This window comes from Dama dama, chromosome 21 (genome assembly GCF_033118175.1).
Source record: "Dama dama isolate Ldn47 chromosome 21, ASM3311817v1, whole genome shotgun sequence".
Lineage (NCBI taxonomy): Eukaryota > Metazoa > Chordata > Mammalia > Artiodactyla > Cervidae > Dama > Dama dama.
The window spans coordinates 8,719,363-8,780,310 of record NC_083701.1 but is presented as its reverse complement, the minus strand read 5'-3'; the positions used below and the strand labels follow the sequence as shown (position 1 = coordinate 8,780,310).

Below are 60,948 nucleotides of genomic sequence, written 5' to 3'. Positions count from 1 at the left end.
TCGGTCAGTCCCACAAGGTCACTGTGATGACTAAGTGAATGCATATATGCCCAATACTAAAAACTCTACCCAGCATATTGATGAGTGCCCAATACGAGTGTGTTGTGCCAGTGGTGGACTTCTCCTGCACCAGGTCCCTGCGCACAGCTGGGGAAGGCCTGCCCTAGGGAATGTGGTCTTGGCGTTGGAAAAGTGGGACATGAAGGAGAAAAGGAGAGATATTTTGAGCCGTAGAAAAGATAATGATTAAACAGGGCAGGGGAGAAAGTGAGAAGATTCTCTACTAGAAAGGGAAAGAAAAGAGGGATCAAGATGTACAAAGGGCCAGAGAGGCAACGGGTGTAGAGGAGCCGAAACAGAAAACATCCACACAAACCTGCAGGAACTCTTCAAGAAGTCCTGCCAGTCTGCACCAGCGCACTGCCATCTGGATGCATTTCCTGGCCTCCAGGGTTTGCAAGAAAAGTTTTGGGTATTTCATGACCTGAGACCTCTCGCCTGAACCAATTGGCTTTTGTTTCGGTTCTGGGGGAGGGGGGTGGGTGGACGTGAACCTTCTGGCTTGCGTGGAAGCATCTGTGGGCTTTGCTCTTCCTGAGATGCGTGTCAGGGCATTCACTGCTCTTGGCATTCCCCGAAATGCTTTAGCGTATGGGATGAGAGGAGCAGAGGTGTTGCCTAGAACAGCAACATCACCTGCTGTTCTCGGCAGTGGCAGCATCCTCGGGCCACAGGAACCTTCTCACATGGACCTCTGAGACTCAGCAACTGGGAGTGTGGCTTGTAGCTTCATCCGCGTCCAAGTCCTCAGAAATACAAGAGCGGCGACAGTCATCTTGTTGTCTTCACAGGGACAACTGCCTGCAGTGCCCTGTTGGTTTTCCTGATTATACAGTTGGTGACTTTGCCCTTCTGATTTGATTCAGCTTGCTGGGGGCAGGGAATACGTTGTGTTCTGCTCCTGGCTGACTGCAACGCCCATCTCCGTGCTCAATAAAGACTTGCTGGCTGAATTAATAAAGAAACATTTATTTATTGCAAGGATCAAATAGTATAATGTACAGAAAAGCACTTGGCAGAATAGAAAATGCTTCAGTCATTAAGACTATCCTGTTTTCTCCTAGTAGGAGAGAGGATCAGATTGGGCAAGTAAGTGCCCTAGATCACCCAGCTGTTCCACTCTGCAGCCAAGAATCAAATTTGGCTCTCAGTTGCAGCCCTGGGTTCTTGGCAGTTCATTTAGATGACTCTACAGTGAGATGGAAATTTCTTATTAAGTGACTCTGATGAAACATGCATATATCATCAGCTTACTGCTATAAAAAGATGCTCATCAGACGCATCTTTTGCCAGCCTCTGATGGGTTAACCTGCCGAGGCTTTTTCTAACCCTATTTCCTTTCTTTTTACAAGGTTTTTTCTTTCTTTTTTTTTTAAACCAGGTAGCTGAGATGGGCTCTCTCCTTCTCCCTTTTCTCCTACAGTCGTGACATTTGATGAAAAGCACTTCTGACACCCTGGCCAGTTTCCAGGAGCCCAGATCTGGGGCTGTGTGTCAGGAATGTGTGTCTGTGAGCATTCCAGGTTCTCAGCCTGTGTGTCTCCCAACACGGCCTGCCGGTAACAGTCATGACTGGGTGTCTGGACAATGAGCTCCCGGGAGAGACCCGACATCGATTTAAACTCGGCATCGCCCTATCCACCCCCACAATATCTTCAGAGCAACAGCAAAGCTCTCAGTAATAATGGTTAAGAAAATTGATTCCATCCTCTCCTGATCCCCTTTCTTGGCACATCAGAGTGGAAAGATCCTGTTGGGCTCTGATGCCATCTGGGTGATTGTGCAGAAAAGGAAAGAGCTGCCTTGCTTGTCAGAGGTGAGTTCAGAGCTGCTGGGCACTTGGTGTTTGGTTTGGGCAGTGCTTTGCTTTGGGTTCTTGGGGCTGTGAGGACCTAGCCCAGCTTTTCCTTAGGTATTTAAAAAAAAAAAGATGAGGGATGTACAGACTGATGCTGAAAGTGAGGCGCTAGAAGGGGGAAGGTAGCCTGCATTTCTGCTCTGGCTGTCTTCTGTCTCTCTCCTTCTCTCCTGTTTCTCTCTGCTCTCTCCCTGCCCATAGACTTTCTCTGTTAAGTCCTGGGTTCACCCCAAAAGTTTTCTGTATGTTTGTGACCCCAGCCCATCCACATTGTGGCCACTGTTCGACCACTCCAGGTTTTAGTTTTTCCAGAAGAGAAATGTGATTGGCAGGCCTCACTCTGTTGTAGATCAACTAGTCTGCTGAATAGGCTGTCCAGGCAGCATTGGCTCAGGAGTCACTGTGTGGATGGAGACCTGTATAGGAGATTTTGCATTGCAGGGAAGGTAGGACCCATGAGTCTTAAGTCCCCCCCCAACCCTGAAAGTCTCAAGGCATTTGAGTCAGCAATAGTAAATAGCCATACCCTAAACCACTCACATGTATTAGATCCAAGAACTAAGGCAGCTGATTAGTCTTGTCCAGTCATGACTCCCCTAATCTTTGCAGAATTTGGCTCAGTAATTTGGGTCTTACAGGGAAGAATTTCTTAGAAGTATGTCCTAGGAAGCTTCTCTTTATTCCAACTGGACTGAACAAGAAAGTTTTGGGGTTTTTTAATGATTTATTTATTTGGCTGTGCCAGATCTTAGTTGCAGTGTGCGAGATCTTTAATTGCAGCACGTGAACTCTTAGTTGTGGCATGTGGGATCTAGTTCCCTGACCACAGATCAAACCCAGGCCCTCTGCATTAAGAGCACAGAGTTCTAGGCACTGGACCACCAGGGAAGTCTCAAGAAAGTATTTTTAACTCAGTTTCTCGGGAAGACATCTTATGCCCCTGCGTGGGTGTGTGCGTGCTAAGTCACTCCAATCATGTCTGACTCTTTGCTACCCTGTGGACTGTAGCCCACCAGGCTCCTTTGTCCGTGGGATTCTCCAGGCAAGTATACTGGAGTGGGTTGCCATGCCCTCCTCCAGGGCTTGTGCCCCTGAGGAAAGCCAAATTGAAGATAGATAGATCCATAGACCAGATCACACTGTACCTGAAGCCTACATTCTAGCTTTTCTTTTGTATGAGTCAATACAGTTAGTTTGTTTAAGCCATTTTAGGCCATGGTTCTGTTACATGCAGGCAACCACTTGATAACCTATATACAAATAGAGCCAGAGTGATTTTTCTGAAGTCCCCCTTCAAGAAAGTCATGTCCACAAGTCACTCCCAAGCTTACAACCCTTAAAACTTCAAGTGCTCCCATTGCCTTTGAAAGTAAATCCAAACGTCTGAACCTAGAAATTAAGGTCTTCCTTGATATGGTCCCAGTGTATGTTTCTCACTTGTCTTCCATCCTTCCTCTTTATGAACCCGTATATAGCAAACACGAGTCAGCTCAGAAGTCCTGACATGTTTCCAGTCCTTGAAATCAACATAGATCTCTGTGTTGCTGGGCTGGTAAAGAAATCCCTAATACCCGTCATGGGGCTCTTCAACCCCGGAGGTGTTTAAAGGTCCAGAGTTCTAACCAGGGCCTGGTATGAGGGAGCTCAGCTTCTGAACTGCATTTGCTGCATCGGCCCAGCCTCCTGCTCTTCTAAGCTGCCTGACCCATCAGGGACCAAGGCTCCTAAACACACCCCATCCTGTGGTCCAGCCTTCCTGGATGTGTTAGTCTCCTAGGGCTGCCAGTACAAATGACCACAAACTGGGTGGCCAAAAACAGTAGAAATTTATATTCTCACAGTTCAGGAGGCCAGAAGTCTGAAATCAAGGTATCAGCAGGACTGATTCCTTTTGGAAACCCTGAGAGAATCTGTCTCCTGCCTCTTGGCTTCTGATGGCTTCTGGCAGTCCTTGACCTTCCTTGGCTTGTGGAAGTGTCACTTTGATCTCTGCTTCTGTCTTCCTATGGCTGTGTGTGCAGAGTCTGTATGAGTCTATCCCTGTGTGTGTGTGAGTCTATGTGTGTCTCTGTGTATGATTGTATGAGTCTGTGTGTGTATCTGTATGAGTCTGTAGGTATGTTTTGTGTGTGTCTCTTTAAGTCTGTGTGTGAATGTCTGTATGTATCTTCTCCTCTTGTAGGGACGCCAGGGTTTAGGGGCCCCACCTTAATCCACTATGGGCTTCCTAGGTGGCTCAGTCGTTAAGCACTCATCTGCCAATGCAGGAGATGCAAGAGATGTGGGTTCAGTCCCTGGGTTGGGAAGATCCCCTGAAGAAGGAAATGGCGACCCACTCCATCAGCAGAGGAGCCTGGTGGACTACAGTCCATGGCGTCGCAGAGAGTCAGACACAACTGAAACAACGTAGCACACACATGTGACTAATCCAGTATAACCTCATCTTAGTTTATTTAACTAATTACCTATGCAATGGACCTGAGTTTGAGCAAAGTCTGGGAGATAGTGAAGGACAGGGAAGCATGGTGCGCAGCAGTCTGTGGGGTTGCAAAGAGTCAGACATGACTGAACAACAACATGTGCAAAGACCTTATTTCCAAATCAGATCACATTCGGAAGTTTCCAGGGGAACATGAATTTGGGAGATGCTATTCAAGCCATTATACCAGAGGTGGTCGACCTTCCTGCTCACCCCTCCTCAGGGCCCAGCCCTTAAGTGCTGATTCCCCTCTGCACACCTCCAGCTGACCTCCAGCCTCAGAGATCCTTTTTGTCATTTTTTTCTCCTAGTGCTCTCAGAAGCACACCACTGTCTGCTTTTTCCTATGCAAATAGATTGAAACAAGATTTCAAAGAATTCCTACTTCTGATTTCCCCTTTGGCAAAAGTCTTTGAGGCAAAGAAACGGCCCAGGCCTGGTATGAAAAGGGAACACATAGAGGACAAAAATCACAAGTAGTACATAATAGAGTGTCTCACCTTGCCTGTCATATCTGTGTTCTCACGCATTGCCAGTCCTTCTAGAAAACCCACCACCAGGCTCTGCATACCGACTATCGGTGCCCTTGAAAGCTCTCCATCAGCCTGACCCGTGCGGTCTCACTGTCCCCCCCATGAAGCTGGGGGGATTGTCATCCCCTCTGTAGCTTTAGTCCCTTCCCTTTGTGATATCTTGCTGTGTCTTTCTTAGACTCTGCTATTCCTTTGTGCCTTTGTAGTTTATTTGCATATTAAGCTGCATTTCCGGTGAGATGGAAAAATCCTGGAGAAAAGGAGAGGTCAGTTCATCCAACACAAATTTACTGGGCACTGGCTAAGGGTCAGATACAAAGTGCTGGGGATGAAGAGGTGGACACGGCACAGTTCCCGTCCTCCGGGAGCCCACACTTTGCAGGCGGCTGACTGTGGCTGGTTATTTCACCATGTTTGGGCAGTGCCATGATAGGCTGACAAGTGGGTGTACTGAGGTCACGAGCAGATTGTTGGTTTGCCACTTTAGGAGTTTTGGGGGTGAAATCTGAAACCACCCCTGTATGTGGAGGCAAGGAGGGACCAAAGAGAGAAGAAGGCACTCCAGATTCGTAGGTGGCAGGTTTAACAGAGAAGGACACTTACTCAGGAGACTTATCTCAGGCAGCGAGAAACAAGTAGATCTCTGCCCCCACCCACCAGAATCTTAGGAATTCATCATTAATTAGTTGCTCAGCTGTGTCCGACTCGCTGTGGCCCCATGGACTGTAGCCCGCCAGGCTCCTCTGTCCATGGGATTCTCCAGGCAAGGATACTGGAGTGGGTTACCAGTTCCTTCTCCATCAGAGTTCATAGCCTTAAAGGGGCTTGGTGACGTACACCATCCCGAGGGTCTCAACCACACGTGCTCTCTCAAGCCTGCATCCTTGAAAACAGATCCCATGGTGGGGATGATGGGCAGAGTGTACATCCCTAGGACAAGCGATGCCAAAAACTCAGCTTCTCTGTACACCAATGCAGGATCAAATCTCGGAGACAGAGTTTTAGATGAAGTAGAAAAAGACAGCTTTATTGCTTTGCCAGGCAAAGGAGAATATAGCAGGTTCATGCCCCCAAAACCATGTATCCCCGCTTGGAGAAGATAGTGAGAAGTTTTATATTAATTGTCCCAAGAAGGCATGATCAGCTCATGGACAGTCTTCTGCTGGATTGGTGGTGAGGTGAGTAGGAGTCCACATCGTCAACCTTAAGGTCCAACTGATCTGGAGTCTACATGATTGTGGGCTTCTCCTGGAGGGGGTTTCAGTACCTGCAAAATAGCTGTAAGACGTTGTGTGCATCCTTTGATGGGGAACCAGGACTTTGCCCCAAGGCTGCTCTTGACTGTTTCTCTTTGGTCTCCCACCCTCTCCCTTCCCTAATTAACAACTACTTGAATCTGCCCACTGAAACTCAGGGAAGGTCATGGAGGCTGAACGAAGGCAGTTTCCTATGATTGAAGAAATGGGGGACACAGAAAGGCCTTGCGCCCGGGACCCCCACAGTATCATGGGGGAGGGGTGAGGAACCTCAGATGGCCTGGGTCCAGCTTTCGGGTCCACTGGAGGTCATGTCCTCTCACATGACCTCTGCCGACATTTTCTTTTTTTGTGCCTGGCTTTTACATTGTTATATGTTTCCCTTTTTTTTTGAATGTGACCTGAATGATCAGCAATGAGCTTTCCTAGCATGAAAGTGGCCTGTTTGGTGGCTCCTGACCATATTGGATCCAGGTACATGTAAGACACAGTACAGATTAAGATGATGATTTTTTCTTTTTTTTTTTGCCCACGCCATGTGGCATGTGGGATTTTGGTTCCCAAGCCAGGAATTGAACCCAGGCCCCCTGCAGTTGATGTTTGAAGTCTTAACCACTGGACCGCCAGGGAAGTCCCAATAATGATTTTTAAAATAAATAGCAGTTGTTTTTTTTTTTAATGGAGTGTCCCATGATCAGAACCATTTTTTTTAGGCTGGAGAGTGAATCACTGAGGGCCTTTATTTGTGTTTTTATGTGATTTAATAAAGACAATTTACTAGTAGACTTGGGACTTCCTAGGTGACTCAGTGCTAAAGAATCTGCCTGTGATGTAGGAGACATGGGTTCAAACCCTGGGTCAGGAAGATCCCCTGGAGAAGGAAATGGCAACCCACTCCAGTTTTCTTGCCTGAAGAATCCCACAGACTACAGGAGCCTGGTGGGCTACAGTCCATGGGGTCATAAAGAATCGGACATGCCTTAGCAACTATATCCCTCCCATTAGTAGACTTATCAGATATGGACATATAATATTTTGTTTGGATAATGCACAGGTATCTCTTTACACAACCCAGGTGTCACCAGATTCACAGGCAACAGGGGGTGATGGAGACCAGGCGTGGATGAGATCCCCTGGGGACATTGTGGAAAATGAAAAGAGGGATGAGGACAGGGCCCTGAGTTCATGGCTATTGTCAGTAAATGATTCTGGAGTGGATAATTTGTTCAAGAACATGACTCTCTATAGGTAACCCCCCAGGTTGGCTGTTCTTCTGTCTGGCCCCAAACAGGAGAAAGACCCCAGTTATCTGAGTCTCCAGTGATCTCCTGGAACCAAACAAAGGCTAATTAGGATCCTAATTAGTGTCTGCTTCCCAAGCTTCATTGTGTTCAAGGCTGACTTCAGGAGGCTTCTACTAAGCATAGCCTCCCGTAATCCATTCCCAGAGGTTTGGAACTCAGCAGACCTGCAGTAGGGTCCAGGATTCTGCCTTTTAAAATAACTTCTGTCTCTAATATGGCTGCAGGGCCTAGGCAGGCATTATAGTACTTAGCCGCTCAGCCACAAATCCTGAAGGGGTCATGGACAGTTTTTTTGATAAGATGTCCTGGTTCCAAATCCTGGCTTGGCTACTTTGAAGCCACCTGACTGCTGCCAATTTCCTTCTTCTGACTCCAGTTTTCTCATCTGTACAATCAGGAGGCTGAGTTAACAAATGCTCTCCTACTGTGCTGTAGGGGACCCAAGGGGTTCCAAACTGGGTCTGCCATCTGCATTAGTCCATTTAGCGAGTGTTTGCTCTACACTAGGCCCTGGGCTGGATACTGGGGACATGGCCCAATCAACGGCTGATTATCATTATGAAAGATACTTAAAAAGAGAAGCACCAGGGGTCTCCCCAAGTGGTCCCATAGTTAAGATTCCATGCTTCCACTGCAAAGGGTGCAGGTTCAATCCCTGGATGGGGAAATGAGATCCCACGTGCCCCTAGGCACTGCCAAAAGATTAAAAACAAGAGAGAGAAGCACAGGAAGAGAGGGAGCTGACCAAAGGAGTTTAAATTGTCATGCTTGTGCTTCCCGTTGGACTGCCTTTTGGGCAAGCCCACCCCAGGATTGAAAGTACTGGCTTTGAAAACACTTAGGTGATCTCTAAGGGTCCATGCAAGAGGAAATCTTTTGTTCCATGATGTTTTTCAATGATTTTACTTCTGAGTAAAGTCAAAACAGGCAGAATGCAATTACTGGATTTGAAAGCTGTCTAAGACCCCAAGGTTATCACCTTCATTCTTGCAAAGGAAGTGTGGGGCTCTTTAGGGATCAAAAATGTTCTGTATTGTGGTTTTATGACATTTAAAAGCCAGCACCCTACCCTGGGAAAATGAGTGCAAGAACAGACAGAGAAGGGTGACATGTAGGCCTGCTTGTTGGAGGAAGCAGCCAGCATAGAGGGGCAGGGGCCAGGGCTCCAGACTCTGTGCTGAAGCATTGTCAGATGAGTCACACTTCCTCAGTCTTTTAACTTCCATCTGCAGAATAGGAATATTGTTCCTGCCTGTCAGAGCTCTTTGAAGGAGAAAGATTATATATAAAAAATGACTGTTTCACTGCCAGATACTTAGTAAGCATTCAATAAATGATGGCCATTATTAATTTAAGTGTCTTTCTAATCCATATGGTACTTGTTAACATTCCTGCAGATGTTTTATAAATGAGAATAGAAAATCACGCAGTTTAAGAGTTGCCCAGTATCTGGGCTTTGCCGGGCCAGCAGCGGCTCTCTGGGGGAAGAAAGCCTTGTAATTCTTCCTTTTTAAAAATACGTATATAAAACAGATAACTAATAGGAACATACTGTGTGGCACAGGGAACTCTGCTTGACGCAGTGCAGTGACCGGAATGGGCAGCAAGGCCAGCAGGACGGGTGTATATGTGTATGTGTGGCTGACTCACTTGGCTGTATGGTGGGAACCAACACAACGTTGTAAAGCAGCTACATGCCAATCAAAGTAACTGAAAAAAATAAAACACATGCCCACGGTGGTGGCCTTCGAACTTTGGGTTGGCCTATTTTCCCCCTCAGGGGAGAGCAAGTTATTTTTCCCAGTTGAAACCTAGACTGAATATTCAAATTTAGGGTACAAGTGCTCCATATTTAAAAAGAATGAAGATGGGATCCATATACATTATTGAGAAATAAAAAAGGGGCCCTGAAATTATTTCTTTGTAATTTTTGTAGTTTAATAGGTTAACTTTCCTTGAGACTAAATCTGCAAACATCTTTTTTTCCCTCTTTTGATGGTTGAAACAATACAGAGAGTGAATAGAGTTGGAACCCCATGAATAGTATGAAAAGCAAAAAGATATGACACCTCTATAACTCAGCGGTTTATAGAGTGGAGCTGCATGTATAAACTTGGGCAAAACACTTAGCTTCAGCTTGCTTGTACCTAAAATAAGGATAATATAGGGGCAACCTAAATGTGCCATGCACATAGTAGGTGTACAGTAAGTTAGCTATTGTTACTTCTGTGTGTATTGATGTACTAGATATTTTAGTGTTCACATATTTTGAACTGCAAACTCATAAAATATAAATTAATGTTAGCTTCCTGCACTTAATGATCTGCATTTAATGATTCTGGAGGCAGATATATCTACCTTGAGATTGTGCTGGGAGCCATGGCATCAGTATTAAGAGATGTGACATCTGCTACTAATTCCAGGTGTCAATTTGGTAAAATCATTTAAGTCATTAGGGAGCTTTAGGATTGTGGTCTACAGCCAGATAATTCCAATCGGCAGTAAAAGGACTGACTGGTGTGGAGCTCCACTGATGAAGGAAAGATTCAGGATTTTATCTATGTAAATCAGATAGTATCTATAGCAATTAGGATTATACTTGGCTGCAGAAAACCCAGAATAACAATGGCTTAATCATGCGAAACGCTGGGCTGAATGAAGCACAAGCTGAAATCAAGATTGCCAGAAGAAATATCAATAACCTCAGATACGCAGATGACACCACCCTTATGGCAGAAAGTGAAGAAGAACTAAAGAGCCTCTTGATGAAAGTGAAAGAGGAGAGTGAAAATGCTGGCTTAAAACTCAACATTCAGAAAACTAAGATCATGGCATCCAGTCCTATCACTTCATGGCAAATAGATGGGGAAACAATGGAAACAATGACAGACTTTATTTTCTTGGGCTCCAAAATCACTGCAGATGGTGACTGCAGCCATGAAATTAAAAGACGCTTGTTCCTTGGAAGAAAAGTTATGACCAATCTAGACAGCATATTGAAAAGCAGAGACATTACTTTGCCAACCAAGGTCCATATAGTCAAAGCTGTTATTTCCAATAGTCATGTTTGGATATGAGAATTGGACGATAAAGAAAGCTGAGCACCGAAGAATTGATGTTTTTGAACTATAGTGCTGGAGAAGACTCTTGTGAGTCCCTTGGACTGCGGAGAGATCAAACCAGTCAATCCTAAAGGAAATCAATCTTGAATATTCAGTGGAAGGACTGATGCTGAAGGTGAAGCTCCAATACTTTGGCCACCTGATCTGAAGATCTGACTCGTTAGAAAAGACCCTTATGCTGGGAAAGATTGAAGACAAGAGGAGAAGGGGATGACGGAGGATAAGATGGTTGGATGGCATCACTGACTTGATAGACATGACTTTGAGCAAGCTCCAGGAGTTGGTGATGGACAAGGAAACCTGCCTTGCTGCAGTCCATGGAGTTGCAATGAGTAGGACATGACTGAGCAACTGAACTGAATCAGGTAGAAGTTAATTTCTCTCTTTTACAGGTCCTGGTAGAAAGGCTGATATGGCATTCTATTGTCTCAGGGACCCAGGCTTCATCTTCCTTGTTGTTCCATGAGAGTGTACACCATCCATCGTTAAGTTTACTTCCCAGTCCAAGTTGGCTGCTATTGCTCCAGCCATCAGATCTTTATTCTAGGTATTTAGAAAGAGATAAGAGCATGTCCTTTACCTTTCAGGACATCTCCAACAGTATGCCCACACTAATGTCTTCTTACATCTCATCAGTCAGGTCACTTTCAGCTGCTTAGCTACAAGGGATGCTGGTAATATAGTCTTTATCCTGGGAATGTATGCTGAGAGAAGTGGGTATTTAGGGACAATTAACAATGTGTACTACAGGGTTAAAAGGAGACAGATCACTCAATTTTGACCAAGGGCAAAAGTGCAGAAGCTAATCCCATGTGCAAAGTATGGATTCAGAGTTGCTTGTTGCCATAGTAACCAGAAAAAGACTGAATATGCCAAATGCCAAGAAGAAAAAAATTGTCCTTACATCTCAGATCCTGAATTCTAGCCAGAAATCTCTGGTTGATAAATTCCTAAGTTTAGGATGGTACTTGCTTGTGATGTTTATTCTCCTAGTGCTAAACGTTTTTTCACCCTGGGAAAGTTTAGAAATATACTGAGTGATGGGAAAGTAAATCACAGAAATAATACTTGTGGGCAAATCAGCAGATGTTTGGTATCTGAAATATGTGATATAATAAAAGAGTATTTTTCTCATATTAAAGACAGATTAGCCTGATAATGCCACTTTAAAATGTGAGTAGCAGTTTAATTTAGATATGTAAATTTTTATTGGAAAATTTTAAAAAAGAAAATTTGCTATGTTTGATTGTTTAGAAGAATCTGCATGTGTGTGTGTTAGTCACTCAGTCGTGTCTTACCCTTTTCAACCCCATGAACTGTAGCCCACCAGGCTCCTCTATCCATGGAATTTTAGAAGAATCCAAGACGCTTACTCCTTGGAAGGAAAGTTATGACCAACCTAGACAGAATGTTAAAAAGCAGAGACATTACTTTGCAAACTAAGGTCCGTCTGGTCAAGGCTATGGTTTTTCCAGTGGTCATGTATGGATATGAGAGTTGGACTGTGAAGAAAGCTGAGCACTGAAAAACTGATGCTTTTGAACTGTGGTGTTGGAGAAGACTCTTGAGAGTCCCTTGGACTGCAAGGAGATCCAACCAGTCCATCCTAAAAGACATCAGTCCTGGGTGTTCATTGGAAGGACTGATGCTGAAGCTGAAACTCCGATACTTTGGCCACCTCATGCGAAGAGTTGACTCATTGGAAAAGACCCTGATGCTGGGAGGGATTGGGGGCAGGAGGAGAAGGGGATGACAGAGGATGAGATGGCTGGATGGCATCACTGACTCGATAGACGTGAGTTTGAATAAACTCCGGGAGTTGGTAATGGACAGGGAGGCTTGGCGTGCTGCGATTCATGGGGTCACAAAGAGTCGGACACGACTGAATGACTGAACTGAACTGAAGAGTCTTTAAATTTGATTTTAAGTTTATCACTTCACTAGATGTTTTGAATACTTGGAAGGCTTTTGCTTGTCAAACTGGAATAAATATCAGAAGAGATTTAATGCATTGAGTTATTATCTTGGCCCATTGTTTAAAGCTATTTTGGTTTCTTTAAACATTGATGAAGAGACTACGTGTCTCCCTGTTAAAATATTTTCTATGTTTAAAGAGACTTGTAAGTTGAATTCAAAGCCCTAAGGAAAAAATGGATTTCTAAATTATTTTCACATTAACACATTTAAAAAAATCAGTCTTAAATATTTTTCTACATGCAAAAGCAGCCTAATAAAAATAACCACTGACAGCTTCAACTTTTTTTTGAATTTTGTATTTTGTACTGGGCTCTTCCCTGGTAGCTCAGATGGTTAAGTGTCTGCCTACAATGTGGGAGACCTGGGTTTGATCCCTGGGTCGGGAAGATCCCCTGGAGAAGGAAATGGCACCCCACTCCAGTATTCTTGCCTGGAAAATCCCACGGACTGAGGAGCCTGGTAGGCTACAGTCCATGGGGCTGCAAAGAGTCGGACACGACTGAGCGACTTCACTTTCACTTTCACATAGCCAATTAACGATGTTGTGATAGTTTTGGGTGGACAGCAAAGCAACTCAGCCACACATATACGTGTATCCATTCTCCTCCAGACCCCACTCCCATCCAGGCTGTCATGTAACATTGAGCAGAGCTCCCTGTGCTATACAGTAGGACCTGGTTGGTTGTACATTTTAAATACAGCAGTGTGTACATGACCATCCCAAACTCCCTAACTATCCCTTCCCCCATCCTTCCCCACTGGCAACAATAAGTTCATTCTCCAAGTCTGTGAGTCTGTGTCTGACAGCCTCAACTTTTTAAAAAACTTTTTATTTATTCATGTACAAATAAGAGGGTTCTGGTGACCATTGTTTTTTCTTTTAGTAATAGAGCTCCTTTTTGTTTGTTGCCTAATTTGTTGCTTCATATTTCAGCCTTAAGTGGAATCCAGTGTTGGCTGTGTTTTGAGAAGTGATTCCTTTCTTGCACATAGTCTGGGAAGACTTTCAGTCCAGAGACCCTCCCCTTCCTCATTTACAAGATGGCAGGCATCCCAAGCTAGGCCAGTCACATGTGACACTTCTCTGAAGACATCTCATTCTTTATTTCCTTCTGTTTTTACCTTCCTGATTCCTGTTTCTTAGTGTAGGAGTAAGAAGCACTGACTCAGAAACCAGATTTTGTGTGTTCAAATCATGGCTCTGGTGCTGCCTCGCCCAGTGACTTTGAGTTCATTACTGATCCTCTCTGAATTTCAGTTTCCTAATGTATAAAATTAGCATCATATTAGTGTCCTCTTTAGTATTTAGCATTGTGGTTTTAAATTTATTTTTTTTAACTGGAGGAAAATTGCTTTGCAGTGTTGTGTTGGTTTCTGCCTACAGCAACTCAGATCAGCCATAATTACACATATACCCCTTCCTTCTTGAGCGTCCCTCCCTTCCCCCCATCCCACCCATCACATCCACCCCTCTAGGTCATCACAGAGTGCCAGGCTAGGCTCCCTGTGCTATATAGCAACTTCTCACCAGCTATCTATTTTACACTATTTTTACATATTTATATATGTCAATACTACCATCTCCATTTGTCCCACTCTTTCCTCCCCTCACTGTGTCCACAAGTCCATTAGTATTTAGCGTTGTTGTAAAGTTTAAGGTAATTAATGCATGCAAAGCTCTTTCTGTGCTCAATATATGTTTATTATTATCATCACCTAATATTGCTGAGCTTTCCTTTCAATTATATGAATGAACCCACATTTTCCCATTGGATTCCTTTTTCCTCCTTACTTTTTAATTGTGGCCTATTTCTATTCCTTGCAAGCAACATTATCTGGCTGAAATAACCCCAGTGGTGGGGTGGGGGGAATATATCCTAGGTGGAGCAGGGACAGCCACTTGGGCCCTGTACCTCCCACAGCTGTTTTAGGTCACCTGCATGCAACACAGCCTGTCGTGGACCCACCGGACCCATTCGGGGTAAGGGCTCCTCCTGGTTTGTGCGCTCAGATCCCCTTCTCCAGACACATCTGCTATCCTGGCCATAAGGATCACGTACTGAATAGTGACCTCAGCTTCGGGACAAATATTCTAGGAGGGTCTGTGATTGCAAGAGTCTCTTCTTGTTAAGACAGAGGAACAGGGACCGCCCTGGCGGTCCAGTGGTTAAGACTCCATGCTTTCACTGCAGGGGCGAGGGTTTGAGCCCTGGTCAGGGAACTAAGATTGCACAGGCCAAACAGCGTGGCCAAGGAAAAAACAGACAGAGTGTTGGTCCTTTATTGGACCAGAACCTGGTGGTCCGGAGTCAACGATGAGAAAGTGAAAGAAGGAAAGAGGCTAATATTCCCCGGGTTACGCAGCTGGCTTTCACGCTCCAGGGAATCAGCTATATATATATATATATATATATATATATATATATAAAGAGAGAGAGAGAGAAAGAAAGAAAGAAAGACACAGGGACCCAAGCTCTGATGGAGCAAAGGTGTTTTAATCAACATGGTGTGGGCATACATACTGTCTTACAAGGTAGTTATTCTCAGCAAAGATAAAGATCAAAATTCCAGACTTACAAAACATAAGGCGATTCATATTAAAGAGAGAGAGTTGTAAACGATCACTTTTTACCGTATGGTTCATAAGAAGGAAGAGGGTACTTATCACTGTATTGAAAAACTAATGAAGGAAATGCCTGGATTCCTCAGCCTTGGGAAAGGCGTGCCTCTCCTCTGACAGATCCAAAACAGCACACGGGAAGCCTCCTGTCAAATGCTTCCTCATTAAATTATGAGAAGAATAAACTCATAATTGTACAATGTATTCAACAAGGGTCAACTTTAGAAGGAGAGGAGAAAGAGGAGGAGGAGACGTGGGTGGAGAAGGGGAGGAAGCAAACCATCACCCCATCTCGGGACTGCCTGGGGCTTCCAAGGAACGCTTCCTTGTGTCCCTCTGTGAGCCCCTCATCTATGGGACAAAGGTGACAGCTCCTCAGCACGGCGTGCAGGCTTTCCGGGGCCACTTTGGCTGCCTCTCCACCCCCAGGTCTGCTCCCTCTCTCCTCTTCTCATCTTATTTTATGTTTCATAAGTTTCAGACTTCCACTACATCTTAATCCATGCTCTCTCATGCCTCCACTTCTTTGTCTATTTCCTTCCCTCTGTGCCACCTTGTCCAGCTGGCACTGACCCCTCACCTTCAAGCCTCAGATCATATTTTTCTTCCCTGAATCAGTCCCCAACTCCCCCAACATGTGGCTGAATCACGGCCCTATGCATCTTATAGTCGTTGCTGTTGTTCAGTCACTAAGGCATGGGACCCCACGGACTGTGGCCCACCAGGCTCTTCTCTCCACGGGATTTCCCAGGCAAGGATACTGGAGTGGGCTGCCATTTCCTTCACCAGGGGATCTTCCCCACCTAAGGATTGAACTCGCATCTCTTGTATTGGCAGGCAGAGTCTACCACTGAGCCGCCTGGGAAGCCCCCTATGCATCATATACATCGCCCCATTTGCGCTGGTCAGATATGACCTCCCTGTGGGCAGGATGTATGCCTGTCTCCATTGTTTTGTACTCACTGCCCGCCTAGACCCTGACTCAGGGCTGGTGTTCCTCAATATTTACTGAGTGTGGTCTTCCCCAGACCACACTGACCTCAGATGTGTTTTCCTTCCCTGAGTCCAGATCTTAGGGCATCATCCCTGCTGGAAATGTGATTCATTTTCTCAGTCTCCTCTCATATGATGAGAACAGAGACTATCATCCATTTTCCCAGCTGGTTCTCCAGTGCCTAACACAACAGGCTTTAAAAGGTACTCAAATAGGGATTTCCTTTGTGGCTCAGTGGATAAGAATCTGCCTGCCGATGCAGGAGACACAGGTTCAATACCTGGTCTGGCCATATGCCACAACTACTGAGCCTGCCCTTTGCAATGAGAGAAACCACTGCAGCGAGAAGTCTGTGCACTCCAACATAGAGTAGCCCTCGCCCGTCCCCAGCTAGAGAAAGCCTAGCTGCAACGAAGACCCTGTGCAACCGAAAAATAAATAAAATAACAAATTTTAAAAGTACTCACATAACCATGCACTAAATAGAATAGTAAACCCATCCGCCGATCATTCTGAACATCTGAGTCCAAGCCCACACTGCTCTTAAATAAAGTAATCTCTGCCAAACAGATGGTCTGTCATGTCCTGTTCGCCCCAACTCCAGGACCTGTCTGAGCTTCCCCAAGAAGCAGAAGCATGTTTCCTGGAATCTGTAAATGCCAGGGTTTGGTGTCAAGATGAAATGTTTCTGATACCCATGAGCAATGTGTCCGGTCCTGTGATACCGAAGCGGAAAGAAAAGAAAGCCTGTCAGTGCCAATCTCTGGGGACAGTGTGACAATGTCAAAATAGACTCACAGCAAATGTTATCAGCTTGGACTGAAGGGAAACGCTGGGACTTCAGTAGAGATGAGACCCAGAGGACAGAGACGATGTGCTCGGCTCTCTTCCTCACTCCCCCCAACTCCTCCATCCTCCAGTGACTCCTCGCCCTTGTCCCCCTTCATGCCCACAGAGAAAGTCTGGGGCTCTGAGCTTCTGCCATTGCTATTCTTCTAAGAAGGTGACAAAGGAACGCATATCTTATTTATTTTATGCAATCATTTCTTTAATAAAATATGAAGTGTTTTACAGTAACATAGAGACAACATCTTGCAAAAGAGAAAAAAAAAAAGCACTTTACAACACCCAAACCAAGTATTCATCTATCCAAGTTTATTGGAAAAGCTGAAGTAGCCACATGGACTCTGGTGTTGGGCGTCCACCCTGACTAGACTCAGTATTGGGTCTTGGAGACAGAGAGCAAGCAAGACAATTCTAATCCAAATGGTACTTTCCCTCCAGAATCTGTGCTCCATTCCTTACCCAGACGCTTGTATTCCAACCCACAGATCAATCCATCTCATCTCATAGTCACCCCCAGACTGCTGGGCAGGTGTCCCCCTCTTTCTCACGAGCCGTCAGGTGTGCAGAAGCACACAGTCATCTACAAATTGCCAAGATGCAACCAGCCCACTCTTCACATCTGGAACACTAGAGCTTAGATCTCTATAGTTGCAGTTGTTCAGCTCTAGAAAAGGACGATTATTACCTGGTAGGGCTTTCAAGTCAACCAGATCCAGGTCTGCATTCTCCCTCTCAGCTCACTCTGCAACCACGCACAAGTTAAATTAACCTCTCTGAGCCTTCTCTTTCTCATCTGTTAAATGCAGGGAACTCACGGCAATCTCATAGACCTCTTGTGAGCATTGTGTGTGTGTGTGAGTGTGCTCAGATTAGGGAATCTCTGGGCTCTGGGATCCACATGGCTATTCTCTGTAGGCGGCAGTGCATGGCCCAAGCACGTGGATTCTGGAGCTGCCCCACCTGGGTTCAAATCCCAGCCCTGCCATTGTGGCCCCCAGTATATGGTGAAGCCTAACCTCCAGGGCTTCACCGTGGGGCTGTATTTGAAGACACGGTCTTTAAAGTGGTTGTTGTTCTTTAATTGGTAAGTCATATCCAACTCTTTGCAACCCCGTGGACTCTAGCCCACCCGGCTCCTCTGTCCGTGGGATTTCCCAGGCAAAAATAGTTGAGTGGGTTGCCATTTCCTTCTCCAAGGGATCTTCCTAATCCAGGGACTGAACCTGCATCTCCTGCATTGGCAGGTGGATTTTTTTTTTTTTTTAACCATTCTGCCATGTAGAAGGCCCTTGTGAGGATTAATTATGGCATAATTTATATAAAACTCCAGACCATCTGCGCAAGATCATAAGACCATCCCTGCCCCACAGGGGCACTGGATTTGCATGAGTATCTGGGTTATTTTTAAAATATACAAGGTCAGAACTGCTCAGACACTCAATTTTAGCTCAAGCCTTCTGTTTTACTGCTCAGGAAACTGTGGCCCAGAGAAACTCACAAATTGCCTTAGAGTCCTGCATGCCAATTCAAGGGAGACACATTTGTTGATTTGTATGTTTAATAAACGCCGTGCTTATACTGTATCAGACACTGTTCTAGGTGTTTTCCAAATATCAGAACATTTAATATTTGCAGAAAGCCTATAATGCAAGAATTATGATCATCTATGCAAAAAAAGCAAAATGGCTGTCTGAGGAGGCCTTACAAATAGCTGTGAAAAGAAGAGAAGGGAAAAGCAAAGGAGAAAAGGAAAGATATTCCCATTTGAATGCAGAGTTCCAAAGAATAACAAGGAGAAATAAGAAAGCCTTCCTCAGCGATCAGTGCAAAAATATAGAGGAAAACAACAGAATGGGAAAGACTAGAGATCTCTTTAAGAAAATTAGAGATCCCAAGGGAACATTTCATGCAAAGATGGCCTTGATAAAGGACAGAAATGGTATGGATCTAACAGAAGCAGAAGATATTAAGAAGAGGTGGCAAGAATACACAGAAGAACTGTACAAAAAGATCTTCATGACCCAGATAATCACAGTGGTGTGACCACTCACCTAGAGCCAGACATCCTGGAATGTGAAGTCAAGTGGGCCTTAGAAAGCATCACTACGAACAAAGCTAGTGAAGGTGATGAAATTCCAGTTGAGCTATTTCAAATTCTGAAACGTGACACTGTGAAAGTGCTGCACTCAATATGCCAGCAAATTTGGAAAACATAGCAGTGGCCACAGGACTGGAAAAGGTCAGTTTTCATTCCAATCCCAAAGAAAGGCAATCCCAAAGAATGCTGAAACTACCACACAGTTTTACTCATCTCACATGCTAGTAAAGTAATGCTCAAAATTCTCCAAGCCAGTCTTCAACAGTACCTGAACCATGAACTTCCAGATGTTCAAGCTGGATTTAGAAAAGGCAGAGGAACCAGAGATTAAATTGCCAACATCTGCTGGATCATTGAAAAAGCAAGAGAATTCCAGAAAAACATCTATTTCTGCTTTATTGACTATGCCAAAGCCTTTGATTGTGTGGACCACAGCAAACTGTGGAAAATTCTTCAAGAGATGGGAATACCAGACCACCTGACCTGCCTCTTGAGAAACCTATATGCAGGTCAGGAAGCAACAGTTAGAACTGGACACGGGACAACAGACTGGTTCCAAACAGGAAAAGGAGTACATCAAGGCTGTATATTGTGACCCTGCTTATTTAACTTATATGCAGAGTACATCATGAGAAATACCGGGCTGGAAGAAGCACAAGCTGAAATCAAGATTGCCAGGAGAAATATCAATAACCTCAGATATGCAGACGATGACACCCTTATGATAGAAAGTGAAGAGGAACTAAAAAGCCTCTTGATGAAAGTGAAAGAGGAGAGTGAAAAAGTTGACTTAAAGCTCAACATTCAGAAAACTAAGATCATGGCATCCAGTCCCATCACTTCATGGGAAATAGATGGGGAAACAGTGGAAACAGTGGCTGATTTTTTCTGGGCTCCAAAATCACTGCAGTAGGTGACTGCAGCCATGAAATTAAAAGATGCTTACTCCTTGCAAGGAAAGTTATGACCAACCTAGATAGCATATTAAAAAGCAGAGACATTACTTGCCAACAAAGGTCTGTCTAGTCAAGGCTATGGTTTTTCCAGTAGTCATGTATGGATGTGAGAGTTGGACTGTGAAGAAAGCTGAGCACCAAAGAATTGATGCTTTTGAACTGTAGTGTTGGAGAAGACTCTTGAGAGTCCCTTGGACTGCAAGGAGATCCAACCAGTCCATCCTAAAAGAGATTAGTCCTGGGTATTCATTGGAAGGACTGATGCTGAAGCTGAAACTCCAGTACTTTGGCCACCTCATGTGAAGAGTTGACTCATTGGAAAAGACCCTGATGCTGGAAGGTATTAGGGGCAGGAGGAGAAGGGAACAACAGAGGATGAGATGGCTGGATGGCATCACCGACTCAATGGACATGAGTTTGGGTGGACTCTGGGAGTTGGTGATGGACCGGGAGGCCTGGCGTGCTGCGGTTCATGGGGTCACAAAGAGTCGACACGACCGAGTGAGTGAACTGAGCTGAACTGAGGCTTTACAGACGAGGGAAAGAGAAGGGTCAGCGACTTGCCCAACTACTGGCCTGTAATTGATGAAAGAGGGGTGTGACCCAGGCAGCTGGTGGCAGAGGCTGCACACTGACCTGGAACCACAGTCCTGGTGGTTCACGTTCTAAAGAGGCTTCACAGGCGTCTTTAATGTCCATCTCTTCTCGCCATCCCCTCCCCTTCTTCTTTCACTCTCCCTCCCTCCCCTTCAGGCTTTTATCTTTCCTAATTAATAATAAAGAGAGTGAAATTACTTTCTCTGAGTATTCCCGCTGAGCAGGGGCTGAGCAAAAGCCTGTGCGTGACTACTTGTCTGGAGAGAATTCCAGAGAAGCTGGAGGGAGAAAGGAATGGCAGGAGGGTCAGAGGAGGGGAGATCCATGGGAGGGCGCCTCCCTGAGCTGGCCTGCAGTCCATATTGTTTAATCACCAGGCACTGTCTCTGAGAGGCACCTGGAAACAGACTGCTGCGGAGGGGAGAGGTGGGAGGAGAAAGAAGGCGTCCATTGACTCCCACTTCCAGGAGGTCAAATCTTTGCTCCCTGGGGTATTCACGCTTCAGAATTTCCCAGGCTACTGATGTGGATCGGGGCCAGGCTCCAGGTGTCTCTCACCTCAGCAGCAGCAGAGACCCCTGGAGACTTTGTCCTGGTAGGAGGAGATGCAGCCCTGCAGAGTTGGAGCAGAGAGGTGACCCACGGTGAATGGAGGGGGTGCCCAGGGGCCTGGTCTGGGTCCTGGGAGGGGAGGGTGTACAATACCCCTTCCCCAAGGAACTGCTGAATTCTCTTGACCTCCAGATCTAGCCAGGAGTCCTCAGTTTATGGTCCCCATCTCCATTTCATCCTTAGTTGTCTGAATAATTTGGGGTGGGTCTCTTAATTTCTATCACTTTCCCATTTATTAAATGAAGATCAAATAAGAGAATGAACAGGAAAAGGAGACCTCCAGGATGACACAGTGGATTGGTGGTAAAGCCAAACGAAACATCTAGCTTTGGCGGTGACTTTGGTGTGGAGTCCTATCCCAAGGTCACAGGTGCAGGGCCTTGCACCAAGGTCACCTCCAGAACTGACAGAGCTGCTTTGTAACCATTGCCAAAAGCCCCCCTGATCATCACCAGTCAGCTTCCTGACTCCGTATTAGGTAAGAATGCCCACCTCGATATTCACGCTATAGCACCCTAACCCATCACCTAATGTTAACATTCCAGCAGGAATTTTCTTTGTCCTGAGGTTATAAAAATTGGCTCAGTTCAGTTCAGTCACTCAGTCGTGTCCGACTCTTTGTGACCCCGTGGACTGCAGCACGCCAGGCCTCTCTATCTATCGCCAACTCCCGGGGTTTACTCAAACTCATGTTCATCGACTCAGTGATGCCATCCAGCCATCTTTTCCTCTGTTGTCCCCTTCTCCTCCTGCCTTCAATCTTTTCCAGCATCAGGTCTTTTCAAATGAGTCAGTTCTTTGCATCAGGTGGCAAAAGTGTTGGAGTTTCAGCTTCAGCATCAGTCCTTCTGTTAGGTGAAGCACACTGATTGAAACCTGCTGTTCTAACAGCGTCCTGTCCCTTCTGTCAGGAGGTGTCAGCCCACTGAACTCTCAGTGCCTCCATTATCTCTTCTCTTTGTTCTTAATAAACCTTTCTGCAGTATCTGTGTCTGGAGAATTCTTTCCCAATCCACATTCAGACTGCCATGAAAACTGGGACACTTTTCAAGCAGCATTCTAGAACAAGAAGCTTTTCACTAGCTTCACACCGGCCACCAAACAGAACCCCCAGAACAAACTTGGGCAGTCTATTAATGGCCATGCAGGGCCTCGCATCACGGCCACACAGCCAGACACAGACTCATCTCGAGTCAAGAAAGTGAGTTCTCTAGGTCCTTAACTTCTGAATCGTCCAAAAAGCTTTACTCTCAATTCATAAACTATGCCCCTGCCTCCAGAGAGCATCAGTAGTTCACCAATACTCCCTTCTTTAACTTAATGTGACACAGATCAATCAAGTAGTGTAGATGTTTCATATAAAACATGAGGTTAGAAAAATGATCATTTATGAAGCACCTTTTAAGCACCAGAGACTGTGCTAGGTGCTCTATTCTCTTTAGAATTGTGAACAGACATTATGTGCTTCTGTGTTCTGGGCACCACTTCTCATAGGATAACATGCCACTCATTCATTCCTCCCAGCAGCCCTGGGAGAGGGGAACCAGTGTGAATATTTCTCATTTACAGATGAGGAAAATCAGGCTCAGAGAAGTTGAGTCTCTGGATCCACAATACGCAGCTGGTGTGCGGTGGAAGTGACATTGCCTATCAGGCGTCTGGCTCTAGACTTCATGCTCTACGCTTCTGCTCGCTGCTATTTCAGACTCACCGCGACCCTGAGCTGCCAAGCAGCAACCTTGTCTATAGAATAAAGTGCAAACTCTCTGAAGGATGGGCTACCCAGCCCTCCTCCCCAAACCCAACAACCCTTTCCATTTCGTGTTCTTTGATAGTGCTGGGAAAATTACCTTTTAAACCCTGATCGGCTACATTCTAGTTCTCTGACCTTGCTTGGTCATCTTCACCTCTCTAAGGACATTTCTCTGTGTCCTTATCTGCAGAACGAGGGGGGGAAACCTCTTCCTTTGCAAGGGTCTTGTGAAGCCCAACCAGACTATGTGAAAACCCTTTGTCCCATTCCAAGAACACAACGGAATTCAGCCAGTGCCTGTTTTCTTCCTGTTCCTTTCCTGAACTTCTGAACTTCAGCAGAGATTAGTTTGCAACTTACCTGAATACCTTCTACCTGCCTCCAGCCAAAAGGCCCTGTCTGCAGGAGACCTGGGAGTGAAGCCACTCTGTTACATTTATCATTGGAATGTGTCCTCTTCCTGAGTTATCTGAGGGTGAAGCTTCTGAGTTTACTTATTTGTAACTACCCCTGTGCCCAGCAGTTTCTGACAGGTGCAGGAGCTTATTAGATAAAACATTTATTGAATCCACAAGTGCATAACCAAACACAACCCTTTCTGGCCCATCACTGGAGCATGATAGTGACTCAGTGACTTGAGACTTGACTTGGCTTACCTGTGCATGCCTGGACTGATCTCCAGGGGGACCTAGCTGGGAAGGATTGTTTCTCAGCTTCTCTGCACTCAGTTCAATTCAAGGAACATGTCATTAAGAGGCAGAACCTGAAGTGCTCAGAAGACCCCCAGCCTTGTCCTCATTTCTGGGAGCATCATGTCAGCTCTTTCAAACCCCTGCCCAGATTAGCAACTTGAGAAGCATTTTGAATGATCACGCATTTGCCCAAGTCCTTTGCCCAGACTGATGACTCAACAGAAAAAGGAAGCGCACAGGCTCCAAGACCAAAGAGAATTTGGGGTGCTTGCCTACCATGTTCTTGTCCTCTCTCTCACACATACTCTCGTAGATAGATGCTATATTCTCTAGGATTAAGAGGAAGCAATCTCATTTTTAAGTAGCATGGAAGTAGTGAGTTTGCCGGGTCCTTCCAGCTGGGTTTTTTAGAAATAGTTTTATGGCTGCTTAATCGAGGTTTGCCGTGGAACACTTCACACAGTCAGGAGGGAGTGCCCCATGCCCCCTTCTAAGTGCTCAAATCAGTTTCTGCCTAAGGCAGCCCCACAAGGAGAAGTAGTGTAATAGGGAAGAACAAATCTGACTCCATACTGGATCTGCTTCTTTCTCTTTTTTTCATTTCATTTCATTTTATTTATTTTAAACTTTTAATTTTGTATAGGGGCTTGACTGATTAACAGTGTTGTGATAGTTTCAGGAGAACAGCTAAGGGACTCAGTCATACATATGTATGTATGTATCCATTCTCCCCCAAACTCCCCTCCCATCCAGCTGCCACATGACATTGAGCAGAGCTGCCTGTGCTATACCATAGATCCTTGTTGGTTATCCATTCAAAATATAGCAGTGTATTCATGTCGATCCCAAATTCCCTGACTATCTCTTTCCGCTATTCTCACCCACTCACTCCCCAGCAACCATAAGTTGGCCCAGAGAATTGCAGGAGAGACCCAGCAGTCTTATCTGCAGGGCAAGGGCAGGAGCCAAGGTTGCCGTGGGGGTATAGGGGATTTCCAAAGAGAAACACTGGGATGTTGCGTAAGATTCAACGTGGCTCTAGGGTCAAAGCTAAGTCAGAAATGCAGATAAACCAGAGAGAACTGAAAGAAGAGGGGCAGAAATGACTTAGGGCAGAAATGGTAACTAGATAAATACACCACCAGGAACCGACTATTAATCTCATAGGGACAGCAAAACATCTTGTCTTGCCAAAGGCTTTGAGTTCAGCCATTCGTTGCCTGAAAAGCAAAGCATATCATAATCTTTTCTGGTTAAATGACAGTTTAAAAGTTTGGGGAGCTCTGCGTTTGGTTCAGGATGCAGAACTGAAGTATGATGGTGGCTTTTACTATTATTTTTATTTCTAATGGCAAAAATTCTTCTTGAAAGTCTGAAATGATACATCATCTGCAAATGTTTCTCAAACTGAAGTGCCTAAGATACATAGGTATCTTGAGGGCTCTTGTTAAAATGCAGAAATCTGAGTCAGCAAGTCTGCAGCAGGGCCTGAGACTCTGCATTCCTAACCTGCTCCCAGGGGATGCAGACACTGCTGGTCCACAGACCACACTTGGAGTAGCAAGCATCCCCACACCACACCTGTATCCAAATAACTTCTGGGATTTACTTAGGGTCACTTTGTGAACGTGTCTGTAGCTGGGTTATGGCAGAAAGAGCCCAAAACGGGATCAGGATGTCAGAATCCAAATCTTGGTCTCGTGTAATGTGACCTTTGGCAAATTATTCTGGCTCTCAGAGCCTCAGTTTCCTTACTTGTAAAGCAGGGCTAGTGGGCGGCTTCAGTGAGCTGACTGTAGAGACAGATGGCACATTTGTACACAAGCCTGGGTCTGAAAAAAAGGCAGCCCCCTGCTCCTTCAGGACCAGGCTCATGTTGGGTCCGAACTAAGTCCTCATGGCCCCTCCAGAGGCACTGTACTGGACCGAAGGGGCATCAAAGGCAGACCCTCACTCCAAGCCCTTTTGGGGGGCCCCTGGTGGCCATAGGCTGGAGCCCATGGTGTCCTGTTTTGTTGATTCTCCCAGGGCGAGTGCTGACTTGGTGCTTGAGGGTTTGGCAAAGCAGTTTCTCTCCCCGTCCTTCCCCAGCCCGACACGCCCCCTTTTCTTCCTCCGGGTGTCCTCTGTCCCCTCTCCTCTGGCATCACCGCCACCCCCACGTCACTGAGTGACTGCTCCTCGTTTCCCGCCCTGCCAGGTTCCACTTGGAGGTTTGCCGTCCAGTCCGGGCAAGGACCATCCAAAGCTTTCCTGCTGCACCGGCCCCCTCCAGTGTCTGGAGCTGGGACCCCTCCTGAGCCCAGCAGAGAGGGAAGGATACTCTGCAGAGAGCGCCGCCTCACCTCCGTCCGTCTGTTCACACAGCTTTTCTCACCAGCAGCCCCCTGCTCCCTCAGGACCAGGCTCATGTTGGGTCCAAACTAAGTCCTTCTCATGGCCCCTCCAGAGGGACTGTATTGGATCTAAGGGACCTCTGTCTTCTGCAAGAGGATCTGGGTTTAAATATCAGCCCAATGATACCACGGGCATGAGTTATAACAGAAAACAGAGGGAAGAAAATCCAAGAAAGAGTGTCTATAGGGACTTCACTGGCAGTCCAGTGGTTAAGACTCGGCCCTTCCAATACAAGGGGCACTGGGTTCAGTCCTGCATAAGGGAACTAAGATCCCTCATGCCTTGTAGTTTGGCCAAAAGAGTATCTTTAAAAGAAGGGAGTGTATGTAATGTAACTGGTTCACTTTGCCCTACAGCAGAAACTAATGCAGCGTTGTAAAGCAGCTATAGTCCAACAAAAATTAACTTTAAACAAGATATAAAATGAATTCCACTTGAGGATAAGAAAGGAGAAAACAGGGAAATTGGACTTCATCACAGTAAAACACTTTTGTGCATCAAAGGACATTATCAAGCGACTTCCCTGGCAGTCCAGTGGTTAGGACTCCCGAAGGCGCAGGTTTGATCCCTGGTGGGGAAACTAAGATCCCGCAGGTCTCACAGCATGGCAAAAGAGAAAAAAAAAAGGACATTATCAAGAGAGGAAAAATATGAACTCTAGAATGAGGGAAAGTATTTGCAAATCACATATTGGTGAATCTAGTATCCAAAATATGGAAAGGACTTTTACAATGCAATAAACACACATGTACAAAGACAAACAACTCAATTAGAAAATGGGTATGGGAGCAGAATAGATATTTTTCCGAAGAAGGTAAGCACATGGTGAACAAGCACAGGAAAAAGTACTCCATGTCGTTAGGCATTAGGGAAATGCAAATCAAAACCCATGATATCACTTTACATCTGCTAGGATGACTGTTAAAATTGCAAAAAAAGGAAAAGAGCCAGAATTGTCATGAATGTGGAAACATCAGAATCCTCACATACTGCTGATGGGACTATAAAATGATTCTGCCACTGTGGAATGGCTTTGGGGTTTCCTCAAAAAATTAAACATGGAATTAGCATATGACTCTGAAACTCTACTTAGATAGACAGCCAAAAGAACTGGACAAATTCTTGTACATTAATGTTTACAGCAGTATAATTCATAATAGCCCAAAGGTGGAAACAACACAAATGGCCATCAATGGATGAATGGATAAACAAACTGTGGTCTATACATGCAATGAGATATATTATTCAATGATAAAGGGGAATGAAGTTCTGATACATGCTACAAGTTGGATGAAACTGGGCAACATTAGCTAACTGAAGTTAACCAATCACAAAAGAACAAATATTCTATGATTACATTTATATGAAATATCTAGAACAGGTAAATCATACTGATAGAACACAGACTTTGTGGTTGCCAGGAGCTGGGGAGAAGGCAACAGAGGATAAACGCTTCCTAGAAAAGAGGTTTTATTTTGAGATGATGAAGATGCTTTGAAACTAACTAATGTAAAAGGTGTAGAACACAGTGAACGAAGTAAATGTCACTGAATTGTACACTTTAAATAAAATGGTTAATATCATCTCAGTGGAAAAAAAGTATTTGAAGAACTAAAGGATACCAATAAATGTTCTTTGTTCATTAGAAACAAAGCTTAGTGTGTCTAACTGTGGGCCTTTGGGCAAGTCCCTTGGTTTCTCTGAGCCCATGTCCTCTGTTCTATAAGATGGGAATGTTTGCCTGCCTTGCTGAACCGCTTTGACAAATCCATGACAATTCATCTACTATCAGGTGAAGCAAGAGATATTTCCAATAAGAAATAAAATGATGTTAAATGTATATTTTATGTCAGTCTGAAGTCAATCCTATGCAGTTCCTTCTTCTCGCAGATAAGCTCTGTGTTACTGTCTCATATATAGTCACTTAATTATACCCTCCCTGACATCCACCTCTAAGTATCCATCCCCAACTCTAAATCTTAGCTCTTTGTCATAAGTCCCATGAAGGGAGAGATCTTCCACCTGTCCCAAACTTCTCAGTGCCTGGCCCAAACCAGAGCATAAAATAATGACGATAGCTGTCATTTTGGGGTTGCTTCCAGTGAGCGGGGTTCTAGGCCAAGCACATTATTCACAGAGTGTTTTGTGAAATTCTTGCAACATTTCTTTAATGTAGCTAGGTATCACCAAGCCCATTTTATGGATGAGGAGAAGGATGCAGAAGGTGAGTGGCCTCTCCTAGGTCACACAATGTGAGTGACGGAGCTGAAATCCGGTCCAAACCAGAGAGCTCCGTCCTTCAGGACCACATCCTGAAGGTTTTTAAATACCTCGCAGGACTGAGCCTGACTTGTTTCCAGGACTAGATCTTAGCTTTGAGTGACTCTTGGCAGAAAAAGAAGACAGCAGGCCGACATGAAAAGGCACCCAGTTGACAGTTGAGAGACTTGTACCCTTGACCAAGCTCTGCGTATTTCTTCCCCGGCTTCGGCTTTTCCATCTGCTCGATGGGAGGGCTGGACTTCTGTTATGCTGTGAATGCCTGTGAGACACTCATTATTGAAGGCTGAGAGCTTCAAGCTTCCCTGGTTTTCCTTGGAGATCCTCATTTTGTTTTCATTTTGTTTCAAGAGTTTTCAAGACTTAGAGAGTCATTTCACCATCTGAGAAAGGGCCCCACTAACTCCTGGAGTCACCTAATTGTCAGGCAAGAAGTATGACAAGATTCCCTCAACTCCAAGCAGTGGGCTCATCACAGTACATCCACCTCTATGCTCCAGCCGGCACTCCTGAGCTGGTGGAGGGTTCCATTGCCAGCTGTCTAGGACCCCTTCAGTGCGACTTGCCACTCAGCTCATAGCTGAATGCGCCCCCCCCCCCGCAAGGAACTACCCTTGGACAGGGGAACCTGCCTCCCCCAATATCACACCCCCATCTGAAGGCTGCCTGAGCCAAACAACTAGCCTGTTGGGGGAGTGAGCTGCAAAGTCAGGCTTCTGCCCCCCAGCTCAGCTCATCCTCACAGGACCAGGCAGGACAGAGTCCCTGCCACAGACCGCATACATTACACACGTCATGACACAAGGGCTCCACAATGGTCAGAAACCACAGCCTCATGCACACACAGACACGCATGCCGGCACATTGAATGGGAATCGTTAAAGCCCGTGTCTTTGAGGGTGAACAATGTAAGTATTAAAAAATGAAAGTATCCATTGCTTTGAGTGCTGTTTGAGATTCCTGGAATGTTAGAAAATGTGTTTACAGTTTAGTCCTCGGTTCTGGATATGACCCAGAAATAGGGTCAAGCAGAGAACCTGGTTTGTGATGGGTGTCAACATGCGTCTGTCAAACATTTACTGAGCACCTAACCTTCACTGAATTCTCCAGGCGAGAATACTAGAGTGGGTTACCATTCCCTTCTCCAGGGGATCTTACCGACCCAGGGATTGAACTCGGGTCCCTGCACTGCAGATAAGTTCTTTACCATCTGAGCTACCAGAGAAACCTTACTTTATATATATTATATATAGGTATTAACCTTGACTAGGCGTTGAGCTGGGTGCTAAAGAGTATGAAGGTGAACAAGACAGAGTCCTGGTCTCCATGGAGATTTGGAAAGATGCACATCAACGCAGGGGCAGACCATTCCCTGGGAGAAGTGCTCTGTGTGCATAAAAAGTAGAAACTCTACGAGGGCAGAGGCTCTTGTCTTTCCCGCTCAGCACTGCGTCCTCGTACCTGGTACGGTCCCAGGCACAGAGCAGGCCCTCATAAACCTGCTGGATGGCGAGCATGAAGGTGGCCCTGACTCTACTTAGGGAGTCACGGAGGCCGAGGAAGTTGGCTAATATAAGAAACCGGATTCTCACGCATTTAATTATTGGTCCGTTCATTCATGCATTCCTGCATTCATCCATCCTTCATCCTGTATCCCTTCAGGTGTTAACCGAACCATTTGCTTTTGTGATGGGAGGGGAGATGAGTAACAGCTAAACAGCCACAAAACTTGGAACATGTTGCAACAGGGCCAGAGTCCAATGGGCCCCAGAGGAAGAAAGGTCAAACAGTACAGGGAGGCCGTGAGGCTTCCCAGAGCTGGTGGCGCTCAAGCTGGCTTTTAAGGGAAAATGGAAATTTTCAGGGCCTCAAAGGGGCTGGTGTGAGGCTGTCAGTGAGAACGTGGGGCAATTAAAATGGAGCTTCCCAAATGCTGAAACCGCAGTCTTGGTAAAACTGACAACACACCACAATATGACCTTATGCATGAATGTGTTTTACAAACTGTCACACACCCTGGTAAGGGCCAAAGAGAAGACTAAGCAAAATAGAAGAAAGTGCATGTTGTTGTTCAGCCAAGTCTTTGTGACCCCACGGACTGGTAGCCCGCTAGGCTCCACTGTCCAAGGAATTCTCCAGGCAAGGATACAGGAGCAGGTTGCCATTTCTTCCTCCAGGGCCTCTTCTCAACCCAGGGATCAAACCTGCGCCTCCTGCATTGGCAGGCGGATTCTTTACCCCTGAGCCACCAGGGAAGCCCATAATAATGCCATGCATGCTGGTACATTTTGGCTCGACAAGTCCGTGGGAAGCACTGATGGTGGTGTTACTGCTCTTGACATTGCGGTCATATGCAGAGCTTGCCATCGATCAGCAAAACTCCAGGGTATTGAACTTGAGAGAGATGGAGCCACAGAGACTTCATAATCGCCGGGCTTTGTGGTTTTCTTTTCTTTTCCTCTCTTATGCACTCATTCATGTATGTCTGTGGATCTTTCTTCATAAGAATTCTAACATGTAATCGCCACGTGTAAACCAGCCAATGTGGAGTTAGGACCTCAACCCCTGGCCAGGACCCCACTCCCTTCAACTACCTCGAGCCCCTATATAGTCTCCACGGTGATCGAGGATTCCCATGAACATTGTCAAAAACCTTCAACTGCAATGTTGAAAGTAGGATCCAAAGAGAGCAAGTGACTTGCACATAAACAGAGTGGAAAACCCCAACCTCCTGTTTTAGGGAACAAGACCTTTTTCCTGAAAGTATCCAGGAAATCCGGCCTCACAACTGGCATGGCAAGAAACCAGTCCCGAGAAATCAGGCAGGGCCTCGCCCCTCACAGTCAGGATGGGGGCCTCTGCTCCGGACACTCGTTCCCCAACCCCCAGGCTAGCTGAGATACCACTGGTGAAGAGCCCATAGGTATGACGCATGAAGCAACCAGCCTCTAAACCCACCTTGGGCAATGAATTTGCCTCCCAAGCCTCAGTTTCTTCATCCATGAAATGGGAGCATTTGAGAGGCTTCAGTGAAACAGCATGGGTCAAGCCCAGTGGGTCTTTGATAAATGTTTGTTTCTTCTTCCTCATGGCATCAGAAGGTTTGCCAGAGATATTTTCCATCTGACCTTGCAGTTTCAGACTTGTCATGAAAGAATTAGTCACAGGCGTCTCTATGGCCAAGGAGCAGCATTCTCCTTTCTCAAATCATTACCTCCATAAAAAGAGTCAGCCTTCTTAAAGTTACCCAATGGCTTGGCGCCTGTTGTCCTTCCGTTGGCCTCTGCATTCCATGAGGGGATGGTTTGTGGGTACTTGAACCTCCTGGAACAATAAGAATAGCAAGAAAGACCAGGAACAAACAGTAGAAAGTCTCCCAACATAGCCTCTGCCCCTTCATGGGGACTGTGTGCTGGAAGGAAAAAACTGGGCCCAAGGAATGATCACAGTCTTTTGTGTATTTTTATATTCACTTATTTATTTTTGGCTCTGTTGGATCTTCATTGCTGTGTGCGGGCTTTCTCTAGTTGCAGAAATTTGGCTTCTCACTGCAGTGGCTTCTCTGGTTGCAGAGCACAGACTTCCGTAGTTGCAGCGCCAGGCTCCAGAGCACAGGCACAAAAGCTGTGGTGCATGGTTAGTTGCTCCACAGCATGTAGGATTGAACCTGTGTCTCCTGCATTGGCAGGCAGCTTCTTAACCCTCCGACCATCACGGAAGTTCCAAGCTGAGTCCTGAAGGTCAAGCAGGAGCTGGCGGGTGAAGAATGTGAGTATGTGACCAAGGCGGATGGACTGTTTTGGGAAAAGAACCGGGGTGGAGGTGAAGGCCCAGGGCTTGGAGGGAAGATGGGCGGTTAGCATTGCCCCAAGGGGTGAGTGTGTGGTGAGACGGGGCTGGAGACGGAGGGGACGGCCCATTATGGCGAGTCCTGGAAGCTCTGTGGGGAGCTGGCTGCTTTCTTTGCAACTCTAGGGAGCTGTTGGCAGGCTTTAGTGAGGGCACGGTAGTATCCGAGGTATATTTCTGGGTTTTTTTTTTTTCCCAATTGTTTTTATTAGTTAGAGGCTAACTACTTTACAATATTGTAGTGGTTTTTGCCATACATTGACATGAATCAGCCATGGATTTACATGTGTTCCCCATCCTGAATATCTTGGAGACAGGGGAGCTTGTGTTTTTAGGGCCAAACCAGGGGCAGGGCGGTTGCTGAGGGAACATCACTAAAATCCCATGAGTGCTGAGGTGGGGAGCTGGGTCTTCCCAGGCCAGTGGGAAAGCTTTGGGGGTGGGTTTGTTGGATTTGGGGGGAATGAAGGAGGCATGGGGCAGACCTTGGGTGTCTGACTGGGTATTTGCCGGAATTAGGGGGCCAGTCTCAGAGAGGGAGAGAAGACAGGAGCTGGGTCCTGGTGCCACGTCCTCCCAGGCCTCCCAAACTCCTCTTGGTTTGGATGAAAACACAGAAATTCAATTCCCAGAAGGTTAGCTTGACACTTGTCATCGTTGGAAGGTAAAAGTTGCATTTAGTATTGAAGAGACTGTGCTTCAAGTTTTGCTGAGAAACATCAACTCCTAATACATCTAAGTTAACCCTCAGTATGTATGTGCATGTGAAAGTCGCTTAGTCGTAACCGACTCTTTGCGACCCCACGGACTATACAGTCCATAGAATTCTCCAGGACAGAATACTGGAGTGGGTAGCCATTCCCTTCTGCAGGGGATCTTCCCAACCCAGGGATTGAACCCAGGTCTCCTGCATTTCAGGCAGATTCTTTACCAGCTGAGCCACCAGGGAAGCCTGGGTTTGACCCTCAGAGACAGTCCTGATTGAAGAAGCCAGAGGAGGTGGCCGAGCATTCAGCCCCCAGACCTTTCTGGATCAGCCCCCAGGTGGTCTCCGCTGCTTCACTCCCAGACTCGCTGTGTCACCCCCTTGCTGGTTTGTTTGTTGCTAAAATGCAGACACTTCCTCAGTCTGCGGGGTGATCATAAATATCAGACGTGATGCTGAACGCAACATGTTTAAGACCACGATCGGCTCCTCTGAGCTCAGACAGTATTTCCCCTTCTAATACATCACTCTGGTGGACAGATTTTCTCACTCATGGCTTCCGCTCACTGGGGAAACCCAGAGGGAAAGGAAAATGGTTTTTCAAAGCCAAACAGCCACTTATTGGAAGAGGGACTTTTCTGTCTCAGTCACCCTGCCCTTGGTCCCGATCTCCCAGCACTCAGCTTGGGGCCCTTTGGGATTTCCTTCTTAGCAGCAGCTCATCCACTGGGACCCGGAGAATTCTCAGGTGGCTTCTGGGATTCCGGCCATGGAGCTTCTTTGTGGATTCAAAGCAGGATACAAGCCAAGAGCATACATCACCCGCCTGACCCAGAGACAGCTGAAGCCGCTGCAAAGTTGGCTTTTACGGGGCCCTTCTGCAAACATGGACAGTCAAGGATAGGAAAAAAAAAAATACATGTATATGTTTGCCTTCTTTTTTTACTGAGGAGTCTTAATGGCCACTTGGTTGCATACTCGTTCCCCCAGGAGGTAATGAACTTCAGTGGTTGCATTCAGACACAGCCCATGTATTTAGTGTTTGCTGAACATGGAGAGCTAGGGGCTTTCCTGTGTCTGTCCTCTCGGAGGCCTCTTGACCTTCGTCCTGGGGGGGTGCATGGTCGAGGGAGCAGTTTCACTTACTTGCCCAGACAGGTAGCATGACCAGGGTGGGAGTCAGGGGCCCCAGCTCTGTCTGCGGTCTGGTGTCCTTTTCACCCCAATAAATTCCCCCGTCCTGATAGAACTGACTGGCTGTTCAAGCCGTGTTGACTTTACCCTAACTTGCTGTTCCTTCCCTCCACACTGCCCGTCAGCTGTCTTTTCCTCGACTGACACTAGACCCATTTAGCTGCCCTGTGGTCAGACTGGTTGTGCATGGGCAGGTGGAAACGTCCTGATGATCTCAGCCCTCCTAGGATCTTTCAGGTTCTGGGGGTCCTGGTGAGAGTCAAGGAGCCACAGTGGGTGTCGGGGGCCGGAATTTCCCCCGATCCCCACACCGGGTCCTTCGGGGATGTACCTGCTAGTTTCTCCCAGAGGGGAAAAAGAGTCAGGCTGAATCAGGCTGAACATATGCTTGTGTGCTAAGTCACTTCAGTCATGTCCAACTCTGTGACTCTGTGGGACTGTAGCCCACCAGACTCCTCTGACTCCAGGCCAGAATACTGGAGGGGGTTGCCATGCCCTCCTGCAGGGGACCTTCTCCACCCAGGGATCAAACCCATGTCTCTTATGCCTCCTGTGTTGGCAGGCGGGTTCTTTACCACTGAGCCACCAGGGAAGCCCATGATGAACCTTTAGCAGGAGACAAGTCCTGTGGAGGTGTACAGGTTCAGTGAATTGGAGCTGAGCTGGGTTCAGACCCAGTTTCTAACACCTTCTTAAGTGAGGAAGCCCTGATGTCAAGGTTGGCTTACTGTGTCCAAGTCTCCGTCTACACATGTGAGAATGGGGCTCTGACAAAAATTTTCAGGGACTGCAGTGAGGATTAAAAATAATCTTCTAATGCAAAACCATATTCACACTCAACTCTTGACCTCAGATGCAAGGCACAGAGCTGGTGGTTAGGTGTGGCTTCCTGAACTATGCTGCCTGGGATCAAGCCTGGGCAGCTACCTTGAAACTATTTATTTATCTAAGTCACTGTGTCCTAAGCTGAAGACAGGCATAGTAACAGCACTTCACAGGCTATTTAGAAAATCAGATGTACATAGTCCAGCTCTTAGTCCAAGAATAGAAGCTGAGAAAGCCAGTAGAAGGAAGTGGCTCTAAGGAGGGGCCAGAATTTTAAGAGAAGTCCTAGTCACCAGAACACCAACATCATGTAGTTCTGGCTTAATTCTCGCTGCACAGGGTTGCTGTGAGTGAGAGAATTAACACAGGAGAAAACACTTTGCTACACTGTGAAATGCTCTATGAGTACAGAGCTTGTGAGCTTGTGATGGTCGTCATTGTCACGGTTGTCTGGGTCCGTCTCCTCTGGCTTCTAAGACCACCCTGGCATGTGAGAGAACTGGGGCGATATGTGTCATGTTGATGAGGTTCCCTTTGTGTTTGCTGAAATGCATAAGTGTCTTCCAGGTGGGACTAATTTCCTACCACTCTGAGCCCCCGCACTGGATGTGGAGTCCAAGTCATTACATTTTCCATTACATTTCGGCTGCCGTGCTAATGATAGCACTGGCGGACAGTGCTTTGACAACTTTCCAGCTTCACCCTGTTCACTAATATTATCATCTGCCGAGGGGATCCCAAATGTCATCTGCCCTTTCCTGGGAAGGAAAAGAAATGATTGCTGGCAATATCCTTTATCTAACATTTTTAACGGGCAGCTTGCTGTATTTTGAAAAAGATATGGAAATTAAACCGTCGCCAGGAAGCATTTCCCGCCTCCCTCTCTCTAAATCTCTGCATTTGCACAATGCCCTTCAATTAAACCTGAAATCAAATCACGTTCCCCTTGAGTGGTCATTTTAATATCTGCAAGTTTCCCGGGAAGGAAGATTAGGGGGAGTGATTGATTCCACTGTCTCTGCAGAAGCACTCTTGAATGTCTACATCACCCAGTGTCGGGCCTGGAGGACAGCCTCAGCCACCATAAGTCCCTCTCCTGCGCTCTGACCCAGGCATAGTCTTTCTCTCTGATTTTTCTTGCCTGCACGATGGCCGGTGCCTTTTATGTCTGTCCTTGTTCCGAGTTGCTCAGGAGGCAGTCCCTCCCCCACGTCCACTCACACTTCATCCTGGACTCTGAGGAGGGCATCTCCTGTCCTCTCTGCCCAGGACGCCTCCTCGGTCCTCTGATCAGGGAGCCCCGACCGTCCTTCGTGGGGACATCTCCTGGCATGCATGTTCAGTCCACGCAGCCCCTACTGCCTGAGACACAGAAGCCGAGGGCCTAACAGCTTTCTCAGTTCTTGGAGCTCTCACGTCCCGCCCTCCTCTGATGGGCTCTCTTCCCCATCACTCATTTGGGGCAAGCAAGCTAGGGGGTCTGTGCTGCCTCTCAAAGCTGTCAAGTCCATCCCTGCCCAGGGCCTTGGCGTGGCTCTTGACACTGCTGTATCCCCTCTGACCCCAGAGATTCACTCAACTCAGTCTTTAATAACTTCAGCTTCTGCACAACAGTTGTCTCTTTCTGGGGTGGAGGGGGTCCCCAGACAACCTTTTTAATGTAGTGACAGCTGCCCCCTCCCCGCGCCCCACACCCCCTTTCTTTGTTCATTTTGCTCCCCAGCATTTACACTTTTGCATCTGCCTGGATATGTTCTTCTCATTTGTAAGTTCACTGAGGCCAGGGAGTTCTGTTTTTTTGTTTGTTTGTTTTGGTCCTGATGGATCTTCATCTGCCAGTGCTCCTTAATGAAGGTTCTGGAAAGAATATAATCTGTAAAGGTCTGATGGATGCATCTCCCTGACTCTAGGGATGGGCAGGTAGCCCAAGGCTGCCTGTACCTGCTGGAAGAAAGGATAAGCCTAAGGAGGCAGAAGGCTCAGGCCACCCGCTGGCTAGCTGGAAAGAGTCTCTTCTCTTCTCTTCCCCAGAGCTGCTGAATGAACAGTATGTGGGCTCCCAGCTACAGAAGGCCATTTTACTGTTACTCAGGGCAATGTGCCAAGGAGGAAGCCTGGTGAGCAACACAAAGCTGAGAGGTGGAGAGGAACCTGCCTCAGGGCCTTTGAAGTAACTCTTCCTTCTGTTAGCTCTCCTGGATTCATCCATACCTGATTCTCTGACATTATTTGTATTTCAACTTGTTTACTTGAGTCAATGGAATCTTTCTTTGGTCTGAGCCAAGTTGAGCTGTGATTAAGCCCCTTGCAACAGAAAGAGTGGAGACTAGTTTCAGTTAAAGTGCTGTCCTGGATGACCAGGCGTTTGTTTGCTCTCCTTTCTTGCCCTGCACTTGGCAGATTTCTCCTTGGTAGCTCTCATCATTGTGTTGTCTCATATTACCAGCCCATTTGCTTTTCACCAGTCCCAGCCTTCCTTGAGGGCAGGGCCACATATGAGTCATTTTTAGGTATTCTATAGCTAGAAGAAAGACACATTTAGGCATCCCATACCTAAAACAAAGTCAGGTACCTAACTGATGCCCAATAAATATTTACTGCATGAATAGTTGAATGAATGAAACCAGTTCATTCCATTCACCTGGGTAGATTTCCTTTAGATAATCTTGTATTTTCAAACATAACCCAAACACCTTTTCTGGCCTCAGCAGACTTCTCCAGTCCCGATGTCTTTCCAAGTGCCTGTGACTTCTCAAAAGACCGATGCAGGACAAGCTGAGATGGCTGCTTTATTCTCTACCAGACACCAGCCCACATCATTTAGAGAAGTGGAGTTTCAAGCAGATTAAGTTCAGCAAACTGAGCCCCGCAGTGAATTAGAAATTCCTTTTGATTAAAAAAAAAAAAAATACCTTTTATTTCAAACATGCAGAGTCAAAGAGTGAGTTTATGCTTTTAATAAGCCATTCCATATTCTGGATATGATTTTATTTTTCAAAGCATAATGAAAGGAAAACTGGGAGTGGGGGAATAATTTATTAATATTTGTCCACATGGCTTGAGTGTCCATGAGTGAATTGTATTTGGATGAGGGGAGGTTGGTGTGAGCATGGGTATTGTTTAATGATTCAGGGGGGTGCTTCAGTCTCCTAAATCTTAGATCAGTGAGAAAGTGATAGGGAAGGCTGTCTTGTTTTGAGCAACAAAACGATGGGCAACTCCTGGTTTGGAAACCTTCATGTCTTCCCATGGCTCCATGACCAGGTGGTCCCATTTTCAGTTTCTGGCATCCTGGCTCCCAGCCTGGGCCAGCAAGGGCACAAGAATATCCAGCGCCTCCAGAGGAACTTGAAACCTCCTCTGTCTTTCAGACTCCTGATGCAGTTTCCTGTAGAGCATTGGCAGAGCTATCACAGTGGGCCACATACACTTATTTGTATAAGTGATTGAATAGCATCACTCTTATTCATGATTGGTGCAGGGGTCACGTCTGTTTAACTCTTGCCATTGTTGTTTCTATGCTATGTTTGTCCAGAGCTTATCATAGAAGCTGATGTGCGTAGTAAGTTTTCCCAAGTATTTACTCTGCACTGAATGAATGGGAAGGGCAGCTCTGGGACCGGGGCGGGAGTTGCCTGCACCTGGCTTCTGTGTGGACAGTGATAGTTGTCCATGGTCCTTTTTGCTGATGCACAGAGGCCAAGGGCTAGGATGAGCTGATGATGGGGTGCTGAATTTCCTTCATTTCCTGACAAAGACATAGACAGCAGACAATGGGAGTCAAAGTGGGGATAGGATTGAGGTGGAGATGGGGTAGGTGTGTCAAGTTGGTTTATTTTTTGCTGTGCTAAGATTTTTTATTTTTAAATTAATAAAAATAAAATTAATAATTGCAGATATGCAGATGACACCACCCTTATGGCAGAAAGCAAAGAAGAACCAAAGAGCCTCTTGATGAAGGTGAAAGAGAAGGGCTTAAAACTCAACATTCAGAAAATGAGGATCTTGGCATCCGGTCCCATCACTTCATTGCAAATAGATGGGGAAACAATGTAAACAGTAACAGACTTTATTTTCTTGGGCTCCAAAATCACTGCAGATGGTGAGTGCAGCCATGAAATTAAAAGACACTTGCTCCTTGGAAGGAAAGTTATGACCAACCTAGACAGTGTATTAAAAAACAGAGATATTGCTTTGCCTACAAAGGTCCTTATAGTCTAAGCTATGGTTTTTCTAGTAGTCATGTATGGATGTGAGCATTGGATCAAAAAGAAGGCTGAGTGCCGAAGAATTGATGCCTTCAAGCTGTGGTGCTGGAGAAAACTCTTGAGAGTCCCTTGCACAGCTAAGAAATCAAACCAGTCAATCCTAAAGGAAATCAACCCTGAATACTCATAAGAAGGACTGATGCCAAAGCTGAAGCTCTAATACTTTGCCCACCTGATGCCAAGAGCCAACTCACTGGAAAAGATCCCTGATGCTGGGAAAGGTTGAGGCAGGAGGAGAAGGGGATGACAGAGGATGAGATGGTTGGATGGCATCACCGATTCAATGGACATGAGTTTGAGTAAACTCTGGGAGTTGGTGATGGACAGGGAGGCCTGGCGTGCTGCAGTCCATGGGGTCGCAAAGAGTCGGACACGACTGAGTGACTAAGCACAGCACAGCATAGTTGATTCACAATGTTCTGTTGGTTTCAGCTGTAGAGCAAAGTGATTCAGTTATATATATATCTCCATTCTTTTTCACACTTTCCTTGAGGAGACGTATCCCAGAAATCACATGCATACAACTTAGTATTAAATCATTTGTAACCAGGCACTCTAAACCTATACATAGAAATAATGCATATATGTATGTTTCTATAATTTATTTCTACTAACTAGATATTGAGAGTCCTATTTGCAGCCACTGAAAATATGTAAATTATTTGTTTTCCTAAATTATACATAGTGTATTTATAACAAGTACACATAAACTGAGAGTGCATGTTATAAATACATAACCCTGTCTTCTGACATTTATCAGCTCTATGCTGTGTGCCAAGCTCTGTGCTAAGCCCTTAATAAACATTATTTCATTTCATCATTATGAGGAGCCCACGGAGAAGACATAAGGCAGTGATTTTCAGTGCCTGCATACTCAGTCCCGACTCCAGCACCCATCAACTTCCAACTCTTCCAGGGCGCTCTGCTCTTCATGCAGACCAACCAAGTGGGTTCCAGCTGTCTCAGGACAGCCATCCAAGAAGGTGATAGAGTGGCACAGGTGCTGTTGGGAGTAGAAAGTTGTTCAGAGCCAGGTGACTTGAAATGGTAGTATTTCCCTGGGAAATGTGGGCAGAGCTCTGGCTGCTACAGAATTCCAAAATGTGATGATCTGCAGAAGATCCTGGCACAGTTCAGAGGTGGGTTTTATTCATCATCTATGAGTTTTCTGGACCAAATCAAAGAGCAAAGTCCAACCACCATCCCACTGGCTCTCCTGTTGATGTCTGGTACTTCCTTCTTGGAGAGGCTCCTCTGGCAGAGAGATGGAAGACTTCCAGTTCCTGCAGCACAGACCCAGCCCCAGGACACTGGAGACACACCTACTCATTCTGCTGTAGATTAGAATTAGGAGGAAGCAAGTTTCCAAAACAGGTAGGTCCAGAAGACAGTAGTGGAGCCACACTCAAGAGTTGGCCCATTGAGACTTTCTTTAGGTCCACCTCCTACTGAGTCCTTGGTCCTTTGATCCTCACTCCAACTCTACGACACCGTACACCTCCCATTCCCCTTTTCACCCAGAGAACCCGAGGCTCAGAGAGACTGTACAACTTCCCTGAGGTCTTAGAGCTACTCAAAGCCAGAACAGAAATTCCAGAATTGATCTTCAAACTTCACTTCATCACTTCGTCCTTCAGTTAACCTAAGAGATCTGGGAGATGGGAGGGAAACTTTCATATTGCTAATTGGAAAGAGACCGTGAGGATATTACTCAATCTGGAGAATGCACTCTGAGATCTCCAGGTGCTGCCCTTGGAACTTGTCCAGCTGCCCCATCCTGGAAGCAAATGAGACTTCAAGGTGGGGATAGTGTCTGTTGTTCACTGAATTAACCTCGGTCAACTTATTTCCCACTAAATTCCAAGCTGCCGTTCAGAAGCTCTAATTAACACTCAGAAGCAAGGATGTGTCCAGTGGGAATGTTTCAAGAACACACGCATGTAAGCTTGTCCTCCAAACTCATTCCTAATACTAATTAGCCCCACAAGTTCTCCACGGGGCTTACATGTTCATTTTGAACCTGGTAATGAACTCTGTCTCTCCCCAGCCTCAGAGATCAAGGACACACGTCTCTTTGTCTCCATTATTAGGGTCCCACCAGTGTCTAGAGGGGGCTGTAGAATTGTCAGTGGCTCCCCGTGGCCCGGCAGGGCAAATTCAAACCCTTCACAAAGAGGTTCTGCCCAGGTGGTTTCCCCACATTCAACTCTGACATGAGGGGTTAGTGCTGGGACCACTGAGGCACTACATGCAGTGGACACTGTCACAGTCCACAATGTGTCATTGATCTCCAGTCCTACTACACTAACCTCAGATGGGGAAGTACATTCTGGAAGCTTCATGCCCAGAGATGGAGGTCTTCACAAGGGTGTGGGGTTGGCAGATGGGAAACCAAACATCTCCTCCCAGCAACACCCCAGTTTGTCCCCCTGGAGCTTAACATTTCTTCTCTGGAGCTCAGTTTCCTTAGCTGTAAAATGGAAGATTAATCCCCACAACAACCTTATCTCATAGGGTGGTGGTGAGTTAAAACCTATCAAGTGCTCAGAAGTGTGCCTGACACAGAGTAAGCATGAAAGGAAATGTTAGCCCTTGGTGGTAAGATTTCCCCAATTCTGTCCGTGTTTTCACCTCTTATTGAGCTTCTGACAGGGACTGTTACCTACAGCTATCCACCAGGACACCACCTCCCAGGTGGTCACCTGCTCAGGGTCTCCTGTTCATCTCCCGCTTCTTCTCAAATCTGTTCTCATCCTTCAGCCATTGTGATATCTTTAAAAATAAATCTATAGTGTCACTCCCATGACTTGTAATTTTATCCCAGGTTCTTATCTACCAATAAGACCTACTTAGACTAAGCTCTTACTACCTCTCCCACCTCATTTCTTCTCTCTCTCTCTCTTTTTTTTGGAAATAAGATTGAGCATTTCATTTTACCTTAAACACATAAATAAACATTCATTCAGCTATCTTTCGTTACAGGTCAAGATCTTTTCTTTGAGACAGTTTCCAATGATTAAAGTTTAGCTTACCTTTCTCATATAAAATCACATCACCCAAAATTCCCAGGTATAATTTTGCTAAAAAGAAAATGAGAATGTAAGCAATTAAAGAGAAATCTGAATTTGAAATCTTCCTAGTTAATTATTTTCTCCAGTCTTTTAAAAAGCTCTTGAGTGCTAGTGCTAAGTGGCTTCGGTCGTGTCCAACTCTTTTTGACCCTATGGACTGTAGCCCGCCAGGCTCCTCTGTCCATGGGTTCTCCAGGGAAGGATACTGGAGTGGGCTGGCGCGCCCTGCTGCAGAGGATCTTGCCCACCCAGAGATCGAACTCATGTCTCTTATGTCTCCTGCATTGGCAGGCAGGTTCTTTACCACTAGTGACACTTCCAACACCTAATTTGACTTTATTATTGTTATTATTTTAACAATTTGCTTTTATCAAGTCTGTAAAAAACATTCATTTTAGCTTTATGGAAACAAGTTTGTTCTCTAACATTTTTTATTGGCTAATATCATGTAAAGTAAATTGCATAATTAGTGAGTGTGTGCTAAGTCACTTCAGTCGTGTCCAACTCTTTTCGACCCTATGGACTGTAGCCCACCAGGCTCCTCTGTCCATGGGTTCTCCAGGCAAGAATACTGGAGTGGGTTGCTATGCCCTCCTCCAGGGGATCTTCCCAACCCAGGAATTGAAACTGCATCTCCTGTGGCTCCTGCATTACAGGCAGATTCTTTACAGCTGAGCCATCAGGAGAAGCCCACAATCTGAATAATGGACAAACTGGCACACCAGTATGGGAACAAGGCAACTAAGCCTTTGTAAGTGTGTAATCCAACTGATGTGAGCCACTTGTGAACTCAGCTTTCAGGGACACCTCCCACCTCAGTTCTGACTACACTCTGCTTGGTTCCTGCTCCTGCAGTGACCTGTGAACTCATGGGCCTTTGCACCTGCCTCCCCTTCCTCCTGGAAGCTTCAGGTCTCATTTGAAAGCTTACTTCACTAAAAAGGCCAATGGAGATGTGTTCACAAGAGGGAACAGGGTGATAAGACATTCAAAATGCTGATTTAAAATAACAGTTATATGTATTCTATGGCTGATTCATGTTGATATATGGCAGAACCAATAAAATGTTGTAAATCAATTATCCTTCAATTAAACATAAATACATTTTAAAATAAGGTAAAAGAACTGTTGATAAGCAGAAGCAGTTTAATCCGGGACAGGCAGCTGGAGGTGAGGGGAAAGGACTGAAATTGGAATGGTCAAGCTTCTTAAGGGCTGTCATGTGGGAAAAGGAACAGATTGGTTTTGTGAAACTTTGTGAGGCTACCTAGGAAACCAGGCTGAAGGACAGGAAACCACAGGGAAACACACTTTTCAGTTTAGCCTCATGGAGACCATTTCTCATCAGAGCTGGGTGAGCAGCCTCAGTGAGCTTGGAAAAATTCCAAACAGAAACCTCTAGGTTTCCTGACTTTGTTCCTGGGTGTTAATGTGTCTGGGTATTGAACTGTGTTGTTGGAGAAGACTCTTGAGAGTCCCTTGGTCAGCAAGGAGATCAAACCAGTCAATCCTAAAGGGAATCAACCCTGAATATTCATTGGAAGGACTGATGTTGAAGCTGAAGCTCCAATACTTTGGCCACCTGATGCGGAAAATCAACTCATTAGAAAAGACCCCAGTGTTGGGAAAGATTGAAGGCAGGAGGAGAAGGGGATGGCAGAGAATGAGACAGTTGGATGGCATCACCAGCTCAATGGGTATGAGTGTGAGTAAGCTCTGGGAGATGGTGAAGGGCAGGGCGTGCTGCCGTCCATGGGGTCACAAAGAGTCGGACATGACTGAGCAACAGAACAACAACATTGTGTGTCCAGAAGTCACTGCTGAGAACATGAAAGACCCTGAAGAGGGCATGGGGGTGGGGTGGGGCCAGCTGGCCAGTCCAGGATTCCTCATGTCCTCTTCCTTTGCTGCAGCTACAACATGAGAAGTGTGAGGATGAGGCTCCAGTGTTCTCTAAGATGCAGGGTCTTTCTGCCCTCATTACACAGACATAGGAATATGCGGCTTCAGGGTTTTCCAGGACATGTTATGAAATAGAAATTTGTGATGCAGGAACTGCCCCCCTCTGCCCTGGGCTCCCACGGCACCTTGCACATAGGGGAATCACCAAGAAATAGATGATATTTGCACCATGAGTCTTGAGGCAATGTTTGGCCCAGAATGATATCAAAGCCAGGATTCACCATTGTTTTTATCATTGTTTTTTCCCCACTTCTTTGAAGCTAGAGAAGCCAGTGTTGACTGAGTCTTTTGGGTAGATTAGACACCATGGGTTATTAGATATATTCTAGGAGGTGGGGGATTAGAAGAGTGTGTGTTTATTTTTCATGAACAACTTATAGCTGTTTTTTAAAATATCCATTTATTTATTCGGCTGGTTTGGGGTCTTAGCTGCAGCATGCAGGATGTTTAGTCGCGGGATGTGGGATCTAGCACATGTGGTTTTATATGAGAAAGGTTAGTCTAAGTAGGTCTTCTTGGTAGATAAGGACCTGGGATCTAGTTCTCTGAGCAGGCATCAAACCCTGGGCCCTCTGCTTTGGGAGCACAGAGTCTTAGCCGCTGGACTGCAAGGGAAGTCCCCAGCTTAGAATTATTGAATGACTGGGTGAACCGTCTTCTGCAAGGCAGTCAAGGGGACTCGTTCCTTGTGGGCAAGGCCATCTCTTCTCCTTGACAGTGGCCCTCCCAGGACAGGAAGTGGATCCATGTACCCTGACTGCCCAGGGTAGGGCTGGCACAGAACAGAGGCTGAGCAAACACAGGCTGAGGGCTCCTGGCCTGGTACCCTCACCGTCCTGCTGACCGTGCTCTCACCTTGACTTTGACCTGGCTGGAAAGGCAGGCAGGCCCTGGCAATAACCAGCAGGGATGTTTTCCTGGGAAAAAGCTCTCAGCTTCAGGCCACTGTCGGGGCAGAGGGAGAATGACTCAGCGGTGTTGAAGATGCTCAGCCACCGGGAGGATTTTGTAAAGTTGCTGAGGTTTTCTGGGGATCAAAACATCAGATGGTGATTTGCAGTGACAGGAGCACCTGGAGTGGGGCTCAGATCCCCGACACCCCATCAGAAGGCGCCTCTTACACACCTGTCTGTTCCCTAGCCTGGGGACCTGTGTGTCTCCCCGTCTGGACGCAGGGCCAGCCTTGGCCACTCTCCAGAGAGGCTGCTCTGACACCTGTTGTGCTTTCCCAGCAGTGGGGATTAACAGTTTTGTTCTCTGATGAGCCTTGTAGGCACCCTGTGGAAGGTCAGAGCATCCTGAGGCCTAGGTAACTTTTTATCACCTTCTCCCACACCCACGGAGTGTGGTGCTGTGGGACACACAAGTGCCTTAGAGACCTCCAAACCTGGATTCAGTCCTAGAGTGGCTTTCTTCCTTTCTTTCTTTTTAAAAAATGTATCCCTTATTAATTTATTTGTTTTTTAAGTTTTTGGCCGCACAGTGAGACACGTGCAATCTTCGTTCCTTGACCAGGGATCGAACCCACGCTCCCTGCATCGACAGCACAGTCTTAGCCACTGGACCACCAGGGAAGTCCTTTGGCTTTCTTTATAAGTCAGTCAGTCTCTCTAAACCTTATTCTTCCTCTGGAGAAAAAAAAAAAGAAAAAAAGGTGTTAATACCCTCTTGGGGCTGCAGTTAAGACCAGATGGAGAAAAATGTCAGAAGTCTAGGTCTAGATGGAAAGAAAGCTCCATTCCTATCCATTCAGACAACACCATTCCTTTTTCTCATCTCCCAGGACTTTGAGATGTACCCGCCATCGGACAGCTGCTCTTATGTCTCTCTCCCTTGACTCAAGCTGCTCTGGGGCCTGCATGCTCTTTCGTCTCCCCTTGCAAGGGTCTGGAGGTCCCATCCCTTTTATGAAGCCTTCTTACCTGCCCAGATTAGGCAGGGTCATGATTCCCTTCTTTATGGCCCAGGACCTGGCATTTTCTGTATTACTAATATTTTTGGAGTTTAGGCATTTTTAACTGCAATGCAACCCAATGGTACTAAAAAAAAATCTTTAGCACATTAAATAGATATCTGTGCACTCATGCATACTCACAAGTACAATTCAATTTTTTAAGTCCTTCTTACCCAAATGGTTCTTATGACTGGCAAATATCTGCCACCCCTGAGCATGAGACCACTCACAACATCGCTGCTATGGGGAGGATTCCATCCTTTTTGTCTGTAGGAATCCCAGACACGGGGCACCTGTGACATCATGGGCCATTTTTTGTAGCTTAGTAGAACACACTGTCATTATGTGCCAGTCATTAAAACAAACCTGTCTGTTTTTCCCTTGAGATGTGATTTATAATAGTGAAGGAAGTTTTTTCCTTCTGTCTCAGAATTTAGATGAAACCCCAGCATTGAGGATGGTCAGGACCCTGACATTCTATACAGAAGTGCAAACTCCATCAGTGGAAGGTGGGAGGACTTGTCCAGTGACCCAGCGATTAACAGTAGAGGGTCAGTGGCAGGAGGGGTTTTGAGGATGTTGGATCAGAGTTGGGCTCCAAGGGAGCCTATGAGGAGCATGCAAGATCTGGGGAGAGGCAGCTTACCTCTGGACAGATGCTTGAGAAGTTCTAGCTGCTGAAGCAGGGAGCTCCAGAGGATCCAACTCATGGCCCAAGGTGCTGGGGTAAACATGAGACAAAGCAGACACAACCCTTCTCCTCGAGAAGTAAGAGGGTGGAAGACGGTAAGGAGAGGAGGGGAGGCCTTGGGTGGCCTGCACGTGGCGAGGACGGATGGCTTCCCTGGGGTAAGTTAGATGGACTTGAAGGTCCCACTCAAGAGATGCCCTGGGAGGCATGTGGAAACCAGAAGAAAGTGGCTGCAGGCATCTGTTCAGGAGATGAACGGCTCAATGGGTGCGGGAATGTCCATGTGGGTCTCTACAAAACCAGTCCCAGAGCCAGCATGTTAATCCCTGAAGGGCAGAGAAACACGCACAGCATCAGCTAAGTACAAAGACTCCTGCCTCCCTGTCTGTCTCCTTTCCTCTTGGCTGCTGACCCTGGAGGGCCAGAAGCAGCGGAGAGAGCGGGGAGGGGCTGCCTAGCCTGTCCAAGAACTCCCTGGTTCCATTTTCTTACTACACATTCCCAAGTCAGGGCGCAGCCTTGACCAGATTGGTGCGAGATGGAAGTTTAAACGTCACTCTGGAACCATAATCATTCCTGAAAGTGACCTTAAAGCTCACAGTTCTATCTGAGGTACCACTCAGGCGTGGGGAAGGGAGAGATGACAGACCGTCTGAGGCCGGCTCTTTTGTAATTATACCCTACCAGATTTAGCCGTTCAATAGAGTAATTACCAAAAAAAGAGTGATGCTCATAAAAGCATCCTCCCAGCGTTCGTCTGTTGTTTGCTTCCAGTTTTAGACGTGGAGATATTCAATCTTCTAGTGTATTTCTGTTATAGCATGCATCATTTTGCAAAAGATGTATTTTTCACTGCTTCCTGAACCATGGTTCACAGGGGCTCACTGTACTGCATTAGACACTCAGATTCAGAGCTGGATGAGGCATTGTCTGACCCAGTGAGCTCTGGCTGGCTTGAGAGACGTGCAATCCAGCAATGGCAGGAGCCCCTGGACACCTGCAAGGGTGGAGTGCTTTTGCGTACTCCAGGACAGGTCCTGACCCAGACTTTGGGTGAGCAGGGAAAGCTTCCTGGAAGAGTAGGTTTCTTTATTTTTTAAGCTTTAAAATTTACTTTTCGAAAGTAAATTTGAAATAAGACATTCAAATCTCCTTCTATGGACATCGTTTAACAAAAATAGTAAATGGTTAAGAGTAACTTCTATGAGTATAATAAGGACTTTAATTTAGCTCTCCTCTGGTTTTCCCTATTCATTTTTGTTTTTTAAATGATTTTATAAGTTTATACATTTATAAGTATGTATTGCATTACACACAGTATATGATTTTATACATGCATCTATTTTTTTCCTTTATTGCCTTTCCATTTCCCTTCCCAGCAGTCACACCATCTCTCTTTAGTTTTTTAGATTTTATATATAAATAAATATATTTATATGTGTATATATATATATATACACACACACATATGTGGGCTTCCCTGGTAGCTCAACTAGTAAAGAATCTGCCTGCAATGCAGGAGACTCCGGTTCAATTCCTGGGTGGGGAAGATCCCCTGGAAAAGGGATAGACTACCCATTTCAGTATTTTTGGACTTCCCTGGTGCTTGGATGGTAAAGAATTTGCCTACAATGTGGGAGACCTGGGTTCAGTCCCTGGGATGGGAAGATCCCCTGGAGAATGTAGGAGAAGTAGGCATGGCTAGCTACTCCAGTATTCTTGCCTGGAGAATCCCCATGGAGAGAGGAGCCTGGCGGGCTACAGTCCATGGGGTCATAAAGAGTTGGACATGACTGAACGGCTAAGCACATATACATACATACATACATATATATATGTATATATATATATATATATATATTCATTTTCAGATTGTTTCTGGAAGAGTAGATTTCTGAGTTGATTCCCCTTCAGCAAGTAGAAATCATCGGAGACGAGAGCAGAGCGCAAGCATGGACTGGGGGTGCAAAGGCCAGGAAGGTTTGGGAGAGGTGTGCCACGTGGCTGGAAGGGGACGTGTACCGGGAAAGAAATGAGAAGGAGCAGGAATGATGGTTACGGGCAGACACCTGGTCTTCCTTTAGGCTTTGCTCAAGGCTTCTTCCCCGTGCAGGTAGGTGAGTCCCTTCCACTACAGACAGATATGTAAAGGTGTATGGCGTGGTCAGATCGTGTTGCTGAAAATACACACTTGTAACAGCTTAGAGAAGGAAGGGTGTGGGCTAGTGGGAGAGCAATGATGCTCATTCTAGAGGGTGGGAAACAAGATGGGCTGCAGCTGCCTTAACCTAGAAGAGAAAATGGGCCTGAGCCAAGGAGATGGTTGTGGGCATTAAACGGGTGAGGTTCAGGAGCAGACATTAGTTGTCCCATTTGCAGAGGGAAAAAGTGGTCTTCAGAAAGCAAAGGAAAATTATGGTCCCAAAATTAAATTAGGTCACTGCATTCTTATCCGTGTGGTCTTTAGAGAAGAGGAGGTGGAGGAAAGGGAGTACAGAGGCAGAAAAGAATAGAACTGAAGGGAAAATGAAATACAATTTCATCAAGATAAGCATGGAAAAAAAAAAAAAAGATAAGCATGGATTCACCAGTGAATTATCATGTTGACTGAGAACCTTCTCTGTGCGTACTAATGAAAGGGGGAGACCCAGGCATGTCAAACGGAACCTTGCCTTTGGTTGTTCTTCTTGGTGACTCAGCCTCTCCAGGTCCTTAAGTGTGACTAGTCATTTCACGTTGTCAGATTCCCACCCTGATAAAGAGCAGGATACAGTTTGTGCAGTTTTCACGTAAACGTGTTTACCTGATTACATAGATCATCCCTCTGCCCCATGGCCTTCAAATGATCCTGAACTGTAAAATCTTAATGATATTCCCCTGACCCCAGAAATGTGTTTTTCACCCCCCATAGAGTTAGATACTTGGAAATGAGCTTCAGGAGCATCAAGCTGGGTGTCAAGAGGGGAAATCCACTGTTCATTTTGTTAGTCATTACTTTTTAATCTCAGTATACTCACACTTCTAATTGGCATCATAAAATGTCTCTGGAGAAAGAGACGCTCAAAACACTTAATAGCTATAATGGTTCTGGATAAAAATAATGAGCTGAAAAAAAACCTTTTGGTTTAAAAAATATGCTTTTCCTTAAATGGTAAAATCCATTAGAAATAAGTGGAAAGGACTTCACATTCAATGCACATCTTTTATGGGCCAGTTGTGTTGCATATATCACTCTCAAAATAATTCACAAAACAGGATGCTAAGTTAGGTAATATTGATCTCATTTTAAAAAGGGAGAAATGGAAGCTTAAGAGATTTTAGTGACATGCCTGGGATCAAGCCATTATGACTCTGGAGTAAATGTTCTTTCTGTGACATTGGACTCTGATTCCAGACCAAGGTCAATGCCACTGGCAGGTGGTTGGTTTATGGATTTAGCTGCAGTGGAGAAATTTAGGTTGGATGCCAGGAAGAACCTCCTGATTATTAAATGGTGGAATTTATGAATAAAATTACAGATGGTTTTTACTTATTATTTTGATTATGATTATAGGGGTTTGCCAGAGTGATTTCCTTGAGAAATAGTTTGTACCACTATACCCATAGTGGTACCAATACACTTTGATAATTATAATAATTACTAATCATCTTCTGTGTGCTTAGTCGCTCAGTCATGCCCGACTCTTGGTGACCTCATGGATTGTAACCCACTGGGCTCCTCTGTCCATGGGATTCTCCAGGCAAGGGTACTAGAGTGGGTTGCCATTTCCTCCTCTAGGGGATCTTCCCAACCCAGGGATCGAACCCAGGTCTCCCACATTGTAGGCTGATTCTTTGCCATCTGAGCCACCAGGGAAGCCCAAACATCTTCTGGGTATCTTCTGAGAATTATCACATTGATGTTTTCAAAGATGACCTTTTTCTATTCATACAAACTCTTTGGAGTAAGTATTATAATTTCCATTTACAGAACCCTGAGTATCAGAGTTACCAAGAGACTTGCTCAAGTTCACACTCATTGAATATAACTCTGTCTTCCCTGATGATATGTGTACTTTGCAATGTCAGGAGGGTCTGAAAATGCACTTTTCTCCCTTGATGACAGAAGGATGAATGGTATGAATTCATCAGTTTTCCAATCAACAAGATGGCAGCTCTTCCATGATGATTCCCATATAATAAAACAACCTATGAGGGTTAGATGTTGACCTACTTTACCAGGGAAGAACCTGGGTGAGATACTCAAGCAATCCCTGCAGTTTTTGCAGGGATCACTTTCAGGGATGTATCCTTTTCTTTTGCAGATCAGAAGAACCTCCACATCCCTTGGTGCTGACCCCAGATAAGTGCTCAACAGAAGCCTCCCTCCCTACCTCTTGGAGTCTTCAGTCCCATTAAGTCCCAGTTAACTTGACCCTCTCCTCAGTTCCCACGGCCACTGCCTTGCTTCAGCCTCATAGCTCCTCTCTTTGAATTCCGGCCTTCAGAATCTCTCCACTGAAATTGGTCGTCTACTTTCCTGCCAAACTAATCTTTTCATTTTTAAAAAATAATTTATTTTTAGTTTCTTTTTTAATAAATGCACATTCATTCTAGAAAAGCTTGCAAAAAACACAAACACACAAAATCATCACAGAGAAAAACCAAAATTAAATTTTGGACTTTTTCCTTCCAGTTGTTCTGATGTGAACATCTTTACAATAGCTGGAATTAAATATTGGTTGTTACTAGGGTGGGCGGGATATGGAGCCCAAAGAGATTCAACATCAAAGGACAAAACCAAATGGGAGAGACCAAGCTGTCCTTCCCCCTCCCTACCCAGAGGGAGTCAGGACCTACAACAGTGACATTAAATATGGATATTTTTCTGCATGTCCAGCCAGAGAGTTCCTAAGACCAGGTGCAGAACCTTCCAACAAAACACTATTGGGCTGCTCCTTAGTCTTGGCGTGAATAGGTAATGGAACAGAGATGTGCCCTACTTGTAGCTTGAGGTGAAAATGATAGTGAGCAAGAAATGAACCTTCGTTGTTGTAATCCTCCAAGATTTTTTGGGGGTGGGGTCATTTGTTACTGCAGCATAAGCCTAAGCTGACTGATATATTATATCATGCAAAATAGACACATAAATCCAGGGCAAATTTAAGGCTGAAGATTGGGAAAGTCACAATGAAATATTTGAATTATGCTCAAGGACATGTGGCAGATGCACGTGTAAGACACGCTGGGAAAGAGCATGTTCTTGTTAAAGTGGAAATTGGTCTAAGGGAGGAGCCAAGAAGATGAGACACATTATTGACAGCGTGAAGCGTGAGTTATCCAATGCTTCCAGGGGACCGTAGCTCTGCTACGTGAGGTCCCCTCAAGTTCCAGAAGGCAGATGCCCCTTATTAGCAGTATTTTAAAAATCAGAACATGGAGGGTAGGGACATTAGGAACTAACACACTCACAAAGCTCATGCATAGCAGAACTATAGTTCATACACAGGTCTCTCTCACGCCAGCATCTGCCCACTCTCACTCGTAAGAGTGGATTCCTGACCAGGTTACCTGCAGGTCTGCTGATCAAAAGGGAGCCCCTGACTTTGCTCGATGTTCTGTGACTTGGATGGGAGGGGAGTTTGGGGAAGAATGGATATGTATACGAATGGCTGAGTCCCTTTGCTGAATTCACCTGAAACTATTATCGCATTGTTCATCGGCTACACTCCAGTACAAAATAAAAAGTTAAAATACAAACAAACAATAAAAGACAACTCCTGACCTGGGCAACAGAGGGGGGTGATATGGCAAGATTCATTATAGCAACTAGCAGACCCAGAAAGCACTGGTCTTTTTTTCATGTTGACGGAAATCTCTCAAGGAAACGTTTGATGGATTTGTCACAGTCCCAAAGTATAGATTTGAAATTAGAGGCAGCATCAGAATGTAAGGTGATGGAAATTATATCCGCTCGCATCCTCAAGACTTTTTTTTAAATTTCTGGTTGAAAAAGTAAAGCAAATCCTATTAATTATAATTAGTTGGAAAGTGAAAGTGAAGTCGCTCAGTCATGTCCGACTCTTTGTGACCCCATGGACTGTAGCCTACCAGGCTCCTCCGTCCACGGGATTTTCCAGGCAAGAGTACTGGAGTGGGGTGCCATTTCCTTCTCCAGAGGATCTTCCTAACCCAGGGATCAAACCCGGGTCTCCCGCATTGTAGGCAGACGCTTTACCATCTGAGCTAAAAAGGAAGTCTATAATTAGTTGGAGGGCAAGTGGAAAGAGTCCAGTTGGAACCAGCTTATGCAGGAGGGAGAATTCCTGGGAAGAGACTGGGGTCGTGCCCAGCACCAGGAGGTGGGAGTATGGCCTTTAGGGACATGAGGGGCAGAGCCAGAGACACAGCAGGACTCTTTGCAGCCTGCTCTTGGCTCTGCTTCTCTTCAGAAAACAGTTCTTTCTTCTCTGTTCTGGCCTTGCCCATGTGTGCATGCTCAGTTGCTCAGTCATGTCTGACTTTGTGAGCCCAGAGACTGTAGCCCGCCAGCCTGCTCTGTCTATGGGTTATCTTGGCAAGAACACTGGTGTGGGTTGCCATTTCCTTCTCCAAGGGATCTTCCTGACCCAGGGATGGAACCCGAATCTCTGGCTCCTGCTTTGGCAGGTGGGTTCTTTGCCCCTGGGCCACCTGGGAAGCTCAACAAATTTCAATAAAGACTTTAAAAATGGTCCGTATATGTCAGGAAGCATTTAACGGGAGGCTTCCTGTGTGCTGTTTTGGATCTGTCAGGAATCCTCTGGTCCTTATTCATTCCTGAATATTCAGGAATTAAGAGGAGAAGCACGCCTTTCCCAGGGCTGAGGAATCCAGGCATTTCCTTCGTTAGTTTTTCAATACGGTGATAAGGACCCTCTTCCTTCTTATGAACCATAGGGTAAAATGTGATTGTTTACAACTCTCTCTCTTTAATAGGGATCACCTTATGTTTTGTAAGTCTGGAATTTTAATCTTTATCTTTGCTGAGAATAACTACCTTGTAAGACAGTATGTATGCCCACACCATGTTGATTAAAACACCTTTGCTCCATCAGAGCTTGGGTCCCTGTGTCTTTCTCTCTCTCTCTCTCTCTCTCTCTCTCTATATATATATATATATATATATATATATATATATATATTTCTGGCTGATTCCCTGGAGTGTGAAAGCTGGCTGCGTAACCCAGGGAATATTAGCCTCTTTCCTTCTTTCACTCTCATCGTCGACTCCAGACCACCAGGTTCCAGTCCAATAAAGGACCAACACACACACACACACACACACACACACACATATAAAAGAAAACTTTAAAAAATGCAGTGCATATATGCGTACAAAGTGATTTCTTTAACACAGTAAACTTAATATGCCACCACTCTGGTTAATTCTTTGCTGACTCTTGGCTCTTGAGTAAGACCCAGACTTTTTGACACGGCAAATGTGGCCTTGGGCTAGCTGGCCTTTGTCCTCTTGACATGTTTCCATCTGAAATTGTCAGCAGATTCGTCTTATTGAAGTTTGTTCAGATTCATTTTTTTACCTACTCACTCATTACACATTTACTAATGTAGGTACTGGAAATACAGAAATGAGTAAGACGTCTCTCTTTTTTTTTGCTCAGGAAATTCACAGCTTCCCAGCAGAAGGAAATGAGTAGATATCCAGAGGGCAGGGAAAGCTGTGATAAAGGGAAACCCCTCTCAGGTACCTGTAGGTATGCAAATCTTAAGGGCCTTGCAGAGTTGAGAAGTCATCAGTGGAACAGACCTGTTGTAACTCGATTTGGCTCAGAGAGCAAAAAGCTGGTAAATCTCATCCTCTTCCTGTTTCAACTTTTCCAGGAAATGGGCACGTAAATCTTTATGCCAAGTCTGCTGTGCCCTCTCCTCCTCTTTGCTGTCCATTTATTTTAGCTTCCCCCAGGGCTCAGGAGAGGGAGGGTGGAAAAAAGGAACCCATGCCTTTGCTGCATGGGCACCCTACCCCTTGCCGTCCAGCTGGTGCTGCCAGAGGACTGGTGGATCCCCCTGCACCACTTCCTCCAGCCCCTTCTATTCCATTCCTGACATCCACTGACATCGTGAGACTGAATAAATTAGGCCTGCCTGCCACGCGTCTGGGCCATTACGCCCTTGTCAAATTGACATGTCACTTTTCCAGTTGTTGAGTTGCCTTCTGTGTGTGTAATTGCAAAAAAAAAAAAAAAAAGATCTTTTTCCTTTTGGGTCCATTGCTTCTTTAATAATGGAACCCACAGGAAGAAAATTCATCTAGTGAAATTAACTATGGGGAGAATTCAGTGCTTCTGCCCGAGTGTTGGCAGCCAGGTCATTCTGATGGTAGCAGACCAAAGAGGCTCCTGCTCCTCAGATGAGCAGGAGTCTGGGGGATCGGGTCAGGAGTGAGGGAAGTCTGTGGGCTCTGGGATGGGAGTGTGTATGTGTGTGTGTGTGAGTGCATATTTGGGTATTCACACCTGTGCATGCCTGTCTTTGGATGTGTGTACAGATATGTTTACATACAGACCTGTGGGCCACAAGATGTGCTTGAATGAAGGTGATGGTCCAACACAGGTTTCAGGAAGGCACGAACTCATTCACACATACATTTATTTACCAGCTGCCAAGTATATTGCATTCTGACTCTTGTGCCAGCGTCTGAGCTAGCACTGGGGAATTTAAAAAGGAGTACGTTCAGGTTTCTGCCCTCAAGCAATACATGCAGAGAAGAGCAGAATTTCTCAACACCCACATAATCATTTTGGGCCTGTTCGTTCTCTGTTGGGGGACAGGGCTGTCTTGAACACTCAGGTGTTCAGCAGCATCTCTGACTTCCACCCTTCACTCCCAGTTTGGACTGTCAAATGCCCCCCAGGCAATGCCCGGTGTCACCTGTCGGGGGCGCATTTGCCCCCAGCTGAGAAGCACTGCTGCAGGTAAAGACAAGCAGGTGATTTTGCCAGATATAAAGGGAGTACTTTATTTTTAAAATATTTTGTTAATTTTTATTGGAGTATAGTTGCTTTACTACTGCTACAGTACAGTTGCTGTGTTCGTTTCTAGTGTACAGCAGAAGTCAATCAGCTCCATACATATATATATATATATATGTTCAGTTCAGTTCAGTTCAGTCGCTCAGTCGTGTCCAACTCTTTGTGATCCCCTGGACTGCAGCATGCCAGCCCTCCCTGTCCATCACCAACTCCTGGAGTTTATTCAAACTCATGTCCATTGAGTCAGTGATGCCATCCAACCATCTCATCCTCTGTCGTCACCTTCTCTTCCTGCCTTCAATCTTCCCCAGCATCAGGGTCTTTTCAAATGAGTCAGCTCTTCACATCAGGTGGCCAAAGTGTTGGAGTTTCAGCCTCAGCATCAGTCCTTCCAAGGAATATTCAAGACTGATTTCCTTTAGGATGGACTGGTTGGATCTTCTTGCAGTCCAAGGGACTCTCAAGATATATGTAACCCCTCTTTTGGATTTCCTTCCCATTTACATCACCATAGAGCACTGAGTAGACTTCCCTGTTCTATGCAGTTGCTTCTCGTTAGTTCTCTATTTCTTACGTAGCAGTGTATATATGTTAATCCTGATCTCCCAATTCAGGGAATACTTTAAATGAGACTTGGACCAATGTTCTGGGAGCAGAGAGGGGAGGACGAGGCACTCTGACCTTATCAGTGGGAGGAAACAATGAAGAGCAAGGACATTTGAAAAGGGAGGTCTTATGATCCCAGGCGACTGGAGCACTCTGAATACGACTCTTCTGAGAGGCAGGGCTGGGTGGTCCACGGTGTGGAGGGGCTGGGGACAAATCCAGCTTGCAGCCAGTCCACTAGATGGTGCAGGGTTGGGATACTCAAAGACCCTGTGCTTCTGTCCAGGGTGGAGCCGGGGGTGGGGTTGGGAGTGCACCAGGCCAGCCTCTGGACCGGGGCTTTAGACAGCGGATGGCGCATACTTACCATGGACAAGTGAAAACCTGTGGCTCATGGTACTTTGGTCATTAAACGGAAGGCATGAGCACATTCCAGGTCTCTGAGCCTGGGTCTGGTGGAGGCGGTCCACTTCCCCTGTGAGCCCCGAGATAAATTTGCCCAATCACTGAGGGCTGGCCAGTGGCCATCGCTGCTCTCCACGCATTCATTCTCCTCTGGTGACCACAGAAGCTTCTATTTCAGGTTCTTTGCTTCACATCCTGTTTGCACCATGAAGACTTAGGGCAAGCCCTTGCCTTTGCTTTGCTGATTTCTGTTTTCCAAATGCTCTGGTGATGATGTCACACCATGGGAGCTTTGCTCTCAGGCCTGTGGGGAACAAGGTCACCAATGGGGGACAAGGGTCAAGTGTCACCTGTCTGTCACCGCAGGAAGGGATGGACCTCTGGAAGGAACTCTCAGGGAGGAAGGACTGACTTGCCTTGCTTGTATCTGAAGATATCTGCGATTACAAAAAGAGGGTAATATAAAGACCACTCCCTCTGCCCAGCCCCACCTTTGCAAATGGACCCCAGTCATCTAAATAAACTATCACTTATGATTTTACACAAAGCAGATGGATCTGGTGGGTGGAAGTGGATTCCTCAAGGAGACCCCTGAAGCCTTGGGGCAGAGATCCCCACTTTTTATAGTCACTGTGATCTAAGGAAGACAGAGGAGGGTTCAGGGGACCCTGGGGTTGCTCTGGAGGGTGGTCAACTTTGGGGGGAAAACTGATCCCTTTGGAGCTTCCCTGGTGGCTCAGGCGGTAAAAATTCACCTGCAATGCAGGAGACCTGGGTTCAATCCCAGGGTTGGGAAGATCCCCTGAAGAAGGGAATGGCAACCCACACCAATATTCTTGCCTGGAGAATCCCACGGACAGAAGAGCCTGGTGGGCTACAGTCCATGGGGTTGCAAAGAATCGGACACAACTAAGCAACTAATACTTGGAGCTGCTGAGAACTGTACGGTTCAGCCAACCCAGAACACAGAAGGGGAAGGGGACCCAAGGACCTGGGAGAGACCTGCTCTGTGCCTGGTTCGTCCACATAGCTTCATGTCTGTGCCCCACCAGGACCAACGCCCTGCCCAGCACATACAAGGTCCTCGGACAATGATGCGGTTCATAGCACATGCTTGTTTAGTCAGATCGACGCTTCTGACGCCCTTTGTGATCTTGAAAACTCCTCACTGCTCACATCTGTAAAGTGGGGATCTCAGTACTGACCTTGAGCATTTTGAAGACTGAAACTTGAAAAGGATAAAAGGATAGATAGAACTGAAGGGACGAGGACTGCACCTCTGTTACTACTTCTCAAATATTCCAAATGTTAATTCAGAGGCTGAAAGTGCCCTTTCTCCCATGGGCATTGTTCAGTGCTAATAGTTATCTCTGTTATACCAACAGGCGTCGTCCTCTGGGGCCCCAGGGAGTTCTTTGCATCTGGAATTTAAAAAATACAGCCTGTAAATGTTAAAAAATTTTTCTGAATTTGCCTTTGTGTCAATCAAGTTGCTCAGAGCCTGTGAGAATGTCATGACCTGGAGGCCATGGTTGAGACAGAAGCTAGGTGGTCCTGGTGGGCACAGATCTTTGGCCCTTGTAAGTCAGACTGTTTCTTTCCCCCTTTTCTCCCTTAGTTCTTCTTCTTCTCTTTTTTTTAACTCTTTTGGCCATGTATGTGGGATCTTAGTTCCCTTGAAGTGAAGTGAAGTGAAGTCGCTCTGTCGTGTCCGACTCTTTGTGACCCCATGGACTATAGTCCACCAGGATCCTCAGTCCATGGGATTTTCCAGGCAAGAATACTGGAGTGGGTTGCCATTTCCTTCTCCAGGGGATCTTCCCAGCCCAGGGAACGAACCCTGGTCTCCCGCATTGCAGGCAGACGCTTTACCATCTGAGCTACCAGGGAAGCCCTAGTTCCCTTACCAGGAATCAAACCCACGCCCCCTGCATTGGCAGCTCCGGGTCTTAACGAGGGATCCCCAGAGAAGCTGCTCCCTTAGTTCTTGGTGACTATGCCCCAGCAAAGCTTGAGGGGAGCAAGGACTGGCCTCTGAGGTTTTTCCTGAGGCCAACCTGCAGGCAGCGAAGATAGGGGGCAGGGGGTGTTTAACAGTTTCCAGCGGCTGCTGTAAGAAATTACCGTAGACTTAACGGCTTAAAATACATGCATTCGGCAAAGTTACTTCCAATTTATTTTCAAACAATTTAGAAAAAAAATTGTAAAATATATAGTGAGAAATGTAGAGAATTGGTGAATCTGGATAAAGAGTTCTTTGTGTGACCCTTGCAACTCTTCTGTAAATTTGAAACTATGAAATTCTTTTTAATTTAAATAAACTATATTTCTAAATTAAAGCCTCAAAAATGAAATTTTAAAAGCATGCTAATATATCAAATTGTAAAACACTTAGAAATATATTTAATAAAAGATATACTACATCTAGGCTTCCCAAGTGGTGCTAGCAGTAAAGAACCTGCCTGTCAATGTAGGAGAGACTCGGGTTTGATCCCTGGGTTGGGAAGATCCCGTGGAGGGGGACGTGGCAACCCACTCCAGTATTCTTGCCTGGAGAATCCCCCATGGACAGGGGAGCCTGGCGGGCTACAGTCCATAGGGTTTCAAAGAGTCGGACACAACTTAGTGACTGAACAACAAATAAATGTCGGTACACTGGGTGACCTGTTGGTGACAGGCGTCATTAAGCCCTTCCTTCCCCATCATTACGTTTTGCCTCCTGCAGACTGCGGCCTCTGGTCCTTCCCATGTAAACCCAACTCCGTCCCTCCAGCCCATCCTCCAGAGAGCTGGCAGAGAGCTCCCTCCAGACCGCAGCCTGACTCTGCCAGGTCTTGCTTCACATAGCTCACGGGCTCCTCATTGAGGAGGATGTAGAGACTGTATTCCCAGGCATGCTGTTCAAGGTCAATCTGATTTGATCACTGCATCCCTCCCGTTGGTCTCCGTGGTGCTGGCTCTTCCCTCTACATCCTTAAGGCCTCTTGCAAGTGTCTCTGTTGCTTGGAGAGTCTTCCTGCAGCAGCACCAAGGCTCCGAGTGGTTGATACGTAAGGAGGGCCTTGGATGGGTGTCAGCATCTTGGTTGACTTCCGGTGGCAGATTTCTATCACCATGCCCCTGGGCTGCAGCACGTGTTCGGATCCTGGAACTACATCGTGGGCTAAGTGTGCCAATGAGAAGTAACTGACACATCAGGGGCTGGAGGCAGCCTGACCTAATACGTGGACCACATGCCGTCACTAGCTCGCTCTGGGGTGACCACGGACACCTGGGAAAGGGCACTGATGGTCCCCACCTGCAGTGAACTGCAGGAACACTGGATTGACTAGTTTTCCAGTTATTGGAAAAAGGGCTCTGATTCTTCATCTCTGCAATGGAAACAATGGTTATTGTGCCACATGCAGCTAATATGTACAGTCTTTGGCACATGGGAGGCTCCTTATACCAGGAATTGTCATTGCATCATTGTGTGTGTTGGTTTCTTCGGCATTTTGCCTTCTGTCATTTGAGCCTCCACAACCGCTCAGCCCTTCAGGCCAGTCCTTTCCACTTCTCTTGGGGTCTCCCAGGGGTCCAACAATATGGCAAGAGCTACTCTGGTTGTGTCTGAAGTAACAGGACAACTCAACCTGGGTCTGAGTTAGGACTAGGTCTATGCATATGTGTCTTTTTGTATTTTGTAAACTCTGGGGGATGGATTTTTTCTTCATAGGCTGCATCCAAACCATCACAAGGTACCCAGAATGTGCCCTGTTCCTGTTCATTAAGCACACACGCTCATTCTCAAGATCCATCTTGATCTGAATTCAGCTATCACTCTTAGCTCCCCTCCAGGGCTGCAGGCTCTCTGGTAGACTTCACATGCGTGTGGGTTTAATAGTCATGATCACCCACGGGTCAGATGTTACTATCGTCATCTGATGGAAGGGAAAGTGCATCCTGGGAGAGATGCCCCTTCCAGAGAGG

General features: G+C 46.0%; 1 long non-coding RNA gene across 1 annotated transcript; it reads left to right on the top strand.

Annotated features, from left to right (window-relative positions):
* The first annotated feature begins 1,801 nt into the window (after window positions 1–1,801).
* LOC133042258 (uncharacterized) lies at window positions 1,802–39,911 on the top strand. The gene is made up of 3 exons (XR_009689458.1): window positions 1,802–1,876; window positions 32,123–32,202; window positions 38,905–39,911. It is a non-coding gene; the product is annotated as an uncharacterized LOC133042258 (long non-coding RNA).
* Window positions 39,912–60,948: the final 21,037 nt, after the last annotated feature.